This window comes from Oryctolagus cuniculus, chromosome 13 (assembly GCF_051225735.1).
Source record: "Oryctolagus cuniculus isolate XC-2025 breed Fujian yellow rabbit chromosome 13, ASM5122573v1, whole genome shotgun sequence".
NCBI classification, from domain to species: domain Eukaryota; kingdom Metazoa; phylum Chordata; class Mammalia; order Lagomorpha; family Leporidae; genus Oryctolagus; species Oryctolagus cuniculus.
Window position 1 is genome coordinate 40,871,507 of NC_142879.1, and position 70,367 is coordinate 40,941,873.

Here is a 70,367-nt window from a genome sequence, read left to right on the forward strand (position 1 = left end):
ATAATAGCACCTATTATTCAGTGCTTCCTGTCTTTTTGGGTGTGTATATATTTTGTTTATTTGACAGGTAGAGACATAGACACTGAGAGAGAGAGAGAGAGAGAGAGAGAGAGAGAGAGAGAGGTCTTCCTTCTGTTGGTTCACCCCCCAAATGGCTGCTATGGCTGGCGCTGCACTGATCCGAAGCCAGGATCTAGGTGCTTCTTCCTGGTCTCCCATGTGGGTACAGGAGCCCAAGCACCTGGGCCATCCTCCACTGCCCTTCAGGGCCACATAGAGAGCTGAACTGGAAGAGAAGCAACTGGGACTAGAACCCCGTGCCCATATGGGATGCTGGCACCGCAGGTGGAGGAGTAACCAAGTGAGCCACAGCGCCAGCCCCTCTGGGTGTATATTTTTAACTTTATACGTGTTATCAGTTTTAATTCTCAAATTCATCTGATGAGGTAGTATATTCCCAGTTGTTTTACAACAAAGAAATTGAAATTCAAAGGACCTTAGTAACTTTTCTAAGATTACATAACCAGCAGAAAACCTGGTTTTAAAGATCTGACATCTGGGGCTATTGGAGACCATCTTTCCCAACATGGGGAGAGAGATTGAGAAAAAAATCACAGCCAGTGCCGCCGCTCAATAGGCTAATCCTCCACCTGCGGCGCCGGCACACTGGGTTCTAGTCCCAGTCGGGGCACCGGATTCTGTCCTGGTTGCTCCTCTTCCAGTCCAGCTCTCTGCTGTGGCCCAGGAGTGCAGTGGAGGATGGCCCAAGTGCTTGGGCCCTGCACCCACATGGGAGACCAGGAGAAGCACCTGGCTCCTGGCTCCTGCCTTCAGATCAGCGCGGTGCCATTGGAGAGTGAACGAACCAACGGAAAAGGAAGACCTTTCTCTCTCTCTCACTATCCACTCTGTCAAAAAAAAAAAAAAGAAAAGAAAGAAAGAAAAAGAAAAAAACCACCCAGAGGGACATGGACCTAAACATAGAACAAGAAACAGAAAGTATCTGTCCTCTTTTATCCTAAAGGATCCCCTTTTCCCTTCTTCAGATCAAAATAAAATGCATATTCAGCTAATGCCACCTCCTCTGCCCCTCACACACACATACGCAGGTTTGTTTTATAGGAATTCTTTACACCTAGTTACCCAGAGAGCATTCTGCCTGGCTGATACATGCAACTACAAGACCTGCAAGACACCAGTGTTTCTAGCTGCAGCTCATAAACCCAGAATATATAAGCATTCTCCATACACTGTCACTGCTGCTGCTTCCTGTGACGGTAGAACTTTCTGTCTCTTCCCTTCTCTTTTCCCCAGCCTTTACAGCAGCTGTCACTTCTTAAGGCGCAGCCTTTCCCTTGTCAAGTAAAACTTTACCAATAATTATTGCTAAACCAATCTTGGTTGTCCCCTATACCTTGGTCTGCTAAATGCCTGTCACCTATTTCCCCTGAGTCAATAAAATTCTCTGCTTGTTACTTGCTTCTGAAAAAGTCCTAACCATTACAGAAACCCTCAAGAAGCTTTTCACAATGTGCCCTTAAGTCACTGGTAGATCACAACAACTAGGGCAAGTAGTGTTTTCTCAGTTGTTGCCATCAAAATTCTTGAGTTAATCCCAGGCTGAAAACCTTGCTGAGAGTGCAATAATTTTACACGTACGTGAACCAGTAAGTAGAAGCCCTGCTTCCTCACACTTCAGATTTGGCTTCCCATTAGCATGCTGTCTTTCATGTACAGTTTTTTAAAAGTTATTTATTTATTTGAAAGTCAGAGCTGTAGAGAGAGGGGATAGATAGAGACAATGGGATCTTCCATATACTGATTCACCTCCCAGATGGCTGCAATGGCAAGGACTGAGCCAAGCCAAAGCCAAGAGCCCAGAGCTTCATCCAGGTCTCCTACATAAGCGACAGGGACCCAAGTACTTTCTGTGGCTTAACCTGCTGCTCCACAATGCTGGCCCCCAAAATCTAGTTCTTTAAAAGGTGATTTTCATAATTTGTACTCTGCATATACCACATTTTTTATCCACATTTATTTATTTTTTGATGGACTTCTGTGTTGATTCCATATCTTAGCTATTGTGAATTGAACTGCAATAAACATGGGGTACAAATAATTCTTTCATATGTTGATTTTGTTTTCTCTGGGTAGATCTATTTTTAGATGTCTGAGGAATCTCTATACTGTTTTCGGTAAGGATTGTACTATTTCTACCAACAGTTTATTAGGGTACCTTTCTCTCCAGATCCTCACCAGTGTTTATTGTTTTTTGATTTTTTTTTTTTTAGATGATAGCTATTCTAACTGGGATGAGGTGATTTCTCATCATGGCCTTTATTTGCATTTCCCTGATGGCTAGTTTTTCATGTGTCTGTTGGCCATTTGTATCTCATCCTTTGGAAAAATGCCTGTTCATGTCCTTTGCCCATTTCTTGACTAGATTATTTGTTTTGTTGTTATTGAGTTTCTTGAGCTCTTTATAAATCCATACTCAGGGAAAAGTTAACAGCTTCCTAAAACTTCTTTTAGTGATGAATTAATAAATATATTAATGTCTATAGAGGATTCTGTGATCTATTGTTCATATTTCAGAAAAATTATGTTGCTGGCCGGCACCGTGGCTCACTAAGCTAATCCTCTGCCTGCGGTGCAGGCACTCCAGGTTCTAGTCCTTGTTGGGGCACCAGTTCTGTCCTGGTTGCTCCTCTTCCAGTCCAACTCTCTGCTGTGGCTCGGGAAGGCAGTGGAGGATGGCCCAAGTGCTTGGGCCCTGCACCTGCATGGGAGATCAAGAGGAAGCACCTGGCTGCTGGCTTCGGATCGGTGCAGCGCACCGGCTGTAGCAGCCATTTGAGGAATGAACCAATGGAAGGAAGACCTTTCTCTCTGTCTCTCTCTTTCGCTGTCTAACTCTGCCTGTCCAAAAAAAAAAAAAAAATATGTTGCTGTGTTGGAATGGTCTTTATCTTAGAGCTCAATGTTTATACCTAAACTTCTTATAAAACTGAGGCATTAAGACTTTCTGCATGTAAATGTTCCAGTTCAGGAAGTTGTTATTGTTGTGGCCTTCTGCTTTGTTCTGTTTTGTTTCAATGCAACATATAGTAGGACAGTAAAAGCAGAGGGGAGGCCGGCACCATGGCTCACTAGGCTAATCCTTCACCTGCGGCGCCGGCACACTGGGTTCTGCACCTACCACAAGTATGATTTCCTGGCCGGCGCCACAGCTCACTAGGCTAAGCCTCCACCTGCGGTGCCGGCATCCTGGGTTCTAGTCCCAGTTGTGGTGCCTGATTCTGTCTCTGCTCTGGCCCGAGAAAGCAGTGGAGGATGGCCCAAGTGCTTGGGCGCCTGTACCCACATGAGAGACCAGGAAGAAGCACCAGCTCCTGGCTTCAGATCGGCACAGCGCCGGCCATAGCAGCCATTTCGGGGGTGAACCAGCGGAAGGAAGACCTTTCTCTCTGTTTCTCTCTCTCTCTCACTGTCTAACTGCCTGTCCAAAAAAAAAAAAAAAAAGATTTAAAAATAAAAGTATGATTTCCTGCCTGTTAGAACTAGACAGTTATGTTTTGACATTTACTATGTATATATTCATTTTACCAATAGGTGTTGAAATCTAATTTTATAAAGTTTTTTTTTATTTATGTGAAAGGCAGAGTTACAAAGGGTTGGGGTTATAGATATATTTATATATAAATATATAACTAATAATTAATATATCATATTATTCTAATATGATTATGATTAATTATATATTAATGTTATATGTTATAATATATGATAATAACCTAATTAATTATATATTTAGAGAAATAGAGAGAGAGAGTGAGAGTGAGCGCTTCCTTCTGCTGACTCACTCTCCAGATGGCTGCAACAGCTGAGGCTGCACCAGGCCAAAGCCAAGAGCCAGGAGCTTCTTACAGGTGTCTCACAAGGGTGCAGGGGCCCAAGGACTTGGGCCATCTTCTGCTGCTTTCCCAAGTGCCTTAACAGGAAGCTGGATCAGAAGTAAAGCAGCTAGGACTTGAACCAGCACCCATATGGGATGCTTACATCCATAATGCTGGCCCCCAAAATCTAGTTCTTTAAAAGGTGATTTTTTTTTTTTGACAGGCATAGTGGATAGTGAGAAAGAGAGACAGAGAGAAAGGTCTTCCTTTTTGCTGTTGGTTCACCCTCCAGTGGCCGCCATGGCTGGTGCTCTGCGGCCGGCGCACTGAGCTGATCCGAAGGCAGGAGCCAGGTACTTATCCTGGTTTCCCATGGGGTGCAGTACCCAAGCACTTGGGCCATCCTCCACTGCCTTCCCGGGCCACAGCAGAGAGCTGGCCTGGAAGAGAGGCAACCGGGACAGAATCCGGTGCCCTGACCGGGACTAGAACCTGGTGTGCCGGAGCCACAGGTGGAGGATTAGCCTAGTGAGCCACGGTGCTGGCCAAAAGGTGATTTTCATAATTTGTACTCTGCAGATTTGATTTGAATCATAAATCTTTTTTTTTTTTTTTTTTTTTTTTTTTTTTTTTTTTGACAGGCAGAGTGGACAGTGAGAGAGAGAGACAGAGAGAAAGGTCTTCCTTTGCCGTTGGTTCACCCTCCAATGGCCGCCGCTGCAGCCGGCGCACCGCGCTGAACCTGGCAGGAGCCAGGAGCCAGGTGCTTTTCCTGGTCTCCCATGGGGTGCAGGGCCCAAGCACCTGGGCCATCCTCCACTGCACTCCCTGGCCATAGCAGAGAGCTGGCCTGGAAGAGGGGCAACCGGGACAGAATCCGGCGCCCCGACCGGGACTAGAACCCGGTGTGCCGGCGCCGCAAGGTGGAGGATTAGCCTATTGAGCCACGGCGCCGGCTATTGAATCATAAATCTTATCAAAACCAAAAAATGACATTGTGGTAATTTAAATAGTCTGATGTGTCCCCAAATACATATTTTGTGTGAGGTGTTATGTGGGATGCCAGTTATTGGTTTTGCCCATAGTGGTCTATGAGGCATCCTGTTTAATCCTTTTGTTCTGTTGGGTAGGTGATTAACTTTTGAATGAAGAGTTCAAGGAGAAGAGCTACCCAGACTACTTTGTCTAACTGACTAAAGCCTGCTCTGGTGGATTTTGGAATCATCTACCGTTTATCATTCAATGTATAGCTGTCCTATTATAATTGTCAGATATTTCAGGGGCCCCCTTCTTTCAGTTAATGCAAGAATAAAATCTATTCCCTGTGGTGCTCCCAGACCCATGAACTCCAGAATAACCAGTGTTGGAGAAGAAGGAAAAGAATCTCAGGATGCGTAAGTGTGGTGCAAGACCCATGGCAACAGCCATAGGCAGGCATATGAGATAGAAAACACTTTTGCTAGACAACTCAGCAATGTTGATAAAAATATAAATCATTAAAAAACAAACCACTGAAAGTGACACATAAAGAGTTCCTAGTAACAGAAGGAAATGCATTTTAGATTTACATTCATTTAATCAGGGCGCTAGGTCATCATTCAGTGCAGTGAATTAATAATCTGCAAAATGATAACCTGTGTTAATGAGTTGCTCAAAAGGCTTAGAAATGTCACCACATAGATGAGGACCTGGCCTGTTTCGTAATTAATACTTGTGCTACAGAAATATTTAATGGGCATGATGTTTAGTGACAAGAAAAATAGGAAAAAAGAGAATGTTACAAAAGGAAAAATATGCCAAGTTGAATATATATTTATATTTACCAAAAGGCATATTAAAAATTAAATAAGCCTAGTTTTTGTAATATAGGCTTAAGTCAATATATGCACCAGAACTTTTTTGTTTGTTTTATTCCTTTCTCTACTATCAATGCTTACTATAAAAATGCATTTTATGTTAAATTGTTATGAAACTTGTTGAGAGGCATTATCAGCATTCTCTCTATAATCTGGTCCTTTTTCAAACTACATTTCAACTGATACTGTACACTAACCTATTCTCTTTCTTTCCTGTGTATGCTGAATTTCATAACCAGTGTTTTTTTATTTTTTATTATTTTTTTAATTTTTTTGACAGGCAGAGTGGACAGTGAGAGAGAGAGAAAGACAGAGAGAAAGGTCTTCCTTTGCCGTTGGTTCACCCTCCAATGGCCGCCGCGGCCGGCGTGCTGCAGCCGGCGTACTGCGCTGGTCCGATGGCAGGAGCCAGGTACTTATCCTGGTCTCCCATGGGGTGCAGGGCCCAAGGACTTGGGCCATCCCCCACTGCACTCCCTGGCCACAGCAGAGAGCTGGCCTCATAACCTGTGTTTTCATAAGTGCTGTTACATTGCTTGTCAAGGACAGCTTTTGAGACTATTAGTGTTGAGAAGAAACAATATGCAATTGTTCCCATATATAAAAGAAAGAAAAGGTGTCTATAGGAGTTGTTGAGCATACTTAGCCAATTTTTGTCCTCTAAATGGACTTGCAGGAAACCTTGATTTTTACCCACAATTTGAGCATTTCTTAATATTTTAAGAAATAATACAAATATAGCCGGCACTGTGGCTCACTAGGCTAATCCTCTGCCTTGCGGTGCCGGCACACCAGGTTCTAGTCCCGGTCGGGGCGCCGGATTCTGTCCCCATTGCTCCTCTTCCAGGCCAGCTCTCTGCTGTGGCCAGGGAGTGCAGTGGAGGATGGCCCAAGTGCTTGGGCCCTGCACCCCATGGGAGACCAGGATAAGTACCTGGCTCCTGCCATCGGGTCAGTGCAGTGCGGTCAGCTGCGGCGGCCATTGGAGGGTGAACCAACGGCAAAGGAAGACCTTTCTCTCTGTCTCTCTCTCTCACTGTCCACTCTGCCTGTCAAAAAAAAAAAAGAAGAAAGAAATAATACAAATTTACAAATGACATATTATAGTACTATTTAAAAGGAACCAAAATGTTTTTTAGTGATTTTCTCCCTTTTTAGGAATAGGTTGAAGAGTCTCGCTATGTAACATCATTGTTCTGTGTTTTAATCTGGTATGTTTACTGAGTAAAAGAGAAAGGTCGAGTTTTGTCTAGTGTGCTGGGGAAATGCCGAGTCTCATGACAGGGTACATCTGTGAGAGTGTGTCACGCATACAGACATCATTTTTCTTATAATAAGAATCCATTTTTACATGAATAACTATTAACAGGTTGGTGTGTATATTTTGACAGCCAAGAGATATTTCAACAGCTGAGGTAGAGCAAACTGTGCTGAAATGTATCATGTATCTTCCACTGTAGATAATAGAAAAATAAACATTAGAATCATAAAAAATAAAATAAGATTGCTTTAAGTTGTATTGAATCACAGACGACAAGTTAGAAAGGTGCCACAAGAAATGCAAAGGTTAAAACTCAGAGAAGGAATCAATCTAATTTGACCTTCAATATAGACTCACCTTTCACAAAATAATAAAATTAGGGAAGGAAAAATGACTTCAAGTTAAAGAATTTTACTCCTAAAAATTAAAATCAAGTCACAGTTTTAAGATGGAGATGTGGGAATTTGCAGAAGAAGAAATTTCTTACACCTGACTGCAGATGGTCTAAGCCCAGAGTCAAAAAGACCCAAACCCTAACCCAGAGTGAAAAAGAACCAAATCAGCCTTGTTAAGAAGTCTGGGTCCCAAACTGAACATGACTTCCTAAAAAATATTAATATATTCAAAGCTAAAGCAACTTTTCTTTTACATTTTTATTATGTGAAATATATCAATCTTTCCTTAAGGATTCAAGCATTAAAGCCTTCTTTCAGAGGCCCTTTCCCATCATAAAATAAAGATAATATTCTCATTTGTTTTAGTATATAATTCTGATTTCAAGATTTGATTAGTATACTTATGATTCATTTTGCACATGAATGATGAAGTCATAATTTCATAATGGTTTTCCAAAAAAACAACCTTTTCCTTTTGTTCTCCCTCATTGATCTGACATGCCTTCCTTATTATACATAAATTCATATATGCATATGAAAATTTTCTTTAGATGGATGAAAGAAATCTTCTCAAGCACTTACAAAGATAGGTAGATGCATAGGGAGATGACAGAAACAGAGATAAATTAAATCCTAATCCTCTGTGTCCTTACTATTACCTACTTGATTTGTCACCTTAGGAAAAATATATTTTAAATTTCTCCACTATAATTGTGTAAGTGTTGTAGAACCCCTAAACCTCCAGCCACCCACTCAGCACCCACTTAGCTAATGACTCACACTGGGGTGATGAAAGAAAGAAGATATTTATTTGTAAAGCAAAGAGCAAGGGATATTAGCAACTCTTTGTTCTTTCTCAGACTCCTAAAGGAATTAAGATCAAGGAATCCTGTGGATTGAGTTGGGGCTTACAGTTGTGTGTTCTGCTTATGTGCAGGTCTTTGGTTGTTCCACAGAGCTTGCGGCCCTTTTCTGATGGATCACTGATGACTACCATGTTCGTCTGAAAATATTGATGTCGAAGTAGGCAGCAGTCAGTCTACATGCAGTGGCCTATGTGCAGGTAGTGGTTACTTTTTTCTCAGGGCCTGGAGTTCCAGAACAAAACCCGCAACATAGAACACAGTATCATGGGCAAGAGTTGGTATAGCAATTAGAATACCAGTTGAAATGCCTGCATCACTATGGAAGTGCCTGGGTTCAAGTCCCAACTTCCTCCCTGAATCCAGCTTCTTGCTAATTCATGACCTGGAAGGCAGGAAGTGATGGCTCAAGTACTTGGGTCTCCACCACCTAGTGGGAAACCCAGGTTGAGTTTATGGCTCCCAGCTTCAGCATGGCCTAACCCCAGCTGTTTTGAACTTTTAGGGAATCAATCAGAAACATATATATATATATATGTGTGTGTGTGTGTGTGTGTGTGTTATGTTGATTAGACTTCATTTATTTTTCCTTATTTCAAGTGTTCATGAGTTTTAATTGTCATATTTCCTTTTTCTAAAGTAGACACAATGATAATTAACTATTTAATATATTTTCCATGGTTTTTTTTTTTTTTTTTTTTGACAGGCAGAGTGGATAGTGAGAGAGAGAGAGAGACAGAGAGAAAGGTCTTCCTTTTGCCGTTGGTTCACCCTCCAATGGCCGACGCGGCCGGCGCGCTGCGGCCGGCGCACCGCGCTGATCCGATAGCAGGAGCCAGGAGCCAGGTGCTTTTCCTAGTCTCCCCATGGGGTGCAGGGCCCAAGCACCTGGGCCATCCTCCACTGCACTCCCTGACCACAGCAGAGGGCTGGCCTGGAAGAGGGGCAACCGGGACAGAATCCGGCGCCCCGACCGGGACTAGAACCCGGTGTGCCGGCGCCGCTAGGCAGAGGATTAGCCTAGTGAGCCACGGCGCCGGCCCTATTTTCCATGTTTATTGAAAGTCAGTTGTCTACTTCTAATTTTCCAGTCACTTACATGAAAGACATTTGGCAGTGTTTTATTGATCTGGCTCATCTTCCTAACCAATCTGTAACTTATTAACATTGGCTGGAACATTAGATATAGGGTGTACATGTCTCATCTGATTTCTTAGGATCATATTTATAAAAATGCCTGAGAGGGCCAGTGCCGTGGCTCACTAGGCTAATCCTCTGCCTGTGGCGCCAGCACCCAGGTTCTAGTCCTGGTTGGGGCACCGGTTCTGTCCCGGTTGCTCCTCTTTCAGTCCAGCTCTCTGCTGTGGCCTGGGAAGGCAGTGGAGGATGGCACAAGTGCTTGGGCTCTGCACCCGCATGGGAGACCAGGAGGAGGCACCTGGCTCCTGGCTTTGGATCAGCACAACGCACCGGCCGTAGCAGCCATTTGGGGGTGAACCAACAGAAGGAAGACCTTTCTGTCTCTCTCTCTCACTGTCTAACTCTGCCTGTCAAAAAAAAAAATGCCTGAGAAATCACACTGTATTATCATTGAGTAAAACTATGATTTACAGTTAGTTTTGCTTCCTATTATTTATTACTTCCTAAGCAGTCCACTACATTAGATTGTTTTTGTTTGATTTATATACTATCTTAATTGTGTTGCCATAACAATTCCACAAACTGGGTGGCATGTATAACAGAAATGTGTTTTCTGACCATTGTGGAGGCTAGATATCCAACATCAAGGTGTCAGCATGTTTAGTTTCTTCTGTGTCCTCTTTCCTTAGCCTGTAAGTAACCACCTTCTCACTTTTTCTTCATGTGTACAAACACATTCCTACTGCTTCTCCCTTGTCCAAATTTCCTTCTCCAATGAGGACACCATTCAGATTAGATTAAAGCTGATCCTGATAGCCTCATTTTAATTTAATTCCTCTGAAAAGACCCATCTCCAATACATTTTGAAGAATTGAGATTCAAGGATTCAACGTATAAACTTTGAGGGAATATATTGAGCCTATAACAATAGATTCTACTCATATATATTTCAGCTAAATGGGTATGTGCTAACCTTTTTGGGATCCTGATTTACGAAAAAGCAAAAATAATAATAATAATAATAACTTAGCATGTATCCATATTACGAAGAGTCGAGTTGGCTATAGATTTCAAGATCATAAATTATTTTTCCTTTAATTAATTGAAGCTGAAGTGATGCTGCACTGTATTCTATTCAGTTGCTGCCTGCCTTATAGAAGGTTGGTGTCTGTTATTTATTCTCTGGAATTTTCACATATCCTATTTTTCTCCCTAAAAGTTTATCAGAATTTCTTTATATCCCTGGAGCTCACCGATTCTTTTGGAAATTTTATGGGCTCATCATTTTTCTCCTCAGGGAGGATTTTCACTTATAATTTGATTATCTCTTTCTAGGAACATTACTAGATAGATCTGGAAATTTTTATACCTACCCTTAATAATACCTAACCTTTTTCAAAACATTTTCATCCCGTGGGCTCCTTGCATTGTAACCTTGGAGGATCACTTGGTTCAGTTTTCCAGTTCACTTTTTGGTATTTATCCTAATTCTGCTACTACATTTACATCTGGGTTTTTTATTTTAAAAATCATATTTTAAATTTCCAGAAACTCTGAATCTCCTCTTTCACCTTTTCCTGTCAAATATGACTGGCATTCAAATCTTTCAAGGGAATTAATCATGTCTTTTTATTTATTTCCCTATTGATTCTATTAACATTGTCTCAATGGTCTTTGGTGTTCTGTTTAATTTAGTCTCTCTCATCATAGTTTTCCCCAACTGTCTAGTTATTCATTATTGCTTTACTGGTCTTACATGTGAATGAGATTTGTTTGAATAAAGTTAATATGTGCTTTCCCCCAGATCCCATTAAAAAATGTTATTCCCCTAACAGTGACAATGCATTTAGAATCAAGAGTTTCTGGATTTATGACATCTTGAGAAGCTGTGTTTTTAGTGGGCTCATGTTTATGACATTACAGTAGCTTGTTTATTTGTTGAAGGAGGTACAAATAATTAATGGAAGTGACAAGGGATATGGCCTCACTTTGCTGGTAACAGTGCCTGTTTTGGAAAATCCTATGTCAGATCTTCACTACAGCAATATTTACCTATCCCCTGTGTTCTGGATACAAATGCTAGAACTTTGGGGGTGTTGTTTGATTAATTACTGGTTGGTGAAAAAGACATAGTTCCTTCTTTATGATCTGGTTCTCTCTGAGTTACCCCAGAGTTCTGCTTAATTCTTTCTTTCTTGAACTCATCTTTCTCCATTGGCCTGTTCTTTTACCCAGAATATTTGTAATTGCCTCCGTTACGTTAATATATTTTCATGAAACATTTTCCTTTTGGTTTAGAAATTCCCCAAAGCCCTTAATATTTTTGTATATAATAGCTGTGCTCCTGATTTTCCAGTGATTCTATGGATTCATGTCAGTATTTTTCCTGTATTTGCAGTGGAACATTCTTGGGAATATAGATTAGCATGTATTTGCAGTTAGCCATCAGAAATAGAAACCATTTTTCCAAATATTTACAACTTTTACAGAACATACGGAAAGAAAAGTAAATTCTACCATTTCTTTCTTTTTTCTTTTTCTTTTCTTTTCTTTTTTTTTTTTTTTTTTTACTATTTTACAGATTAAATTTTCCTTTACTTCAGGGGAAGGTGTTCTGAAGGCACTTTGAAGATGGTCTACTTAAGGTATTATTAGTTGGGATGAAAATACCTTAAGTGTCTGAAAAACACTGAATATGGCACAGAACCTTCTGCACAGAGACTATTGTTGATGCTTTATCTCTAATTACTCCTAAAGAGTCTTTTTTCAAAGAAGATGACGTTAATGTTGTAGAGATACATGCGAATCTGCTGTTTGAGTTTCTACATGCTAACATTCTCTCAGTTCTTCTTCCTCTTTTAGATCCAGTGATATTTATTGTAAACTAATTGATAAGCAAGAAAGACTACCTAGCTGGAATAGTGATCACTAATGACTAAACATCAGAAAGTTTCCAAGGCTCTCTGGTTTCCCTTATTTACAAGGACCTAGCAGTATTTTTTTATTAAAAAAAAAAAAAAACATACACACACGCAACAAACAACCCTGAAAACTCTTGAAATTATCCTTTTAAAAGATTTGTTTTCTTTGAAAAGCAAAGTAACAGAGAGAGAGGGAGAGATCTTTCCTCAACTAGTTCACTTACCAAGTGGTAGACTTGGGCCAGTCTTTTTTTTTTTTTTCTTTTTTGACAGGGAGAGTGGACAGTGAGAGAGAGAGAGAGAGAGAAAGGTCTTCCCTTGCCATTTGTTCACCCTCCAATGGCCGCCGCGGCTGGCGATGGCAGGAGCCAGGTGCTTCTCCTGGTCTCCCCATGGGGTGCAGGGCCCAAGCACTTGGGCCATCCTCCACTGCACTCTGGGCCATAGCAGAGAGCTGGCCTGGAAGAGGGGCAACTGGGACAGAATCCGGCGCCCCAACCGGGACTAGAACCCAGTATGCTGGTGCCGCAAGGCGGAGGATTAGCCTAGTGAGCCATGGCACCGGCCGGGCCAGTCTTGACTTAAGCCAGGAGCCAGGAACTCCAAATGGGCCTCCCACGTGGGTGGCAAGAACTCAAGTACTCGAACTATCATTCCCTGCTTCCTAGGCACTCCAGCAGGGATGTGGGTGGAAAACAAAGTAGCCAGGCTCTCAGATATATATGGGATGCAGACATCCCAAGCAATGGCATAACTTGCTGTGCCACAATACCAGCCCCTGAAATTGTGTTTTTAAATCCCACAGTAGTGTCAGTTCCTCATAACAAAATAACCCAATTAGCACTCACACTCACATGGTTTATTCTACTGCATAACCTCTTTCCACAATAGGAGGTATGTTATGTAGTAGCAATCACATGGATAATAATAGAAAGTTAATGTACTTACTATTGGTACAAATATTATATGCATCATTTAAATATAAACCTAATGACAATCTTGTCAGATAAGTATTAATATTTCTTTAAATAAATAGAGGAAACAATCGAAAGTTTAACAAAACAAAGTAATTTGGCCTATGATACCCAACCAGTACCAGAGGGCCAGCATCAGAATCTGAATGCCAGTCCATGATTATTAGGTAGGTTAAATGCTGTTGGAAAGTTTAATGCTTTTTAAATATGATAAAGATTACTAAAAAGGCCTCTCTAAACCACAAGTAATCACCTACCAACTTGGCATCGCTCTTTGTAGTTTGGACATTTGTTCTGTGTACAGAAGCACTTTGAGGTCTTCCATCTCAAATGAGAAATACCAAAAAGGAAAAAGTGACTGTTTCTTCAACCTTTAACACAGAGCTTTTAGATTGTCACTCCTTTCTACTTATGATTTCTCTAAGCTTTCTTTTTGAAAATCATCTATTTCCCTACTTTCCTACAGTGGAATCTGTAACACACAATGGCTTATTTGTAACTCAGTGGCAGTTAAACCCAGAAAGAAAGTTGTGGTGACATTTTAGCATCAACAAAGAACATGTAGTATAAAAAAGTAAATTACTAGCAATATCCAAATAACCTGATTTTTTAAGTAGATAACATCTCTTTTTGTGATGAAATGATGAATTTATCATGGTAAAAATTATACAATAAAATACTGAGATTCTACTTTTAATTCCCATCGTTGATTAGCAAGTGACATTCTCAAGCCTTTTATGCTTTCTAGTTCCCAAGGAAGTTTTATACTAGAAGATCTCCATGATCCTTTATAGCCTTTAAATTTTAAAAAATAATTTTAATTTTATTTATTTGAGAGATAGAAAGAACAAGTACCCATCTGCTGGTTCACTCCCCAAATGCCCTCTATGGCTGGAACTGGGCCAGTCTGAAATCAGGAGCCAGGAAAGAATCCAGGTCTCCCATGTGGGTGGCAGGAACCTAACTACTTGAGCCATCTGCTACTTCCTGAGGTGTTCGTTAGCAAGAAGTTGGAGTTAGGAGCTAGAGGCACGTATGAAACTGAAGCACTTTGATGTGGGGCACTGGAGTCCCAACCTGACATTTTAACCTCGAAGCCAAATGCTACTCACCCCCTGAATTTTTAAATCCTCCCTTTTCCCATCCTTCCTTTTTTTTAGCGCATGTTTATTGAGCACCTAGTACTTGCCTAGTCATGTTCTAGGAGTTTAGGATATATAAATGAACAAAACATACAGGTCTCCCATTGACAGTAGGCAGTCAATGCCATAAGTAGGCCAGGTAATATTGTCAAAGACTATTGAACAAAGAAAAATCAAAATAAGAGGAGTGAGAAAGCTGGAAATAGATTTGTTTTTAAAACTGGGGTGAGTAGGCCACATAATGGTGTAAACATTGAACAAACACTTGAAAGAGGTGAGGGAATAAACCATGTAAATATAACCATGAGAATGGGAGAACATTTCAGACTGAGAAGAATGCAAAGTCCCAATGCAGGAGTGTTCCTGGTATACACAACGGGTAGGAGGAAGAGAATATTAATACATGAAGGAATAGCTTGAAAAAACTTTCATGGGGGGGCTGGTGCTGTGGCGTAGCGGGTAAAGCCACCGCCTGCAGTGCCGGCATTCCATATGGGCGCCAGTTCGAGTCCTGGCTGCTCCACTTCCGATCCAGCTCTCTGCTATGGCCTGGGAAAGCAGTAGAGGATGGCCCAAGTCCTTGGGCCCCTGCACCCACATGGGAGACCCAAAAGAAGCTCCTGGCTCCTGGCTTTGGATCAGCACAGCTCTGGCCATTGTGATCAACTGGGGAGTGAACCAACAGATAGAAGACTTCTCTCTCTCTCTGCCTTTCTCTCTAACTCTTGACTTTCAAATAAATAAATGAATAAATATTTTTAAAAAAAAACTTCTGTGGGAACATTCCTCTTACCTGAGCTTCTAGGACTTAGTTCTAGAAGTTTTATTATGTGAGCCCTGAAGTGCCTCATTTAGCAATTTAATGAACATAATAGTTTCATAATTCTTGCCTGTGATCAGGCTGAGGTATCTGATCTCTAAGGATAGAGACTTGGGAAAGTAGTTGACATTGGCAAAGCTTAAGATGCTTTGACACCTGACTTTTCTTAAACTTCCAAAATTAAAGATCAAAAACATGCCAGGGGAAGGAGAAAATGACTTAATGTGCTTTGAGGACCATGTGATCATTTTAATAATTGTTTAAACAGGCTTTGAAGTAGCCGAGACATTTGTTTTTCTAAAAGACAACTGAATGAATCAAAGCGAATAAGGAAAATCCCATACCAGCTCTATCATTTGTATATTGTACATTTTAAAATTAAATTTTTGACAGGGTAAAACTTTTGTTTCAGGTTTTTTTAGAAAAAATTAATTTTTTGACAGGGTAAATTAACTTTTGTTTCACTTTTTTTTTTTTTTTTAGAAAACAAGACCTTAATTTATTTGAAAAATAGATCGACAGAGAGGGAAAGGGAGGAAAAAAAGAGGGATCTTCCCCACATTTGCCAACAATAATCAGGACTAGGCCAGGGTAAAGATAGGAACCAGGAAATCTACTTGAGTCTCCAACGTGAGTGGTAGGGGCCCAAGCACTTGGGCCATCACCTACTGCCTTCCCACACACATTAGCAAGAGGCTGGATTGGAAGCAGAGTACTGGGGCTTGAGGCAGGCACTCTGATATGGGATGTGAGCAGCCCAAGCAGCTGCTCAACCCACTGTGCCATAATACCTTCCCCCAATGATTCTGACCAATAGCAGTGATAACAGATATTCTGACTTGTTCTTGATTTTAGTGGAAACTTTTTAATTTTTCACCAGTAGGAATGATGTTAGCTATACGTTCTTTGTAAAGTATTTTGTTGCCGGCGCCGTGGCTCAATAGGCTAATCCTCCACCTTGCGGCGCCGGCACACCGGGTTCTAGTCCCGGTTGGGGCGCCGGATTCTGTCCCGGTTGCCCCTCTTCCAGGCCAGCTCTCTGCTGTGGTCAGGGAGTGCAGTGGAGGATGGCCCAGGTGCTTGGGCCCTGCACCCCATGGGAGACCAGGAAAAGCACCTGGCTCCTGGCTCCTGCCATCGGATCAGCGCGGTGCGCCGGCTGCAGCGGCGGCCATTGGAGGGTGAACCAACGGCAAAAGGAAGACCTTTCTCTCTGTCTCTCTCTCTCACTGTCCACTCTGCCTGTCAAAAAAAAAAAAAAAAAAAAAAAGTATTTTGTATCAAGTAGAAGAGGTTGCTTTCTGTTCTTAGATTGCCAAGTGTTTTTATCATGAATGGGTGTTGGTTTTCATCATGTTCTTTTCCCACATACATTGATATGGTTGATTACATTAATTTTCCAGTGTTTACTGATGGCTCACATCTTTATACCTGACAAACCTGTATATGGTGAGGTCCTGTTCCCTGCAGATGCCGCCATCTAGCTATGTTGTCTTATGGTGGAAAGGGGAAGCAAGCTCTGTTGAGCCTCTTTTATAGGGGCAATAATCCTATTGATGAGGGCAGGATCCTCAAACCTGATCACCTTTCAAAGTCTCTACTTCTTAATACCATCAGCTTAGAATAAATGTTTCAACATATGATATAGGCAACAGAGAGCACAAGAGCCTACAAGGAAGTCAAATTGACATGAAGCAAAAAAGGATATATTGCTTCTGAAACAATGCATTGCTTTGTGTTTACTGTTCTTCCTTTAAAACTGATAGTGCTTCTCCAATCCACTTTCACCTACCCTACTACCTGGGAGCATGTTTCCTTGGCACATTTTCCAAGTTGGATGGAAAAATATAAGTACTGCAGGACTACAGATGTTCTTGCATATAAGCATTATGACCAGCCTTTAAAAGGTGCAGTTATAAAAGCATGGACATTATTCCCAATAAGTTTGTTTTGATTTTCATATTTTAAAATACTGTCTGCACTGAGTGTTTTTTTTTTTTTTTTCATTTTTTTTTATTTTTTTTTTATTTTTTTGACAGGCAGAGTGGACAGTGAGAGAGAGAGACAGAGAGAAAGGTCTTCCTTTGCCGTTGGTTCACCCTCCAATGGCCGCCGTGGCTGGCGCGCTGCGGCCGGCGCACCGCGCTGATCCGATGGCAGGAGCCAGGAGCCAGGTGCTTTTCCTGGTCTCCCATGGGGTGCAGGGCCCAAGCACCTGGGCCATCCTCCACTGCACTCCCTGGCCACAGCAGAGGGCTGGCCTGGAAGAGGGGCAACCGGGACAGAATCCGGCGCCCCGACCGGGACTAGAACCCGGTGTGCCGGCGCCGCTAGGCGGAGGATTAGCCTAGTGAGCCGCGGCGCCGGCCTGCACTGAGTGTTTTTAAACTTTGATATATCCATGCCATATGGTTACAAAAAGTAGGAATCTTATCAATTTTTTTTTTTTAACTCAAGAACAAGTTTACTGGGGAAGGGTTTCTGTTAAAGTGGAAGCAAGTCCCTGTCACAATTACAGCTCTGGAGACCTAGTCGTTTCAGAGGTCCCAGTGTTCACAATTAATAGCAAAACCAAACTCACGCAGAGAGGTGACAGTCTTTAGACTGCTCTGGAAGGTACAACCATTGATTTCAGCTGTCCTTGGAAGCAGGCCCTCCCCCCGAGAAGTCAGGTGGGGTGGAGTGGAGTCAATGCCCACGGAAGACGCGTCTTCAGATAACTTAGCTACTTGGACGAGATTATGCACGCCTTGAAAAATCCAGTGAGGGAACGAGTCCCTGCAGGCAGGGGATGTGGCACAGCACCAGTTCCACAGGGAGCATACGGGATCCTGGGGTCAGCGGCTGTCAGTTTACGGCACACGGAGGAAGAGCAGTCACTGGAAGCAGGGGACGGGATGCATGAGGGCAGGGGGTGTCCCGCAGGCCCACCCAGCCTTCCGCCTTGCTGAAGGGTGAGGCCGTGCTCTGCGGCAGCTTGCGGGAACACTGGGCACAGGTAAAAAGCAAAAACCAAAGCCCCAGTCTTCTCCCCCAGAAAGTCCATGTCCGAAAACAGAGGGGCCGGTCAGGGTTCCCACGGAGGACTCCGCCTGCTGTCCACTTCTGTCTCCATGGGATGCAAGACATCGGCTGGGGTGTGCTCTACCACAGCACCCCAGCCCATGTCACTCAAGGGGCGGCAAGAGAGGTCTTTGGGAGGATACTTGAAGCACGGCCCAAAGTTAATGGAGACCGTGCAGCTCTTATACAGTGAGATGGCTGGGAAGTAAATCCCCTCAAAAATATCTTTGTAAGCCACACCTTGATTGGCAGCATTTTTATAAAATATTATCTCACTATGGGGAGTCTGCTTTAGGCACTTCTCTGCTTTACCCACGAAGTCTTTCTCCTCAAAATACAGAAAACTCTTGAACTTGATCAAAGCCTTGTCTTTGTATGTGTCAGGCAATGACTTGGCTGTCTCCCTGTCTTCAGGAAGGTTGATGTAGAATCCCAGGACATCTCCCTGTCCGTAGCCAGAAGAGTAGTGTTTGCCAATGGACTGATGGAACTTGGTTCCCTTTTTGCTCCACCAAGAACAGCTGAATTTATCATAGCCCAAGGGAGCTTGGAGGTTGCCTAAGGGCTGAGACCAACCCAGTCTGGCAGCAGTGTCGGGTGGCATCTCATCCACAGTGATCTCAAAGTAACAGGCACCTTTCCACACCCCGTGACAGGCCCGCACCATGGAGTAGCCCTTCTCTCCAACCACAGTCAGCCGGTCATTGGAGATCTTCAGCTGGGGAGCTCTATCATGTAGGGCTAACAAAACTCGCTCGTACAAGCAGACTCTGTAGAGGTCTCCAGGGATAGGTTTTCCTGCCCAACAGTCAAGTTCGAGCTTCTCAGGGTCAGGGGCGTGGGGGTCAGGCTCAGCTAAAATATACCGATAGCCATCTTTATTAAATGGATGCTCCAAGGGGTAGCCATGAGGGGGAAGGCGCTGAGCAGAAAATAAAGGGTCACTGCGGGCCTTCTTGGTGGTCCCCGTGGTCCCTCCATCCTGCTGTTTGCGCTTGTCTCCTCTTCCTTTTCCACTGCTCCCTGCTGCAATGCCCCCATTTAGATTCCCACTGGTAGACACAGCACTGCTTTGTTTCTGGTTGTCGTAAGCAGGACCGATGTTACTAAGATCCTGATCCAGAAGTCCAAATTTGGGGTAATCTTCAGGGTCTTTGCTCCCTGGATCAGGGTGCTCCTTTACCAAAAACACATCCTCTCTCTCTTTACTCATGGTTTTAACAATGTTATTTGGCCAAGTCATTTTCCCAGGTCTCTTGTCTGGTTGTCAAGCACTCCCAGTATTTATCAATAAATGGTATAATATCCTCATCTTTGGAGAACATGGTTTTTGGGTGCTCATCCTGTGTTCAGGACTGCCATGTAAGGTTGGCCAAAGCACTAAGGCACATTTCCTTCAAGTTTGCTTGCTTCCAGAGGAAATAGGTATTCCCACTGTGATGGCAAACATTGCAATGAAAACTGTAGTTAGTCATGAAAGGCAGGCAGGATGAAGTGTCGATGCCGAAGGTCTCCGCCGTGAACCATTTCATACAGATGCCACACTGCAGCTCCACTTCCCCCAGCTGCCGGCAGTTCTCATCCACCGAGCCCGTCTGCACGTCCATCACCTCCGACGTGTCCCCAGCGCCATGTAGTGTATCCTTCCCATTCGCGGATTCCGTCTCTAAACCGCCGCTTACATCCACCAAGCTGGCATCCCCACTCTCAGCTTCTCCAGAGCTGGGCTCTGCCACAGGAGCAGCAGATGTCCCCTCTCCAGCTGGAGCAGCTGCTACTGGTGCCACCGGCTTTGTCTCTCTGTCTTCTGCAGCTGCTGCATTTACAGCCACTCCCGGGCCGGGCCCGGCACCTGCTCCTGGGCTGGGTCCAGTTCCCACCACCGCCATGCCTGCCCTCAAATAGGATCTTAAGAACATACATAAACTTATTTTTATTGTTCCAAGGCATCTTTACAAAATGTCCTTTGAAAAATTGTATGAGATGACAAGCTTACACATGATTACTTTGAAGTTGTCTTTTTACTTTTGGGTGGTTTCCTTTTCTTATTAGGGTTTGCAATCAGTTTCTTTATTTTAAGGGGCTGTAACGCTACAGCAGAGGCTGGCTGACCTTCTGCAAGTTTCCTCTTGGGTTTTGAGAGGTCTTCAAATGAAGTTTCCAAAATCTCTCCGCCTGGCTTTTCCAAAGCCTCCCTGGAACCTTCAGTTGTGTCTGGAAGCCAGGGTACATTTAAATCGGGTACTCTGGGGATGATGGCACTGACTTCATCCGTGAAGTCCATGGAGTTCTTTTTAAACCCCAAGGCTAGGACACATTTCAAGCCAATGACCGGGGCGATTCTCTCACTGAGCCGGGGAAGCTGGCAGGCAGGCACGGCTCTGCTCACACTCAGCTGGATCAGGTGAGAGGTGATGATGGCAGGCTTGGCCGACTTACACACCAGCACCAGCAGCAGCTCGCTCCTCTCCAGGGCTCTGGTGACCTCGTTGACGCCGATGGCCAGCTGCTTCCTGATGTGCACAGGCGACCACCCCGAGGCTGGCTGCTTAGCGTCTGCCTCTCTCTCGTCCAGATCCTCGCCAATATCAGCATCGAGGTTGCATTTTTCTCGGCTTTGCTTTTTGACACAAGTTTTTTTCTTTTTCTTCTTATCCTCAATCTTCTGAAGTCCAATTGATCTAAACCTGTCTTCCAGGGTCTGGAGGATGAAGTGCATGTGGTCCCTGTCCAGCTCACTCCAGCAGATAGCATATGGGTTGTTCAAGGACGTCTTTACAACCAGAGGCCTCGTCTTCCGGACAGATCCCCGTGCTGGGGCTTGAGGGGCCGCAGCCATCGTGGAAAATCCTTCAGAGATGCAAAATGACAATGGAAAAGTCATGTTAGCTAGAAATGCACACCTTCAGAGTACCTTGGTCGTATGGATTCTTGGTAAGCTATAGCAAGCCTGTGTATGTAGACCAATTAGGTGACCACACATTTAACCTCTTTCAAGATTAACTTTCCCCATTTGTCTCATGACTTTGTCTTTACTCACAGGCAGAATGTGAATGTTCTGCATGGTTGTAATTGGTGAAATTCCACTTGTTTATTCATTCAGAATGTTCTTAATTCTCTTTTTGGGGACTGTATGGCATTAATCTTATAGATTTGTTTCCATTTTCTAAAGTGCTCTCTAGTTGGGACTCCTGTTCACTGAGCACCTGCAGTGTGTGGCTGGAGTTCTAGGCCCTGGGATTCATGGGGCCCAGGAGACCTCTGCCATTCATAATTAACCAACTGTGATTCTGTCAAGACCTGAGTGGTGTGCTCCCTTCCATGACTCTGCCTTCCTCCTTGCACCCAGTTTCTTGTATATCCGTCCTGAAACACTGGCTGCACAGGCAGAGGTATACTTCTATCTCCCCTGCCCCTCCCCATACGGTTATTCCAAGCTGACTTCCCTCCCTGGCAACTTTACAAAAACTGAGGAAACGTGGTGGTGAGACTTAAAGACATTGTTCCAGTAAGGAAAAGCAAGAAGAGGGATCCTTACTGCTGGGATCCACTGGTCTAGGGCATACCCTCCCTATCCTCAGGGCGACTGCCTAGGCCTGCCTTTCCTCGCCTTCTATCTGGCATTCAGTTGAGAACCATGGGCACCCTCATGGCAAAGCTAAAGGAAGCTACGTGCTCTCCGAGAGTGTGTGTGCAACATGTCAGAACATACAAGGCCCCTGCTGTGTGTGCTCCTTGATTCTCAAAACATTCCTGCAGAACTCCCCAAGGTGGGAGTGAGGAAACAGACTCACTACACCAAGTCACAAGCAGTTTTCCAAATCTGAGTTTTCTGCTTATTCAGTCCTAGCTGCACCTCAGAAATAACCTGTGGCTTTAAAAATATTTATCCAGATAGTTGGTCTTCACCTAGAATCTCTGAGAATAGGGCCAGGGCATCTGTGTTAGTGAAAACTGCCCAGGTGAACCTGACAGAGAACCAGAACTAGCAACTGCAGGTGTGGGAGAGGCCACCCTTCCACACCGGGCAGCTCTGAGAAATGGCCCTCGCCTCTCCTCAGCTGTGACGCTCCTCCCAGTCACCTTCCCACAGAAAACTTAAATTCCACTCCCTGGGGTCAGAGATCAAACCCCAGTAGTGTCAGTGGTGCCCACGCTGGGCATTGCTGCCTACGCGGCTTCCTTCGGGCCCACCACACTGCCCTCCCCAGCATCCCGACAAGCTCAGGGAACTGGGAAGGAAAGTGATTCTTCCAAATCCACTTAAGCATCACTAACTGCTGGCATCAGGTTAAAGCTGGTCAGGAAGGGGAAATAAGTGAGGAGCAAGACAAATGCGACTGCACAGGGCTCTTGCCAAAACACAAGTCCCTTAAGATGTTCAGCATCTGAACAGCAGGGGTAGAGACTTACAGCTCTGTGCTCCAGAGGGGTAACAAGAGGCGTTAACTTCTGAATGCAGAACCTGGCGGGGGAGATAAAAAGGCGTAGGTGGCTTGGATAAGCAGAAGGTCATGCAGTACAATCCAGAAACAAAATACTGTAAGAACAGCTTGGGAAAACAGACCTCGCTGAGGTGCCTTCCGCACTATGTCTCCGCGCCTCTACTTCCAATAGAGTCAAGGCAAACGACCCAGACAAAGAGGGTTCTTATCTCCTGGTTCTATCTCCAGATGGCCAGGGCTGGGGCGGGACGGGGCGGCATTTGGGGCTGGAGCCAGGAATACCATCCGGTTTTCCCAGGTGGGTGGCAGGATCCCCAATGACTTGAGCCATTACCATTTCAGGGATCCCAGTGTTTGCATCAACAGGAAGCTGGGGTCTGCAGCTGGGTTTTGAACCCAGGCACTCCAGTGTGGGGCACAGGCATCTCAACTGGTAGGCTAAATGCCCGCTCGATCCCCAACTGCAAACTGACGGTGCCACGGAAGGCCCTCCACGCTCTGACCCCATGTCTCACCTGCCTTTCTCCCTAGGCTCCCCCCAGCACATTTTACACTCAACACCAAACCACACGCATACTCACTAAGCCGTTAGTTTCTCCCCTCCCTGTCTATACTGCCTGGAATACCACGCCTTCCTTCAGCCCCTCAGTGCACGCGGAGCGGTGGAACGCAGAAGGGCCAGGGTGGGGTTTTATCTTTGTAGTTCCCGCGCCCACCAGGTGCAGTAACCCAGGCAGCTAGAGGAGCCCAAGTAGAAGCGCGCGCTGGTCCCGGGAGGTAGCCGGAAGCCCCGCGGCTGCGCGACAGGCCCCCCAGGAAGCCCTGGCTACCGTGCGTGGCCGGGGCCGCGACCTCGGCCTCCGGACCCAGCCGGAGACCCAGGCTCGATTCCACCCGGGCCGGGGTCCTTCCTCCCCAGCCTGGCTTCTCCCGCACCCCAGCTCCACTTACAGCTCGCGTCTCCCAGCGGACCACGGCGGCGGCTGCACGTGCGCCTGCGCCGCGCCTGCGCACAGCCTCGCCTGCCGGCAGCGCCTTCCTCTCGCTGTTGGGGCTGGGCGGAGGTGCTGAGTGCGCTCCGCGTTGGTTTACTCCGCCTTAAGGATCTTCACCCACCCAATGTCGGGCTGCGGGGAAGCCACAGAGCGAGGCCTCAGCTTTGAACCGGGAGCGGAGGCTCCGGCGTGTGCGCGGCGCAGCTTGCTTCTCGCGAGATCTTGGGGTTGCCATGGTGAGTTGCCGCCGCGTTTTCCAAGCCTGCGGGTTGGGAGACAGTCAACCGGTGAAACTCCCCGGAGGCTGGTTCCCTCAGGGCGTCTTTGCTCCTGTCTGCACCCTCCTATTTCTAGCTCGGTTTCCGTCTTTCAGAGCCTTGTAAGTCTTAGCTCGCTCTTTTCCCTCCTTCGGGACGCAAAAGCCCAGCCCTTGCTGCCCCAGTCCCTCACTCTCCGTCGGATCCCTGCGCACGACCCACCGCCCTGGAAAGAAGAGAAACGGGTAGGGGGATGGATGGGTGGGTGAGACACTTCCCAGGCAGTAATGTAATCCTGGGAATAATGTAGAGAGGAAGAGTAGGGCTTTTCGCATCCCGGAACACGGCATCCTCTGCGGTGGTTACTGCAGCCAACGCAGAGGGCAGTTAGGAGCGGACTCGGGTGTCGCGGGCAGTCGGTGAAAACAGCGGAGGGAGAGTGTTAAGGTCAGGGCTCTACACTTGGCTGTGCACTACACACCTCAGTAGGTTGTTAATGAGCTGCTCACCCCCGCCCCTTTTCCTCTTCCGCTTTAACCTGACACTTTCATACTGGGGGTGCTTCAAAAAGTCCTTGGAGAATGAAATTAAAAGATGAGTTTCTTATGGTGCAAAATTTCTTTTTAAATCCATGCACACGAGGGTCTTCAGAACAGCCATGAAAATGAGTATCATGAAGAAACCGCATAGATTTCATAGATTTTTTTTGCACCAAAATACAATCTTTTTTAAAAAAATTTATTTGCAAGACAGATAGACAAGACTGCAGTCCTGGTTCACACCCCAGATGCCCATAGTGGCCAGAACAAGGCTGGTCCGAAGTCAGGAGCTGGAGCCCAGTCTAGGTCTCCCACACGGGAGGCAGGGCACCATCACTTGAGCATCACGTGCTGCCTCCCAGGGTATGCATCGCCGGGGAGCGGGAATCAGGTTGCAGAGGAACCAGCTGGTGTCTGAACCGCTAGGCCAAATGCCCACCCTGGACTTTTAATTCCATTGCCATGAACTTTTTGAAGTATCCTCGTACATATTTTCCTCCTTTTTTTCAATCTATGCTCTGCTTGTTTCCCATTTTGGAATCTGGTTTATATAAATTTTGATAGCCTACATAGTACCTAACTGGCCATAAATTAAACACTACAAAAAGTGGCATTGCTTTTGGTCAAAAATTGCAAGTTACACAAGGTTAAAGTATAATCTGATTTTTAACACATGTAGAAAGTTGAGAAAGGGCAGAGTTGGGGCAGCATTGTGGTGTGGTGGGTTAAGCTACCTTCTGTGTTGCTAGCATCCTGTATCAGATAGCTGGTTCCAGTCCCAGCTGCTCTGCTTCCAATCCAGCTCCCTGCTAATGTGTCTGGAAAAGCAGCAGAAGATGGCCCAAATACCTGGGCCCCTTCCGCCTATGTGAGAGACCCAGATGGAGTTCAGTGTTCCTGGCTCTGGCCTGGCCCAGCTCATGGTAGCTATCTATGGAATGAACCAACAGATGGAAGATCTCTTTGTCTGTATCTCTTCTTCACTCTGCCTTTCAAGTAAATATTTAAAAAAAAAATGAATAAGGTTACCATGAGATTGAGTACAACAACAGGCTTTTGTTTCAGAAAATGGATTATAGTAGTTCATTATGGTGAATTAAACATGGGATCCTAAAAACAGAGACACACAGAGCTCATTGAAATACTAGAATTATGGGAAGAAAATCTGTCTAATTCTTTGTCCCCCTTAAGGTTCCAGATTTATCATTTGAGCATCATCTTAGTATTTATTAGCTGGGTAGGGATTATCAGTGGTTACATGTCTCTGGAGCCAGGCTACCTGGTTGAAATCCTAATTTCATCACTGACTACCTATAACCCTAGGCTACCTAATTAACCTCCTCTGTGAAGTGATAAAAATAGTACCTGTTTTGAGGATTAGAGGAGCTGATCTATGTAAGATGCTTAGCACAGTGCCTGGCATATAGTCTTGGCAGTCCTGATAAATAGTTTTGTAATGAATACAGTGACAACCTGGCAGAATTAAGTGAATAAAAATTATATGTAGCTTCTTTATTTCAGTGCATTTTTAAGACTAGCGATACAGTTTCCACAATAACTTTGTGAAAATGAACATTTCAAAATTAGTTTCTGTCCCATTTGTATCACACAAGCATGACAACAAAAAAGTAGAATTGTTTCCATGGCCCGGAATCTCCAAACATATTTCCTTTCTGCACTCCCTTCTAATTTGTTTCACAATATGTATGCTTTAATAGGAGTCATTATAAAGGTATGTAAAAAGTTTGGAAGCAATGAAATTAAAAGAAGTCTATTTTGGTGGGGAAAATTCTGAGGGCAGGCATTTGGCTCACTGGTTAAGATGCGAGCTGGGATGCCTGTATCTCCTACTGGAGTGTCTGCATTGTTCCTGATTCCCACTTCCTGCTACTGCATGTCCTAGGAGGCAGCAGATGATGGCTTCTAAACACGGATGCAAAAGAAGGAAGGGAGGGAGGAAGGAAGAAGAGGGAGAGAGGAAAGAAAGAAAAAAGGGGGCCAATGCTGTGGCACAGCGGGTTAAAGCCTCCATCTGCTGTGCTGGCATCTCATGGACACTGGTTCAAATCCTGGCTGCTCCGCTTTCGATCCAGCTCTCTGCTATGGCCTGGCAAAGCAGTGGAAGATGGCCCAAATGCTTGGGCCCTGCACCTGTGTGGGATACCCGAAAGAAGCTCCTGGCTCCTGGCTTTGGATTGGCACAGCTCCAGCTGTTGAGGCCAGTTGGGGAGTGAACCAGCGTATGGAAAACTTCTTTCTCTGCCTCTTCCTCTCTCTCTGTGTAACTCTGACATTCAAATAAATAAATCTTAAAAAAAAAAAAAACAGTAAATGGTAATGAAAATTCTATGGGAAAGCTGAATGCAGGCTTAAAAAAAAAGAAAATTCTTGTAAACCATCCTGTTGAAAAAATCAAGGGAGAAATGTTACAGCATCACTGAGACATTCTTTTTTTTTTTTTTTAAAGAAAAGCTTTTGATCAGATTCAGCATCCATTCATATTAACAATTCCTATGAAATTACAAGAGAAATTAATTTCTTTAACATAGTAACATACACCAAAATCTCACCACTGCAGTAAACATCACATTTAATAGTGAAAAACTGAAAGTATTACATTTAAGGTATAAGAGTGCTCATATTACTATATTTTTTAAAGATTTATTTTATATATTTGAAAGATGGAGTTACAGAGAGAGGTAGAGGTCTTCCATCACTTGGTTCACTCCATTCCAACAGCTGGAGCTGAGTCGATCAGAGCCAGGGAGTTCTTCCAGGTCTCCCACGTGGGTGCTGGGGCCCAAGGACTTGGGCCATCCTCCGGTGCTTTCCCAGTTACATTAGCAGGGAGCTGGATCAGAAGTGGAGCAGCTGGGACTCAAACCAGCACCCATATGGGATACCAGCACTGTAGACTGGGGTTTTAACCCGCTGGGCCACAACACCAGCCCCTGCTAATATTACTATTACTACTGTTTGTTATACTAGATTATACAAGGAAAAGAAAGTTGTGAGGATTGGAGAGGAAGAAATGAAATTGTCATTATAGACTGCTAGCTATAGACCAAAAAATAATAAAAATTGCCCAAAAAAGAATAAAGAGACTCATTGGAGCCACTGGATATAATATACAAAGGTCAATTCCCTTTCTCTACTGCAGTAACAGATACACAATGAAATTCAAAAAACAAACTCCATCTACATGATGAAAATCACAAAGTAACAGAAGTAAATCTACAGAAGTTGTGCAGTACCTTCAGTGGGGAAGAGTAGAAACTTTATCAGAAAACATGACAACTATTGAGAAACTCATGTAAGGGTCATGCATAGTAAATCTGCATCATCAAGCTCAGCCCTGATCCTCATCCAACTGACAGAGACTTTCAGTGCAAGTCCAAGAAAAAGTAAAAGTTATTATTTTGTGGGACTTGATCCATGGGTGCTAAAGTGTATCTGAAAGAACACAGTGCCAGAATCCTTCCTGAACAAAATGGGAAGCATTTAATAAGTAGGATAATGTGTGTGCCACAGGTGGAGGGATAAGCAAATAGAAGGCCCACGAGACTACTCTGTTATATTATTAGGAGCAGCTGCTCCTGGCATTCTTTCTTAAGCCCACTGTAATCAGGCTTTGCTCCCCGCCACCAGTTAAACTTCTCTTCAGCTCATCAGTGAGCTAGCGCCAACTGTTAATCCTTAGTCGTTATGTTGCTTGAAATACTTTCCCGTGAGATAAGCTTTTTTGACTTGATTTCCAGCATGCCACATTCTCTGCAATTTCTTCCTCTTCTCCCCAGCTCCCTAATTTTGGAGTCCCCCAGGGTTCAATCTTCAGTTCTTTTTTCTCTTTTATATACACTCATGTTCTAGGGTCATCAAGTCTAGAATTCCAAATACTGTTCCTAGGTTGGTAACTTCTAAATCATATATGCAGCCCAGACTGAACATGGATATTCAGCTGTCTATGTGACTTCACGGATGTCTCAGAGGTAACCGGGCCAAGCTGAACTGGTCTTTGCACCCCACCAAACCTACTCCATCTGTGGCTCTTCTCATCAGGCCAGGAGACGTGGGATTATGCGTCACTCCTTTCTTTCTTTCACAGCCCATGTGAAATTTGTCAGCAGATTCTGTTGACTCCACCTTCAAAATACATCCAGAATTTGAAGTACCCCTCACTACTGCCACTGCTACTACCTGAGTTGGAGACATCCGTAAGTTCTCCCTGAGATTACTATCACAGTAAGGATAATTTTCCTTTTTCCCTTATTGTCTATTTTTTTTTCTTTTTTTTTTTTAAGATTTATTTATTTATTTGAAAGACAGAGTTACAGAGAGTGGTAGAGCCAGAAAGAGAGGTCTTCCATCTGCTGGTTCACTCCCCAACTGGCTGCAATGGCCAAAGCTGTGCCAATCTGAAGTCAGGAGCCAGGAGCTTCTTCCGGGTCTCCCACATGAATGCAGGGGCCCAAGGACTCGGGCCACGCTACACTGCCTTTCTAGGCCACAGCCACAGCAGAAGACTGGATGGGAAGTGGAGCAGCCGGGACTCGAACTGGCATCCATATGGGATGCCCGTACTTCAGGCAGGGGTTTTAACCCGCTGCACCACAGTGCCGGCCCCTCCTGTTGTCTGTTTTCAAGGTAGGATCAAGAGCAATCCTGGTCAGGTCAGGTCCAGTGCTCCCAGTGCTGGGCCTTGCCTATAAAGAAAAGCAAGTTAGGGTAGTTTTGCGTCACAAAGAGGAAAAAGGAGACAAACCGCAAACCCCCTCTCACCCAGCGTTCGCAGACTCTGGGGAGGTGACTCCTATGCGAATCCTCGTCGTCAGCGTTGCACACGGGTACAGAGGCGGAATCCCAAGTGAGCTCCACGTCCTGCAAACAGCCTCCTGAGAAAGACCAGAAATGCAATCCAGGAGCGGAGAAGAAATACTTTAAACTCCCTTCCTTTAGCCTTTCCACTGACGGGGACTCGAGCTGCTGAGAACCGCGGTGGCGGCCGGGGAGCCCCCGCCAGTCAGCGAAGCGCTCTCCCCTAGCCCCGCCCACCAGCGCCTCCGGCCAATGGGAGTCGGCTGGACCGGGAGCGCGGCCAATGGGAGGGCCGAGGGAGGAGCTCTGCCTTTAAGAAGCAGCGGCCCGCGAGGCAGAAGCTCAGCAGCAGGCAGAGAGCAGGTGTGCATTGGTCTTCGCCAGGATGTCTCTGCAGGTAACCCAGCGGGTGAGGGGTGCTCCGAGAGGGAGGCGCCCGAGCAGGGGGCGGGGCAGGCGTGGCGACCCCTTGCAGCTGCCGCCCACCCTCCGCGCCTTCCCGGAGCGTTCCCGGTGGTCCTGAGGGCATCCCCACCCCTCCCCGAGGGCAGCACTTTGCCACCTGTTTACTAGGAGCAGGGACTGCCCATGGCAACTTCCTGGACCCCAGGGACCGATTAAACCGCGTGAGCGTCAGAGTAGGTGCAGTCCCCGAGGAGCTCGACCACAACCGCTGCTGATGGAATGGATGACTTCCTTGCATGTCATTTTTCATGTGCCTGAATGCAACTGCACATATGTGTGCATTTGAAGTATGCACGCCTATTCTGTTGCTTTCTATAGTTTTGGTCTTCTACTTAGTATTTAGCATTTTCTCACCATTAAATATTCTCCAAAAATATAGTTTTTAAATGCATAAGACTTGATAGAATGAACACAACTAAATGTGCTAACCATTTCTTCATGCAGAAAGTTATGTGGGTTAAAGGTGGACACTGCAGTCAGCTGGGCTCAAGTCTGTAAACCTCGCCCCCTCCCAGCCTGTGAAACAGTGACTTTACCTCCACCACCTCCCCTTCCTTCTCCCACACTGGTGTGTGAACACGAACGCTGTCAAATACGCCGCATCCATAGTGTATATAAAACAGTGCCGGGCTTGTGTTAAGAGTCGAGGAAACATCAGCTGCTCGTTGAATACATAGATATTTTTCTCTTGTGAATGACTTAATGTAATCCGTATTGAACTTTTCCCAAAATAATCAAAACTTACATCGAAGATATGAGAGTTCCCTTTTTCACTTCGTACTTTGTTCTCCGTGGATCTCCGTGCAGCCTTTATGCTGAACCCTGGCAAATACTGTTGGCCCTGCCTGGAGCAGCTTCCCCTGCCCCCGCCCACCCAGGGAACGAGGTGAACGAGGACCCTCCCAGGCTGAGCAGAGCACCTGCTCATCGCCTCCGGAAAGGACTCGCACCCTTCCCGCCCTGTTCCCAGAGCCGCAGCGCCCTCTCTGCTGCACGTCTCAGGGCTCGCTTGCCCCTGGGACTTGGAGCTGCTGCGGGCGGACTGTCCTGCGCACGCATCGAGGCCGGGCACCGCGTGTTGCTGTTCAGTGCTGAGCTCTGGGAGCCGAGTGCTCACAGCCAAGTCAAGAACGTGTGCCCTGGGAATCGCGTTGGAATCGCGTTGAGTCCTAACACCTTCCTGCCCGGATGCTCGGTGTCTTTGTGAAGCTGCACTTCAGAGGAGTTCGCTTCTCGCGGGGGTTCCCGGGCAGCGTGCCTCACAAAGGCCTCACAACCCGGGATGCGGTGGAACAGCCCGGTACAGCGGGAAGGTCCCGATTCACGGTGCCGGGGAGGTGCCCGCGAGGAGGAAGCCGGGCCCTGCTCCACAGTGGGGTGCCTGTCAGGGGAGGGGCAGCCTGGGAAACTTTGTCAGGGCTTATCTCTTCTGTCGAGAGGGTCCAGGACTTTCCTTAGCTCTTTAATTTTCCAGAAACTTCTTCCTAGAAGGCGAGGCCCTCTCACAGTTTTTAAGACAGCTTAGAATTCTGCTCAAGGCTTGGCTCCCAGCAGGGAATGGAGTGGACATCCTTGGACCGTGGCAGGAGAGTCTACAGCAAACAGAACACCTGATGGGTGACGAGCCTGAGGAGGAAGACCCAGCGCCTCTTTCCGAACAGCCTTGCCTTGAGCGGCCCTGGTCCCTCATGCAGCCTTTCTATTTTCTCATTATAAACACAGTACAGGCACATTATAGACAATCTGTACAGAATGTATTTAAAAGCCAGGAAACTTACCAGTATCAAAGGCAGTTACTGTTTGAATATGTTAGTGTGTTTCTTTCTAGTCTTTGTTTTTTCTACACAGTTTACAGGGCTGAGTTTATAAAACAATTTTGTGGTTTTGGTTAAACCATAATCTCAGCATTTTTAAAGTCTTGCTTCACTGTGAATATTTATATCAGTTTCTTCTAGAGTTAGGTTTTCTCACCAAGGAACCTTAAATAGAACAGAAAATAGCTAACCGTCGTCGACCACACTATTCTAAGGACTTTGCGTGTACTAACTTATTTAAATCCTTCTGGCCCCCTTGTGAGTGGTGCTCCTATGGTGTGACACTCCAGATGAAGGACAGACATGCAGAGGTTCTGCAGCTCGTGAGATCCTGCAGCTCTTGCGTGGTTATGCTGTGATCCAAACTAAGGCCGTCTGGCTCCTAACACTAACCCCAACCCTAACCACACTCTAACATTATGTGTAAAACAGCTGATGGTTTCCTAGCAGGATGAGGTGCCCTTTGTCACAGTGTTGCTTTAAGTAGAATATAAAATACAGTTAATCCTCTGGCTGTGAATGTAATAATTAAGAGTATCTGTAAGGGTGCACGCTTCCTTCTTGGTCCCCTGTAGGAACTGATCAGGAGGCTGGGCCATTTTCAAGGTTACATAAGTTAGAGAGACCCTGGTCGCCAATTTGCAGATGATTTCTGTCTGTCACAAACAACTGTTCTAGTTGTGCTTTTGTCCTGTCTTCGGGGTTGGAAGGAAACTTAACCCAGAAACTGTTGTGATCACAGAGTTCTGAGGTTACTGTGGGGCTATCCGCTTTCCCTCCTGGGCCTGTGGACCAAAATGGAGCTCTGACATTGGAGAAAGAACTGTGAAGGGCAGGGTTAGACTGCCTCCTTGTTAGATATGCAGGCCTCTGACAGTTCCTGCTTACTTCCAGCTTAAAACAAATGACATGAGGTAAAATATAGTTTATTTAAAGAAAAAGGATTTAAGAAGTCTGTTCATAAGAATAACCACTGAGGCCCTTTGCACAGTACAAACCTGGAGGTTAAAAGAGGGGAAAGGATAAGGCCCCTGGGAGTGCTGTTCCCTGGAATACAGTAAGGGGTGGCTGCTGGCTGCTTCCTGGGCTGTGGGCCTGGGTCAGCCCAAGGTTCCTGGGGAGATACGCAGGCTGGGGTTGTCAGAGTTAGCTCAGGAGAGAACTTACTCCTCAAGCATACTTAGAGCGAACCTTTGCTAAGTTGGCTACGCAACTTCTCTATTCTGTAAACCAGTTGAAATAAATCTTATGGATTTTGGTTGAAAGGAATTTATATGAGCAATTTGACTAAATCAGGAATATTTTTAAAGATTATTTATTGGGGCTGGTGCTGTGGCAGCTGCTCCTCTTCAGATCCAGCTCCTGCTAATGTGCCTGGGAAAGCAGGGAGATGGCCCAGGTGCTTGGCCCCTTTACTCACATGGGAGACCTGGAAGAAGCTCCTGGATCCTGGCTTCAGCTCGGCTCAGCTCTGGCTGTTGCAGCCATCTGGGGAGTGAACCAACAGATGGAAGACCTCTCCTTCTCTCTGCCTCTTCCTCTATAACTCTGCCGTTCAAATAAATAAATAAATCTTTTAAAAAATTATTTACTTATTTGAGAGGCAGCGTTACAGAGAAGAGAGAGGTAGCTTCCATTCGCTAGTTCACTCCCCAAATGGCTGCAACAGCTGGAGCTGGGGCTGGGGCTGGGCCGGGCAGAAGCTGGGAGCTTCATATGAGTCCCACACATGGATGGCAGCGGCCCAGACACTTGAGCTGCCTTCCCCTGTTTTCCAGGCACATTAGCAGGGAGCTGGATCGGTTGTGGAGCAGCTACCACTCAAACCAGTGTTCACAGGGGATGCCAGTGCCAGAGGATGAACCCACTGTGCTGCAGTGCCAGCCCCTGAATCAGGAATATTGATTGTCCTTGGCACCGAGCTGGTCCACGCACAGGTGTCAGTGATACTGTTGAAGAACAGGGGCACGTGGGCGCTGGGGGAAGAATGTCCTGCCCGATGGCGTGAACTGCTAACCCAGTGCCTGCATGCAGTGAGATGTGGGCTTGAGAAAATAGTGTCACATAAAGAAAGTGTCACTGAGTTAATGCCCTTTAAAAGCCATAGATAGTATTAAGAATTTGATTTAGTTCTGCATATGTTATCTGAATATCATACTAGGAGAGGTGTCCATGAGTTCAGGAAATTAGGATAATTTTGGTGGAAGCAGAGCAGAAATAATTTTTTAAAATGTTTGTCTGTTTTCACCTACTCTAAAGGCAGAGCAACAAAGAGGGAGAGAAATCTTTCATCTTCTGGTTCACCCTCCGTATGCCAACTATAGCCAGGGCTGGGCCAGGTACTCGGAGCCTGGAACTCCATCTGGGTTTCCCATGTAGGTGGCAGGGGCCCAGACACTTGACCCATCCTCTGCCGCCTTCCAAGATGCATTAGCAGGGGAGTGGATCAGTGCCCACATATGGGATGTGGTTGTCCCAAGTGCAGCCTAACCCACTGTGCCACAGCACTGCATAATAGCTCACTTCTAATTGAAACCTTCTCCTCCTCTCTGGGTTCCCACTCCCTGGTGGTAAATGTCTTCAAATGAAGATGGGCCTGCCTAACATTAGCAAATGCACTGTGTGTCTTTTCTTTCCATTTTTTCCCCCTTTAGGCTGATTTTGACAAGGCCACCAAAGAGGTGAGGAAGCTGAAGGCGAGACCCAGCGATGAAGAACTGAAAGCCCTCTATGGGCTGTATAAGCAAGCCATCATTGGCGACGTGAATATTGGTATTGCGTGGCTGTAGAAGAAGACTAAGTGTGAACTTGCTTTGAACAGTGTTTATAGAAACACGCAGTGCACAGTAAACCTGAAAGTATCTCTCCTTCTTTTGGCAGCCTGTCCAGCAATGTTAGACTTAAAAGGCAAGGCCAAGTGGGAAGCATGGAGCCTCCAAAAAGGTGTTTAATTCTTTAACAAGTCCAAAACAAGGCTTCTCAACCTCCCCGTGCAGCAGTCCCTGAGATAACCTGCTTGTGTCTTTCTAGGATTGTCGAAGGACGATGCCATGAGTGCCTACATTTCTAAAGCTAATGAGCTGATTGAAAAATACGGGGTTTAGAATTCTTAGAATGCAGCAGATGAGAAATTTTTCCTCCTGGAGCCTTCATGGCAAAGGTACCATAACCTAACATTGAGTGTGGAAAATGTTTACTTTCACTATTAGCATGATTTATAATATTTAACTAGGAATATATTATAACTGCATAGCTGATTAAATCTTACTTGATTAAACCAGGTGAGACTTGAGTTATTTTTAAAAATTATTACTCTGATGGAACGTGCACAGAAACTTTAACCATTGTTTGTTCTTGTGGTTTATCTCTGCTACAGTGAGTTGGTGTCACTGGTGTAATAAATGCAGCTTGTTAAGAATCAGTAGCAGGATGATTCATTGTTACACTGTGTGGCTTTGGGCTCACCTAGACGTGGGGACTGTGGAGTGGCAGAATCGCCTGGTCCAGGTCTTCTGTGACTTATGAGATGACCTGGGACAAGTTAGTTAACCCTGCTAAGCTTCATCTGTGTAGGAAAAAAAAATGATATCACTCTCACAGTGATATCACTGTTGTAAGATTTGAGTGAGCTAACTATAATCATCCAGCCCTCATATTACAGAAAATGCTATATACAACATAACAAGTAAGCTGAAAAAATATTTTAAAAAAGAAACTCAAGTGTCTATCCATTGGGGCCAGCACTGTGGCATAGAAGGTTAAGCTTCCACCTGTGGCACTGGCATCCCATATGGGTGCTGGTTCAAGTCCCAGCTATTCCACTTCCAAACCAGCTAATGTGCCTGGGAAAGCAACGGCAGTCCTTGGGCCCCTGCACCCACATGGGAGACCTGGAAGAAGCTCCTGGCTTTTGCTTGGCCCAGCTTCTGCTTTTGCATCCACTTGGAGAGTGAACCAGCAGATGGAAGACATTTTCTATCTCTCTCTTTCTCTCTGAATCACTGCAATTAAATACTTTTTTTATAGTCTCTCCATCATTCTTCAAAGAAAGAAAAAGCTGCCATGAAAAAGTGGACTATTTTTCTTTACATTTTTAAATTTAAGAAAAAAACACTTGAAAATGTATCTAGTGATAAATGAAGCACTACTGTGTACTTATGTTCAATATCATCAGAAGGAAAATATAAGAGTCTGGAATATTGGCCCATTGTTCAGTTTCTGACCAGTACACAAGTTCTTTGAAAGAGGATAGTTACATTTGAATCTGAAAACTTATTTGAGATACCATAGAAAAATGCCTGTGAAAAGGGTGTATCTGTATTCTCTTTGTAAGAGTTCAAGTTGAGTGTGGTATGATCAGAGAAATAGATTAACTTAATGGTTTTTTGTTTTGTTTTGTTTTGTTTTGACAAGCAGAGTGGACAGTGAGAGACAGAGAGAAAGGTCTTCCTTATCTGTTGGTTCACCCCCCAATGGCTGCTGCGGCCAGTGCGCTGCGGCTGGTGCACCATGCTGATCCGAAGCCAGGAGCTGATCCAAAGCCAGGAGCCAGATGCTTTCTCCTGGTCTCCCATGCGGGTGCAGGGCCCAAGGACTTGGGCCATTCTCCACTGCACTCCCAGGCCACAGCAGAGAGCTGGACAGGAAGAGGGGCAACTGGGACAGAATCCGGCGCCCCGACCGGGACTAGAACCTGGTGTGCCAGCACCGCAGGCGGAAGATTAGCCTATTGAGCCATGGCACCAGCCAACTTCATGTTATTTTTAAAAAGTAATTTTTTTTGAGAGAGAGAGAGAGAGAGAGAGAGAGCTCCCATCCTCTGGTCCACTCCCCAAATGCCCACGACAGCTGGGACTAGGCCAGGGCTGCAGTCAGGATCCAAGAACACATCTCAGGGCTCCCATTAGAGAGGCAGAAACCTGATCACTTACTTGAGCCTCCCAGGGTGCTCCTTGGCAGGAAGCTGGAATCAGAAGCAAAGACCGGACTTGACCCCAGTGTGTGTCCCAAGCTGTGTCTCAACCACTGCATCAAACACCTGCCCCAGTGTGTTGAATTATTCTATAGGGGCCTCAAAAAGTTAATAAAAAATGGAATTAAAAAGCAAATTTACTTTGGTATAAAAAAGTTTGAAATCCATGCATAGTATTGTCATTTTTTTTTGTAAAATACAGTCTCATAATACACAATTTCCATGGACTTTTTGATTTTTCATATTCAGTTAATATATTTAAAATGGTAAAACTACAATCATTAAGTACAGCATAATGGCTGCCAGAGAGGAAGAAGGTGGGTGTGGCTGTCAAAGGGCAGCAGGAGAGGTACTGGGATGTTGGGTTGTTCTGTATATTCACTGTAGCCATGGCAGCTTCCTGATTGGGATGTTACATTTTAGTTTTTACAGTGTTGTTACAAATTGTACAAATTGGGTAAATGGCTCTGTGGGATGTCCGTATTTTTTTTTATAGCTGTAGGAATCTAAAGTCATCTCAAACAAAGTTTATTTTAATAATCAAGGTTGATTCATCAACTGGAACATTTTGAAAAGTCAAGCTGCCTCTTATGGCCACTAAGATTTGCCTGAAGATGCTCAGATGTCTTCCACAATGAAGTGAAGGCCCACATCCTCCAAGGAGAAGCTATCAGCTACACCTGGGCTTTTGCAATAGAGGCGTTTTAGAGTTCTTTAGAGACAGAAGCCACAGGATATGTGTATGGATACACGAAGAGGGAATTATTAGAATTGTCTCCTGTGATTATGGTAGCTGAGAAGTCCCATGACAAGTTGTAGCAGGCTGGAGACCCTGGGATGCTGCTAGTGTGACCGAGTCTAAGGGCCTCAGAACCAGGGAGGCCCAGGGTGTAAGTCTCAGTTCAAGGCAAAATGTCCAGGCACCAGCACGGGGGCTGCTGGCCTAAGACCTGGAGTCCAAAGGCCAGCCACTGATGCCCAAGGCAAGAGGCAAGTGCGTCCCAGCTCACAGAGCAGGAGACGCCAGTTTGATTTCTGTATTGGTTGTCTCCAGACCCTCCATCAGTTGATGGTGCCTGCCCACACTGAGGCGGGCTCTTCCCTCCTAGGTCCCTGAGACTCATGTGCTAATCTTGTTTGGAAACACTCTCACAGACACACCCAAAATAGCACTTTTCTAGGTTCGTAAGTATGCCTTGGTATTTTAGGAGTCAAGTTGACACCTGAAGTTGACCAGCACATGCCGGCTTGGAAACTCTCAGAGCTGGTGTGTGTGGACCTCGCCTCCCCTGTGGAGAGACTGGAAAGCTTGGCCAGAGCCTGGCACGGGACACATTGTGAGATTCCCACTTATAGACCATATTGAATAAAAATGATCCATATTAATAATCATAAATCCACATTGCTTTTGTACCAATTCTTCAGTAAGAGAGCCCTGAGAGTTTGGAACGGGAGGGTAAAGTACAACATACACTAAACATTGAGTACAATTTGCTTGAAGCTATTTCTAAACTGAATTTGTGGATTCCAACTCATGTTCTTCCCCAACAATTTTATATTATATTCATTTTGTTAAAAAGGAATGACCTATTAGGAGGAATGTTTCCTGTGTGTACTTTTCTTAATCTTACTAAGACTGTATGCACATTACTTAAAACAATAACAAAAATATGAAGCCATATTGTATGTTCATAAACACACTGATGCTTTCACATTTCCTATGTAGCACTTTAATATGCAATTCTATGTAAGGAAGAGGCGTTGGTTGCAGTAAGTAGTAGACTTTATTGTGAAGAGCTGAAGGAAACAGGCAAATCAGGGGGATCTGATTGCATGGTCAGGCCTTGAAGAGGCTGATGTGGTTTGGAAGGTGACAGAGGTCAGGGGCTGTGTGGCTCCAGAGGTGCCGTGACTGTTCGCCCCCTTCAGTAGCAATCTGTGGATCCCATTTGTAGTGTGCTACTGTTACTCTGACTCTTCTAAAGCTTTCCTTTTTCTCTTGGTTCCTGTTTGTTTCCAGCTTCTGCCTTCTCCCTATGCCAGGTTTCAGTTGTCACAGAGTGACGCCAAGGCAGCCTGGCTGGAATGGCATTTGTGCTTGGTCACCCCCTACACCACGGGCCAGACTGTGGGCTTGCTGTCACTGGGAGGGCTCACTGTGGGCCCCAGCCAGTCTTTGCCAGGGTAGCAGGGCACCACACGGCCAACAGGCAGTTGGTGTAGAAGGAGGGCCAGGGTTGTAGGCATGCTGAGGACTTGCTGGTACACATGACAACAACTGATTTAGGGCCATCTTCTTTTCACAAAGTGGTAGTTTAAATTTTCTTATTAAATGGGCTCCCCTATATTTCTAAAGATTAGATCAAACTTTGAGCCCACAGTGTTTTGGTCGAACAATAATTTCAAACATTTCCCTTGTTAATCACTTTCACCATTAAATAATTGAAGCAAATAAATGGCTAATTTACCAAGCAGGATTTTGCACACTTCCCCCAGAAGAGAATCAAGTGAGATTCTAACATGAAGACAAAGGGCTTCGTCAGAAGTGTTTGTTGTCTCTCTGACTTTTGTCCCCAGGTACACACATGCTTCATGAGGAAATAGATTTATGTTTAACAAATCACCCTGAGTAGCAAGTGTGTAATTTCCGATCTCTGAAGAAAACGATTAAGCATACATCTGAGTAACTGAGAAGCGTAGCGTGCGGACACCTGGACTATTTTAAGACTACAAGGAAGAGATCTAACAATTAGTAAGCGACGATAGTTCCAGACACTTGGCTATGTAGTTCTTGATGAAATTCTCATTGGCAGGTTCCTTAAGATAAAAGTGGTCTCCAGGAAGCACATGAACGTCAAGACTTCCACTGGTTATGTCTTTCCAGGCTAAAAATGGAATCAATAATAAATGACATTTACCAACGACAGCTAACGATTTACTTCCAGATATTGTTTCTCTGAGAGCTGACACTCAGTGGTAGAGTTCCTTCCAAGGTCTCAGGTTCTGTGTGGCCCGTGTTTTTAATTTTTCTGAGGCCCATCAGTCTACAGCAGTATCACCTGTGTTCTCTCATGTTGCATGGGACTGGCATCTCTCCATTTACATGAAATATAACCTGGACCAATTTTCTACTTATTGTGATAACTGCCAGTTGATGTTAGCTGAAAATCATATGTGAAATACATATTCTGATACAATAGTGAGAACAATGAAAATAATTTCACCTTGCATATCCTTTGCAATATCATCAGAGCCCAGGAAACATGTTAAGTCACAAGAAATGACAGCCTTGGAGGGTGCGTCAAAGCTGTAAACATAAAAGAGCTGGTTAGTAATTCTTCATAATCGGCATCCCAGACTCTCTCCCTCTTGATGACCTCACTGAAACGACCATGGGGTGGCCCCTTCTTTCCCCTCGGCCAGTCTCAGCAATGCCAGCCTCGCTTTCACCAGGGACACCTCTCCCTCTCAGGGCCTGCCTGAGACCATTGCCAGTTTCTAATTTCTAGAAGATTGTGAGAGGAAGCAGGATAACACTGGGGTACTTGTACAACTCTGGGTGAGGCTGCTTACAACTGATACATCATTTTTAAAAAAATACAGATTAAAGTACAGTGTTCATATCAAGAAATGCTCTTAAGTCTACAGATCAATGAGCTTTTTTGTCATCACCCTCAAAGTTCTCATTATTCTCCTGTCCATTTTTTTTAAATGTGTGAAACAAGAGTATATTATTACATGGTATGATTCAATGAAGCAACAAGCAACACTTATAATTGTATGCCAAATGAACTGACATTCACATAATTTTTATCCTCTTTGTGTATTAACTACCACAAATAAGAGAAAATAGTTTTATTTGGGGACTAGCTAATTTCACTAAGCCCGATAATCTCCAGTTGCACCCATTTAGGATTTCATTCTTTTTATAGCTGAGTAATATTCCATTGTGTATTTATACCACATTTTCTTTATCCAGCCATCAGTTGGTGGGCATCTAGGCTGATTGCATATCTTAGCTATTGTGAATTGAGCTGCTATAAATATGGGAGTGCAGTTAACTTTCATATGCTGTTTTCATCTCCTATAGAGAGATATTCCCAGGAGTGGGATAGCTGACTACCTATACCTTTACCTGTAATTCCCGGGAAACAAGGCCTCTCTGGTGTCTTCCAGCTCTCCGTGGTCTAGCGCAGCCTTGCTGTGCACAGAGCAAGTTTCATAAGAGCAGCAATAGAGAATTTGATTGAGCCGGACACTGAGTGTGCGTGCCAGCCATTATGGACGTGTGAAAAGTCCACTCCCTGACCTCTTGCTACTGAGACTGCCATTAACGAGATAGACAATGAGTGGGAGACAGAAGAACTCGGGGTTCAGGGTGATCTGGTTGCATGTGACGAGAAGTCAAGGGTGGGGAAGGCCGTGCAGGCAGTTTAATCTGAGGGGAGGGGATGGCTCTGAGATCAGAATGAATAAGAAAAGAGTGGACAAAGGGGACAGGAGCAGCAGAGAAACCAGGAGGAAGGAGCATAAATGGATGGGGGCGGGCGTTGTCTACAGATCAAGGTGGGGAGGGGGGTGTTGGGGCAAACTGGGGCAGAAGAGGTAAGCAAGGGCCATGTGAAGAATTTCATTCTAAGAAAGAGGAACCCACCAACAGGATTCCAGGCAAAGTGGATCAGCATCAAAGTTGACACCTAGCTCTCTGGTAATGTATGGGGGTTGCAGTGTGGCTTGAAGGGGGGACCAAGGGTCTAGGAGAGGACCAAGTTAAGTGACTTTTTCAGGACTTCAGGCAAGGAATTTGCTTCGACATAGCAGTAGAAAAGAAAGAGTGCCACCCCACCCTAACAGTGAGGAGAAATAAACACCCAAACCTTAAATTACAACATCGTACTTCTTGAACTCAGGGAGCTGTGTGTGCAAGACAAGGAGGGGCAGGCCCCTCTAAGAAGAGTGAAGGGCATGGGCGGGTGCAGGTGCGGCTGAGTGGGGCCTCAAACTCTCCCAGTCCTAGGGCACAGGTGGAGACAGGGCTGCAGGGAGGTTAGGGGGGAGAGCAAACAATTCTACACCAAAGCTCCGTAGAAGTCTAACTGTGGGAAGGGGCCAGAATCTTCCACGCCGACCACAGGTACAAGACAAAATTTGTTTGGAACAAGGAGAAGAGGCAGGCATGCTGAGAAAGTCCAGTGCACACAGCTCAGCCACAAGGGGGCTCGCCTAGGACTGATGCTTAAGACAATCTGGGATGGCCAAGAACTCCCCGTATTGCTCCAGAGGTGACTACGCATCGAGTAACAAGACACAGCTGTCTCTGCCAGAGAGGGCCATCGTAGGAAGACTCAAAGCCTGAGGCAGAGCAAGAACACTGAGAACTCAGTCCCCATGCCAAGCACTCAACACCACAGGTTTGAGGGCCTGGTGGTGCACTGGAGGTGACCATTCAGACAACAAAAACCAAATCCAGTTAACTCCAGTCTAGGTCGACTCAACTCCATGCAGTGACGGCCAGGGAAGAGAAACGTGCTCAAACTCAGGTGTAAAAAATATTCATTTCAGGCGCTACTCTTTTATGCACAATGCTTTGTGAAGAAAGGCAGTGGTAGGAGCGGCTGTTGTGGCACAGCGGGTTAAGCCGCCACTTGGGAGGCCCGCATCCTTATGAGAGCGCTTGGGATCAAGTCCTGCCTCTGGTTCTGATCCAGCTTCCTGCCAGCAGAACCAAGAGGTAGCAGATGAGGGCCCAAGTGCCTGGGTCCCTGCCATCCTGGTTTGGGCCTAGCCCATTCCTGGATTTTGCAGCATTTAGGGAGAGAGATTCTCTCCCTCTCCCCCTCCCACCCTCCCCTCCCTCCCCCTCTCTCCCCCCTCCCCCTCTCCTTCCCCCACCCCCCTCCCCCTTCCTCTTCCCTTCCACCCTACCTCCCTCTCCCTGCCTACCACCCTACCTCCTTCTCCCTCCCTCTCTCCCTCTCCCTCTCCCTCCCTTCTGCCCTTCCTCCCTCTCCCTTTCCCTCTCTCTCTTCCTCTCCCCCTTTCTCCTCTGTCCCCCTCCCCTGCCCTCCCCCTCCCCCTCCCCCTCCCTCTCTTTAAAATAAATTTTTTTAAAGTTTTTCAAATCTCAGTGATAGTTTTGTTTCCTTGTGTCTTGGTTTTAAATATGGCTTCTGACTGTGCCAAACCCTCTGCTAAGCACCGCTTGGTGCATTCCGCTGCAGGACACCAGGAGTAGTTACTGTCTCTGCCTGTGATGGATTAGACACAGCTGTTGAAGACGCAGAGTCGCGGTTGGTAAGACACAGGCAGAGGGTTTCAAGCTGGTAAGCAGACTAACAGCAGCGTGGTTGACCACTGTGTGAGGGCTGATGTTTTTAAAACAATTCTTTTTAAAATAAAGGTTGATTGATTTGACAGGCAGAGCAACCGAGAGAGAGGGGAATCTCACATCTGCTCAGTCCCCAAATGCCTTCCACGCCGGGGCTGGGCTAGGCTGAAGCCAAGGAACCTAGAACTCTCGTCTTGGTATCTCACGTGGGTGGTAGGGAGTTAAAGTACTTGAGCCATCATCTGCTTCTCAGGTGTATTAGCAGGGACCTGGATCAGAAGCAGGGGACCTAGGACCCAGGGGCAGGCGTTGTGGCAGAGTGGGCTACACTGCTGTCTACAGTGCTGGTTGTAGTCCCTGATGCTCCACTTCTGATCCAGCTCCTTGCTGATGTGGCTGGGAAAGCAGTGGAAGATGGCCCGAGTACTTGATCCCCTGCTACCCGTGTGGGAGACCTGAATGCAGTTCCTGGCTCCAGACTTTGGCCTAGGCCAGCCCCTGGCTATTATGGCCATTTGGGGAGTGAACCAGAGAATGAATGACCTCTCTATTTCTCTCTCTCTCTCTCTGTGTGTGTGTGTGTGTGTAACCCTGCCTTTCAAATAAATAAATAATCTATCAATCTATCAGCCTGTCAAAAAAAGAAGCCAGGACCTAAACTGGCACTCTAACTTGGGTTAAAGGTGCCCCAAGTGGCAGCTTAACCCACTGTACCACAGGCTTTACCCCCTCTTAGAAGTTAATACTGATTATCTTATTAATAACTGTAGTTACCATGCTGTGCGTTGGATTTCAGAAACTTCCTCCTAACTGAAACTTTGTACTCTTTGACCAGCATCTCCTCTGTGCCTCCCCAAGCCCCAGCTACTCCCTGATTTAACATTTTTGGATTCCACATGTGGAATCATGTGGTGTTTGTTTTTCTGTGCCTGATGTTTCACTTAGCATAATGTCCTCCTGGTTGGTCCGTGTTATCTCAAGTGACAGTATCTTTTTAAAGGCTATTATTCCAGTATGGGTGTATATCACATTTGCTGATGGGTACATAGGTTACCTCCTGATGGATGCACAAGTTGACTGTGCATCTTGGCCTTAGTGAATAGTGCTGCAGTGAATTCTGGTGGGCAGGTATCTCTTGACATACTGATTTGAGTTCCTCTAGATCATGGGAAGTTCTAATTTCCATTTTGTGCAGAGCCTTCATGGTTTCCATTGTGGCTAAAGTAATTTACATTCTAACCAACAATGTATGAAGTGTTCTCTTTTCTCCACATTCTTGCCAACACTTGTAATCTTTTGTCTTCTTTTGATAACCATTTTAATAGCTATGAGGTATTGTAGTTTTAATTTGCTTCTCCCTAGTGATAAATGATATTGAACATTTTTTCATATACCTGTTAGCCATTTGTATGTCTTCTTTTAAGAAATGTCTATTCATGTTAGGTCCTTTGCCCATTTTAAAATCTGGTTATTTGTTATTAAGTTACTTATGTTCCTTGGGTATTAACCTTTTTAAGATCTGTGGTTTACAAATTTTGTTCCCAATCCATAAGATAACTCTTTATTCCCATTTCCTTTGCTGTGCAAAAGCCTTTCATTTGATATAATCTCAATTATGTGTTTCTGCTTTTGTTGTGTGTACATTTTGCTCATAACAAAGTGTTGCCCAGGCTAATGTTGTGATACTTTTTCCCTGTGTTTTATTCTTGGAGTTTTACAATTTCAGGTCTTACATTTAAGTCTTCAATCCACTTTGAGTTAATCTTTGTGTGCAGTATGAGAAAGGGATCTGATATCACTCTTTAGTATGTGGATGTCCAATTTTCCCAACACCGTTTATTGAATGGACTGTCCTTTGCTCATGTGTATTCCTGGATCCTTGATTGTAAATGCATGAGTTTATTTCTGGGCTTTTGTTCCATTGGTCAGTCTGTCTGGCTTTGTACCAGTAACATACTATATTGAATATGAAGACTTTAAAAAATATTTATTTATTTCAAAGTCAGAGGGAGAGAGGGAGAGAAAAAGAAAGCAAGCTCCCCTGTGCTGGTTCACTCTCCAAATGCCCACAATAGCTGGGCTGGGCCAGGCCAAAGCCAGGAGTTGGGAACTCAATCCAGGTCTCCTAGATGAGTGGCTGGGACCCATCTACTTGAGCCATCACCTGATGGTTCCCAGGGTGCACTTCAGCAGGGAGCTGGAATGGGGAACAGGGCTGGGACTTGAACTTAGGCACCCTGATTTAGGCTGCAGGTGTCTCAAGTGGTGTGTTAATACTTCACCAAACATCGACCCCTGATTATGGTAGATTTTTTATGTCAGGTTTCAATGTTTTTCTTTTTGTTTTGTTTTTGTTTTTGGAAGTCTGACTAGTATTTTGTGATCCTAACTGTGTGCTAAGATGCAAACACAAGGCAGATTTGCCTTATGGGTAGAAATGGAGAGACATGGATAAGACTTGGGACATCTGGGAGGTAAATCATGAACTTTACAACAGATTGAAGGTGAGCAGTGAGTAGAGGATGTGTGAAAAATGAATGGGACTGCCTGCATTCTCAAGGTGTTGCTAGTCTGCTCCACTTTTGGTAGCTCTTTGTGAACTCCCTTTTGTAAGCACTGCCCAGTGTGATCCCTGCCCAGTTCCAGACTTTGTGGAGGAAACAAAAGTATAGATCTAGGCTTCTTCCTCCAAGGAACTTACTCCAAGGGAACAAGGCCCTGGCAAAACAGAAGACATGCGTGACAGCTAAAGGCTGGCTCTACAGTAACAGCCATGGGTAAGTCAGACCAGGAGGAGCCATTTAGGTTTGGGGAAACAAAATTCACAAGAAAGCAAATCTCCCCTGGTTCACATCCACACTTACAAGCAATCCACTCCCAACGATGCCTCTAAGAAGATGAGAATGCTTTGGTACTAATTCATTCAAAAAATATGTGATGCAGCCAGCATTGTGGCTCAGTGGGTTAAGCCGCTGCCTGTGATGCCAGCATCCCAGACAAGAGCCAGTTCAAGTTCTGGCTGCTCCACTTCCAATCCAGCCCCCTACTAATGTGCCTGGGAAAGCTGCAGAAGATGGCCCAAGTGCTTGGGCCCCTGCTACCCACTTGGGAGACCAGATGGAGTTCTAGCTTTGGGCTGGCTCAGCTTTGACCACTATGGCCTTTTGGGGAATGACCAGAAAATGAACGATCATTCTTACTTTCTTACATTCTCTCTCCTCTCTCTGTCTCTCTCTCCTCTCTCTCTCACTCTGCCTTTCAAATAAGTAACACTTTTGAAAATATTATGTTATGAAACATGCATGTCTAACCACATTTTTGTGGCGACAAATACATGTTATCCATCTTTTATAAACACAATTTCTTTTCCTGTTTTTCTTTAAACATTTATTTATTTGAAAGGCAGAGCTACAGAGAGAGAGGGGGGAGAGACAGAGATCTTCCTTCCACTGGTTCACTTCCCAAATGGCTGCAGTGATGGGCCAGGCCAAAGCCAGGAGCCAGGAGCTTCTTCTGAGTCTCCCACAGGTGGCAAGGCTCCAAAGACTGGGTCAGCTTTCACTGCTTTCAGGCCTTTAGCAGGGAGCTGGATCAGAAGAGCAACCAGGACTTGAACTGGCACACGTATGGGATGCCGACACTGCAGGTGGTGGCTTAACTCACTGCACCACAGCACCAACCCATATAAATAAAATTCCTATGCCCAGGCTCCATTCTAAACCAATACAAATATGACAGGTGGCTCCAAAGGAAATGAAATCAAAGTTTAGAATCTCTTCTCCCATCTAAGCAGCCTCAGTAAACTGCCAATCTACATTTTCTTTACATAATCGTGCAGTAAAACCTATCTGGGTTACTTACGTGTAATTACGCATAATGTCAGCATCCGCCAGCAGCACGGGAGCGTATTGCTGGAAAAACTCCTTGTCGTCAAGGCAGTCCTGGGGAGTGCCGCCGAAGTCCACAAGATACCGGCTCAGCTCCTCTTCTGACAGCTCGTTACTTTTGGGAACTTGAAACCTGTCTTTGGACTTGAAACATTAACAACACAACACACACAATTGAATGTTATTGCAATACCATACTTGCTCATAAACTACAAACAGCCTAAAGGAGAAGTTGCTAAATCAAGTTAGGCAATGGAATCCTTTATAGGCTTCAGGGGAGAATAATTTATTTAGCTAGTTATTTTTTTATCTTAATGTCAAGAATTACAGAGGAGACACACACACACACACAGAGCTAGAGAGAGAGAGAGCGCGCGCGAGAGTGAGAGAGAGCACACACGCAAGCGAGCTTCCATCTGCTGGTTCACTCCTCAAGTGGCCACAATGTTCAGGGCTGGGCCAGACTGGACATTCTTCCAGGTCTCCCACATGGGTGCAGGGGCCAAACTACTTGGGCCATCCTCCGCTGCTTTCTCAGGCCATTAGCAGAGAGCTGGATTGGAAGTGGAGCAGCTGTGATGGGAACCGTCACCCATATAGGGGCGCCAGCATCGCAGGTGGTGGCTTTACCTAGCATGCTACAGCGCCGGCCCCAATCATTTCTTTTTCAAAGCAAGGAGGAGGAAGTTGATCAGACATTCCAGTGCTGTAATACAGAATTCTAGACTCAGAATTCCAGGCCATTCGAGATTTTTATCCAGATGAGGTGGGGAAGATCCAGAAGGTAGGAGGAGGAGTAGTGGACACAGCACACTGGATTTTGAAAAGCCATGCTCATTCTAAAAAGGTGATGTCACCTCTTGCAGTTTCAAAGATTCTTTCCTGGTTCGGATCCAGCAACTCTGCTGAAAGTTGATTATGTGCCCAGCCAACCAGCAAGGACAGGAAAAGCACCATGGCCACTGACAGCCCAGAGGTACAAGAACAGTGCAGGCGAGGATCCAGGAACAGTTGAAGTACATTTCAGAGAAAAGGAGAGATCGTGACAGAAAGGGACTTGAGGGATTTTCAATAGCAAGTAGTATTCCTGTCATCATTCCCTGTGGGCCAGGATCTGCCAAGTGGAAAATAGCAGCTTGATTTTTATCCCCTCCACCATTTTCGTCTTGCCACCGCCCCGCTTCCAAGAAAACAAAATTGCTTACATGAGGAGGAGTTGTACTTGACACGAAGAAGTGCATCGGTTCTAGCTTGTGATTTTCTTTTAGGTACAGTGCCGTCATGAAAGCAATATAGGATCCCATGCTACATCCAGGAAAGAAAAACACGGTAACTGTTCAGCAAAACTCGTAAAGATCCATCAAGTGTAGAACATGCAGCATAAACACAGTAGTGGTCGGGTAATAGCCAAAAGAAAACTGTTAGGTAATAACTCTAACCAACTTGTGAAAGGCATATTTTCTTTTTTTTTTTTTTAAGATTTATTTTACTTATTTGAAAGAGTTACAGAGAGAGGTAGAGCCAGAGAGAAAGAGGGAGAGAGAAGTCTTCTATCTGCTGGTATGGCCAGCATGGCCAGAGCTGAGCTGAGCTGATCTGAAGCCAGAGCCTCTTCTGGGTCTCCCAAGCACTTGGGCCATCCTCCACTGCTTTCCTGAGCCACAGCAGAGAGCTGGATCGGAAGTGGAGCAGCCAGGACTTGAACCAGCACCCCTATGGGATGCCAGCATTGCAGACTGGGACTTTAACCCACTGTGCCACAGCACTGGCCCCATGAAAGGAATACTTTCAAGAATGTATGTCAGCATGAAAAGTATTTCAAAGACATTCTGCATAGTTCAGTTCAAGATTTAGTACTAATTTTCACTGTGTCTTAAGACGAATTAAAATTTCCTCTTCTGCCTTGAAGTATAAATCTTTGACCAGTAGATACCAGCTATTTTCAAAGTATGGTTTGGGACCCCTGGGAATTTCTGACAGCCCAACAGGTGACCCACAAAGTCAAAACTATATTCAGGATAGCACTGAAATTTCTGCACCCTTTCTGTTCTCATGAAAGTACAGTAGCGTTTTCTAGAGACTATGACATGGGGATTGCAACATTTTGCAGAAACTCAAGTGAGAATCCAGCTGCCTTCTCTTAAGCCAGGCACTAAACATTTGCAAAAGTGTAAAGCAGTGCCACGCTTCTTACTGCGCTTTGGGGCAGAAATATTTTAGTCATAAAAATATTTATGTAAACATATCATGAGTATGTTAATGTTGTTGACAGAGAAGTTAATAGGTATCTTTCAGATATCTTAGTTGTACTTTCTAATATGGTAAATATGACAGATATGTCACATCTAAACCAAAGCTCTTTGAGGTCCCCAAAGTAGTCTAAAAGAATAAAGGGGTACAAGGACCAAAAAGTATATTTCATATATTTATATTTTATATATTTATATAAATATATTATATATAATATATTAATATATTTATGTTTGTATAATATATTAATGTATCTTATATAAATATATATGTAGAGATTTCTTTGAAAGGCAGAGCAACATAGAAAGAGGGAGGGAGGAAAACAGGAAAGGAAGAAGAGGGTGAAAAAGAGAGTTCTCCCATCCTCTGATGCCTTCAGCTGCCTACAACCACTGGGACCAAAGCCTGAAACTGAGTCGGGGTCTCCCCTGGGAGTAGCAAGAGCCGACTCTCTGAGCCCTCGCTGCGGCCTCCCTTCCTGCCTAGCGGGAAGCTGCAGTCCAGAGCAGAACGGGGCCTCCAGTGTGGGCACTCCAGTGCGGGAGGCAGGTGTTCCAAGCAGCATGTTAACGGCCACACTGAATGCCTGCCCCATAGATGTATTTTGCCAGAGGTTATGCACTTGTGAATAAATATGAGTGTATTCATTTGTATGTGAATTTCTATACCTTTTGAAAGAAAGGGAAACTCATTCCCCATGTTCACTGCTGATGGAGTGTGAACTGCAGGGAATTTGAAAATGTTTATCAAGAGCTTAACAATGTACATATCATTTAATTGAAATTCTAGAAATATAATTTTTAGAAACTGATAAGAAATTTATATTAAATTTTCTATAAGTTATTATTTACAGGCACAAAAATAAAAAGAATTTATAACCAAAACAAATAATCTAATAAGGCATCAGTTTTACAGGATAAGTGGTGTATACTTACAGGCTGTGAAAGATGCTCATAGCAATACTAAGGGAAGAAAGATATAAAATAAGGGTCCTATTATATAAAACTACTGAGAAACCACATCAAAACGTCAAAGCATTGTTATTTGGAGGATAGAATGATGGGTATTTTTTATTTTTGAATTTTTGATTGGAACCCTATTTATAACTATGATATAGTAGTCAAAAAAGTTATTTGTGATCACTACTCATTCAATCCTCACAAGTAGGAACTATTATTATTCCCACTTTACAGTGGGAGGAAACAATTTCAGAAGTCTATAGAATTTATCCAGTTGCTAAGAGGCAGTCAGAGCCCCAGGATCTGACCTCAAAATTATACAACCTAGCTTAAGGAACAGTCACAGGTGTGCTTGGAAAAGCCCATGGAAAATGTAATTAAAAGATAAATTTATTCTGGTGCAAAAATATTAAAATCCAGACATATTTTTTGCATAGTATGCATTTTCCACAAATTTCTGCAGACTTATGATTGAAGAAATTCCCGAGGGCCAATGCTGTGCTGTAGCAGATAAAGCCACCGTCTAAGGGCCAGCATCCCGTATGGGTGCCAGTTTGTGGCCCAGCTGCTTCTGTTCTGATCTAGCTCTCTGCTGTGGCCTGGGAAAGCAGCAGAAGATGGCCCAAGTCCCTGGGCCCCTATACTCACATGGGAGACCCAGACTTTGGTCTGGCCCAGTCCTGACCATTGTGGCTGCCTGGGGAGTGAACCAGCAGATGGAAGATTTCTCTCTCTCTTTCTCTCTCTCTCTCTCTCTTTCTCTCTCTCTCTCTCTCTCTCTAACTCTCTCTCTCTAACTCTGTAATTCTGACTTTCAAATAAATAAATCTTAAAAGAAAGAAAAAAAGAAATTCCCCATGATGTCTTTTCAAACCGACTTTTGAATACCTGTGGCCAAAAAATGCAAATGGCTTATCCTGGATGATTGGCAGCAGAGCACAAACGATTTCATCCACTATCTGGTACATGTCGCTTGCAAAAGGTTCTTCAAATCTGCTCTCTCTTCCAGCAAGCCTTACAGAGTGCACTGGAGGCGAGACAACACGATAGACACAGACAATGAGCGAGATGCTGTGAGGTAAAAGCCTTTATACTGGCATGATGTGAAAATGTCAAAGAAGTGAATAAGAGTGGTCAAACCCAGGGAGGTCAAGTTATAACATCTGTGGATAAGAGGAGGAATAACATGAAATACTGTGGACTACACATTGGAAAAGTCCCTTTTTGCCCCTCCCCAAGCCCCTGGAAAAGATGGGTGAAACACACATAATTAGCATGGTGTAGCTCACAGGACTCACAAAGTAATAGGAACAGTAGGAAGGAGAAGGAAATGGACGCTCTGGTGGTGAACGTGTGCTCGTGAAGTGGTAAACTTGACAGCCAGCATCTACATCAGGAAGACACCAGGCACTGGGATTCATTAAATTTGAGAGAACTGAATCCTCCACGTAGTCAGGAGACTCAAAGCTCTAAACCCTCTGTGAAAAAGAAGACCAGGGAAAAACAAAGATCCTTCTAATGACAAGGGGAGAAAGAAGAGCTTTCTGGTTTTGCTTTTGCTCTGGATGGGAGAGAGGGGAGAAAATTGCCCTTCTAATTTTCAAACAAGGGGTTGAATTCATGCAGATTTAAAGTTTATTTATTTTACCTTGTGGTCTGAGGAAAATGAAGTTTAACATAATACCTCTGGCTGGTGCCGCAGCTCAATAGGCTAATCCGCCACCTGCGGCACCGGCACACCGGGTTCTAGTCCCTGTCAGGGCGCCGGATTCTGTCCCGGTTGCCCCTCTTCCAGGCCAGCTCTCTGCTGTGGCCCGGGTGTACAGTGGAGGATGGCCCAAGTGCTTGGGCCCTGCACCCCATGGGAGACCAGGAGAAGCACCTGGCTTCTGGCTTCGGATTGGCACGGTGCACCAGCCACAGTGTGCTGGCCACGGCGGCCATTGGAGGGTGAACCAACAGCAAAAAGAAGACCTTTCTCTCTCTCTCTCTCTCTCTCACTGTCCACTCTGCCTGTCAAAAAAAAAAAGTAATAATAATAATACCTCAAAGTGTTCCTGGGTTGGTAACCTTCTAGGATGCCTAACAGAAGACATTATAGGTCATCTGATGAATACATAAATAACATAAGCCTCTCCAGAATCAAGAGCAATCTGATCAAATAATAGCTTGCAGAGAAAAGTTCCAATACATTCTTGAAAAAAATGATTATTTATGTGAAAGGCAAAGAGATGGGGAGAGAGAGAGAAGAAAGAGAAATCTTCCATCTGCTGGTTCACTCCCCAAATGGGCACAGTGGCCAGGGCTGGGCCGGACCAAAGCCAAGAGCCAGGGCCTCCATCTGGGTCTCCCACATGGGTAGAAGGAGTCCAAGCACTTGGACCAACTTCTGCTGCTCCCCCAGGTGCACTGGCAGTAAGTTGGATAGGAAGCGTAGGAGCTGGGCCTTGCACCGGCATTCCAGTATGGGTTGCCAGCTTCATAAGTGGCAGCTGATCTGCTATACTACAGTGCCAGTCCCTTTAGTATAAAGTTTTGTTTGAGTGCGAGGGGGCACTTCTATTCCCATCTACTGATACATTCTCCACATGCCCATAATGGCTGAGCCTGGGCCAGGCCAAAGCTGGGAGCTGAGAATTCAATCCAGGTCTCCCACACGGAGGACAGGAACCCAATTACTTGAGCCATCCCTTGCTGTATCCCAGGTGCACATCAGCAGGAAGCTGGAATTGAAAGCAGAGCTGAGCCTTGAACCCGGGCACCTGGACATGGGATGCAAGCATCCCAACCAGTGTTGTGACCCTGCACCCATGTTGGAGACCCAGATGAAGCTCCTGACTTCAGCCTGGCCAAGCCCTCGCCATTGAGTCCATATGGGGAGTGAACCAGCAGATGGAACATCTCTGTCTCTCTCGTTCTCCTTCTCTGTGTCTACCTTACAAATAAATAAATAAATCTTTTAAAAAATCCTTGGGCTGGTGCTGTGGCATAATGGGTCAAGCTGCACCTGCAGTGCCAGTATTCATATGAGCGCCAGTTCAAGTTCTGGCTACTGCACTTCCGATCCAGCTTTCTGCTATGCCCTAGGAAAGCAGTAGAAGATGGCCCAAGTGCTTTGGCCCCTGCACCCACATGGGAGTGAACCAGTGGTTAGAAGACTTCTCTCTCTCTCTCTCTCTCTCTCTGCCTCTGCCTCTGCCTCTCTGTAACTCTGTCTTTCAAATAAATAAATGCTTATTTTTTAAAAATCCTCTTAGTTCTAACAACAATAACAAAATAAAGGCAATAGAATTTCTTTAGAAATGTAAAAATCACCCTATTTGAGTGAAATTTTGAATGCTTATAAATTAGGGAAATGTTTACCATGCTTCAGATTCCTGTATGTTTATGTCATCTGACCATATTTGCTTTAAAAACTGATTGATTGATTTGGAAGGCAGAGCAACAGAGAGAGAAAGGGAGAGGCAGAAATCTGCTGGCTCACTTCCCAAATGTCTACAGCAGCCAGGCTGGGTCAGGCTAAAGCCAGAAGTCAAGAACTCCATCCAAGTATGTATCCTATGTCAGTGGCAGGAGCTCAGAGCACTTGGCATCTTCCACTGCCTTCCCAGGCACATTAGCAGGGAGCTGGATCAGAAGTAGAGCAGCTGGAACTTGAACCAGTGCTCCCATATGGGATGTTAGTAACAGGCTAAAGCTTAACCCATTGTGCCACATGCTGGCCTGAGTCATCTGACCTTATAAATTACTTAGATGGTGATGAAAATTAACGTACCTTCCAGTGAGTCATGAATTTTTTGGCCCCATTTGGCAAAATAAGTGGAGCCACCTCCTGCCCAGGGAAAGCAAATCAGCTTAAAAATTGCATTAGGATTTTGGTATATGCAGTTCAAAACTCTTTCATTCCTAGAGAGAAAAATGAAATATATTTAACAAAACATATATCAATTAAGTTCTTCAAACTGAATTTGATGTGTTTTAACATGAATGCTTGTTAATTATAAAGAACATATGTTCATATATAAAGTGATATCTGATTTTTCCAGTTGGAAGCAACAAAAGTTTTTATGCTCTGCATCTGACAATTTGAATATCTAGATATAAACTTTTAGGGATGCAGGTGAAATAAGAAATCTCAATAGAATGATTAGTTCTTTGTAGATATACATTTAAAGTGTATCACTTTAAGCGTTCATTTGCAAATAACCTTTTCACAATTCAGAGGATTGTTTTATGCGAAGAGTTCACAGGCAGCTTCAGGCTTGGTGTTTCAGTACCATCAGAGCCACTTTCCAAATAATCTGTAGACTTTCCAACATATGGAATTCTTAACACCCTTCTTAGTGTTGGGTAAACAGCACTGTCTGAATTTGCAAATAATATCATTGGACATTTTATTCTAAGCTCTAGGTATCCAATCAATTAGTATTAGGAAAAAAAAAAACTCTTAAAATTTCATCCTATATTTCTATGTTTTGTTTCTCCACAATTTAAACCCTTTCTGTAAAGTTTCCAAATTGATCATTTATTATTTACAAAGATACATAATCTTCCCAAATATGAGGTCGTAAATACCAGTAAACTGATTAAATCTGTTTTGCCTTTTTTTCTTTTAACTTAAATGTCAGTTTTGTCAGTTAGTTCCTAAAGGCATCCAAAACTAACACTGAGTGCGATCTTTTCAGGTTAACCTGTTCTCCCAAGAAGTCTTTGTTGCTCATACCTAAATGATTGAGAGAACACTCATAAAACGAGAGGCTTTGCATGAAACAAGAATGAAAAAGTAGAGGTGAGGAAGAGAATGTTGAAGAAAAATTCTTGCTGTATATTTGAGCACTTACATTAAAAAATTGCTTGTTTAGAGATTAAAAACAAGAAGAACTAGTTTTGATTTTGTTTTCCCTTTGGAAGAACATTTGTACTTGAAGCTGTGTTCTGACTAAGCAATTGTGTCTTCAGTGATAATAGATCAGCACTAAATGAGAAGTTCGTAGAAATCCTACCAGCTTCTTGAGAAATGCCGGAGTCAGTTTTTCAAGGAGTATAGCAGGGTCTATCAAAGTTGGGTAAAAACCACCCAACAAATGAGGGAGTTTTCCGAATCTAATTTTTTAGCTTATTAAAGAGTGAAGCAATAGTTCTTTAAAACAGTTCCACATTTTTAAATTCAAGGAGACCTACTTCAATTTATTTAAATTATATGCATTCTAATAAACAAAAAATGTGTTTGGACAAGAAGAGGCACAGGTTTTGCGGTGCTTTAAACCTGTGTAATTTGCAGCAGTGAGGGTGGTCTTTAAGGAAAAAAATATAAAATTATGAATACAAAATTAGGTGCAGAATCTTTGATCATTAGTTTCAAGGTAAAACCATCTTCTTTTGCAATATTTAAATCAGTGTCAGTCTTGGAGTCCCCAGAACCCACTCAATGGAACATGTACACTGCACAGTGAACCCATAGCCAAGATCTCAAGAGTGAGTAGAGCCAAGGGCTGGTGGTGATTAGAAGGACCAAAGTGCATAGCATGGCTTTAGATACACACTAAGGAAAGATAAATGTTATCTACAATTTGACAGTTGATGAAGCTGACAATGAACAGTACCGTGTCACTCAGCTAGGTTGTGCCAGATCAGGAATTAAAGTACAAATCCTATACAACCTCAACGCCACCTCCCTGCTTTGCCCTTTCCTGTGTTCTCAGCGTCCCACACAGGCAGCCACTGAGTGGTGAGAGATGGAGAACATAGCTGAGAAGCTTTGGCTTGGAGAATGGGGAACTGGAAGCCCTTCCACTTTGGTGTGTAAATGAACTCTTGCCTCCACTTTCCTAGAGCTTCAGCCAGGACAAGTACTTGGGCTTTGTCTTGTAGAACTCCACAAAGTCCGTGCCATCTCACAGAGTGAATAGTTGGTACCACTTACAGTGTGCCTGGTGTTAGCAGTAATGCCATCAAATTTGTCTTCTATGAGAAGCCTCCTTCGATCTAAAAAGGTCATCTTATAAAATCAGGGTATCGGAGTTCCTGGAGTGGGGGAAGAGCCAGCTTACACAGAGTGGCCTACCTGGTTCTCCCAGCTTGCTCTCTTCTCTCCATGCTGTCAGGAGCTCACACAATGCAGTAATTTACTGCTCCAACGCTGAATTCAATTCCTCTTTGGAGGTAAGACTTCTAGTTTGCCTTGTGTGTAGAGTGACCAAATTTCTACTTAAATCTGCTGACTTTTGACTGTTCCAACCACTGCAGAAGAGGAAGAAGAGAAGGAAGAGAATAGAAGAGAGGAAGAGCAGAAGGGAGGAGAAGGGGAGGAGGAGAAGGGGGGGAGGAGGAGGAGGAGGAGGAGGAGAAATAATAATGTATTAGAAGCAACTTAACTGATGTAACCCAAGATAAGGAGTCACCTGTGTCAATTCCTTTTAGATTTCCAGTAAGTGCTTTCCTTTAGTGGAACTTTGGCTAACAGTCATAAAGACAAAGAAGCAACATTTTTAACTTTCAGCAACTACGCAATCCTGCAGGCAAATAAACAGAAAACACTCTCAATACATATTGGGAAATTGGGGCGGGGGAGGGGACAGTGGCTATTTGTTTTGAAGGTTGGGATATCTTAGCTTTCTAGATATTTATAGAGTTATATCCTTTTAAATCTTAAGAGGGATTTTAACCACTTAACCACTATTTTATAAGCTTCAGATATTCAGAAAGGAGACAAAGTAATTACCCAAAGATCTGGTATTTAGACTCCTTCCTCAAGGGAAAACCAGTAGAAGCATTTGTTTGATTGGAATACCAGAGAGAAGGACTGGGCAGAGGCACTCTCCTAGATGTAATGGCATAGATTTATTTTTCCAGAACTGATTCATAACACTAATCCAAAGATAAAACACACTCAGCAAAGTCCCAGCAGAATAGATGACAAATAAATTTACAAATCGATTCATTATACTGAAACTGCAAAACAAAGACAAAGGCAAAGTATTGAAAGTGGCCAGGGGATGAGAAGTTAGGCATGGAATACTAGCTTTGAAGGAAGCGCTGTAGGACTGGCAGCAGCGTGGCAAGCCAGAAGAGAACAGAGTGATGTCTCCAAGTGTAAGAGAAAGAACCTTATTGTTTCTATGAAGTTTTATTGAATGTAGACATTAGCAAATATGAATGTTTTAATTTTGTTTACAATTTTGTATTTGAAATGTACAGAGAGATGGTGGGAGAGAGAAGACAGGAGAAAGAGAGAGATGAAAGAGAGAGAGATACATACCTCCCATTCACTGGTTCACACCTTTTGGTTTCCTCATAGACATGCACTGTTTTCCCTCTGGACAATGGAACCTGTTGATCTATGTGTATTGTTCTTAGGTCACCCTGTTCTCTATGCCTCTCTCCCTTTGCCTCATGGGTGGCTACTTAATTTCTCAGAGATTGCCTCCTCAAGGTAAAGCTCAAAGCCTGACAAGTGAGCATTTTATAATTAGAAGTTAGAATCATAAGTGTAACATCTTCTTAGGTATGTCTTACATATATAGTATATATTGGATTTTTTTTTTGACAGGCAGAGTTAGACAGAGAGAGAAAAAGGTCTTCCTTCCATTGGTTCACCCCCCAAATGGCTGCTACGGCCGGCGCACTGTGCCAATCCAAAGCCAGAGCCAGGTGCTTCCTCCTGGTCTCCCATGCGGGTGCAGGGGCCCAAGCACTTGGGCCATCCTCCACTGCCTTCCCGGGCCACAGCAGAGAGCTGGACTGGAAGAGGAGCAACCAGGACAGAATCCGGCGCCCCCAAATGGGACTAGAACCTGGGGTGCCAGCACTGCAGGTGGAGGATTAGCCAAGTGAGCCACGGCACCGGCCCAGATATTGGATTTTTTTAAAAAAGCTTTATTTATTTATTTGAAAGAATTAACACAAAGAGAAAAAGAGAGGCAGAGAGAGAGAGAGAGAGATCTTCCATCTGCTGGTTTACTTCCCAACTGGCTGCAATGGCCAGAGCTGCACTGATCTGATACCAGGAGCCAGGAGCTTCCTCTGGGTCTCCTCTGGGTGCAGAGCCCAAGGACTTGGGCCATAGTGTGGACCTGGATGGGAAGTGGAGCAGCTGAAACTTGAACCGGCTCCCATGTGGGATGCTGGCACTGCAGGCAGGAGCCTTACCAGCTATGCCACAGCACCAGCCCCCTGAATTGTTTTTTATCTGATAAACAGAAATAGACAGCTCCCATCTACTGTTTCACTCTACATATGCATGTGAAAATCAGGGCTAGGTCAGGCCAAAGACAGGAGCTTCATTCGGGTATCCATATGGCTACAGGGGCCCAAGCACTTGGGCCATTTTTCCACTGCTTTCCACAGCCATTAGCAGGGGAACGGATCAATTCACAATAGCTAAGACATGTAATCAACCTAAATGCCCATCAACTGAAGACTGGATAAAGAAATTATGGGATATGTACTCTATGGAATACTACACAGTGGTAAAAACAAAAATGAAATCCGGTCATTTGCAACAAGATGGAGGAAACCTGAAAGAAGCTCCTGGCTCCTGGCTTCAGATCAGCACAGCTCCAGCTGTTGCGGCCATCTGACAAGTGAACCGGTGGATGGAAGACCTCTCTCTCTGTCTGTACCTCTCTCTGTAACTCTGTCTTTCAAATAAATAAAATAAATATTTTAAAAAATAAAAAAATAAGAGTGAGAATAAGAGAGGGAGGAGATGTACACTTTGGCACATGTTCCCTTGGACTTACTCCTAAGGGTAAAGCTAAAAACTTGCTATGGAACTCCAAATCTCATTAAGTTAGCAGGTACTAATGCCATTGTACTAGCTAAAGTGATCATTTTAGGTGCATAACTGATCATAAAGATAGGAATAAGTGTCAAAGTGATCACATAAATAAGACCAAGTGTCTGCTAATGACAATAGGTAGAATTAAAAAGGAGAGCATGATCCAACATGGGAAGCAGGCCATACAGCAGACATAAAATGACAATCACCGTAAACAGTACTCTGGCCTCAGAATCAGCTTTAAGGCATTCAGATCTGGCTACAAAGCCCATGAAAGCATTTCAGGCATGGAAAGCCAAGACATTGTGGCAAAAAAATGGCCTACATGAAAGATCTCTCTGAGTGAGATCCCAGTGGAAAGGAGGGACCATAAAAGAAGGAGGTACCTTTCCACTTTACTTATGGTGCTGTCTAAATACTGACTGAGTTTGTGGACTCAGAAAGCTTCCATAGCCTTGGCAGCTCATGACAAGCACTTTGGGTGATCACTGACATCATAAATAAGAGTGTCAATTGTTAAATCAACAACAGGAATCACTGTGTACTTTCTCCTCATGTAGGATCTCTGTTCTTAATGTGTTATACTATGAGAATTAATGTATGCGTGGGTGCAAACTGTTGAAATCTTTACTTAGTATATACTAAGCTGATCTTCTGTATATAAAGATAATTAAAAATGAATCTTAATGAAGAATGGGATGGGAGAGGGAGTAGGAGGTGGGACAGGAGTGAGGGTGGGAGGGCAGGTATGGGGAAAGAACCGCTATATTCCAAAAAGCTATACCTACAAAATTTATATTTTTTAATTTTTTAAAAGGATTTATTTATTTATGTGAAAGTCAGAGTTACACAGAGAGAGGAGAGGCAGAGAGAGAGAAAGAGGTCTTCCATCCAATGGTTCACTCCCCAATTGGCTGCAACGGCTAGAGCTGTGCCGATCCAAAGCCAGGAGCCAGGAGCTTCCTCCAGGTCTCCCATGTAGGTGCAGGGGCCCAAGGACTTGGGCCATCCTCCACTGCTTTCCCAGGCCATAGCAGAGAGCAGGATTGGAAGTGGAGCAACCAGGTCTCGAACCGGCACCCATATGGAACGCCAGTGCTTCAGGCCAGGGCGTTAACCCACTGCGCCATAGCACCAGCCACAGAATTTATATTTTAAATAAATCATTTTTTTTTAAAGTGAAGCAGCTGGGACACAGATTGGTGCCCATATGGGATGCCAGTGTTACAGGGGGTGGCTTTACCCACTATGCCACCATACCAGCTCCAGAATAAGATCCAGGTCTCCCACATGGGTATCAGGCATCTAACTACTTGAGCCATCTCCTGCTGCTTCCAGGAGCTGTATTAGCAGGAAACTAGAATTAGGAACTGGGATGTTAACCAAAGTGCTCTGATGTGGTACATGGGCATCTTAAAGGCGAAGCTCAACACCCCCTACTAAGCAAGTGCTGTTAAGGACTTTGGACTTGGTTTTAAGAACAAAAATAATCCATTGAAAGTTGAAGTGATGTGAGCTCCCTTTCAGAATGATGACTGGCTATGAAGCAGGGAGCGAGACTGCTGGAGTGATCTGAGATGAAGGGCAGAACTCGGCCTTGTCCTAATATTAGCAAACACCTAATACTTACTAAAAAAGCCTGACCCTATCCAGTACAAATTAAGTGTTTTCACAATTATGCAGGTGCTATTCACACACAAAAATTAAGGCACTACTGTGTTGCTCATACTGAAGATGAGCAGACCCAGAAGGCACACCCAAGCAGTCCCGCTCCAGGAGCTGTGTTCTAACCTCTAATGCTTGCCACCGTTGTGTTAAGAAAGAGGCACTAGGTGGAAAAGAAGCACTAGACTGTGCTTAGACTGTGGCATCAGTAAGATGTGGCAAGTTGTTTATTTTTTAAGATTTATTTATTTACTTGAAAGATTGATGGTGGAAGGTGGGGAGAGAAAGAGAGAGATCTTCCATCTTTGATTTACTCCCCCAGATGTCTGCAACAGCTGGGGCTGGGCAAGGCCAAAGCCAGGAGCCAGAAACTCCATCTGGGTCTCCCACATCGGTAACTGGGGCCCAGGCACTTGGACTCTCTTAGCAGGGAGCTGGATCAGAAGCAGAGCAGCTGGGATATGAACTGGCACTCTGATGTGAGATGCAGGTGCCCGTTCCAAGAGGCAATGCCTGCCCTGAATATGTTCATTTATTAGATTTTGGGAGTATAAGAGTGGGAATGGGAGGAATTAAGTATGATTTCTAGTTTTCTTACTTTAAAATGTTTATTATGAGAGAGAGAGAGAGAGAGAGAGAGAGAGAGAGAGAGAGAATGAGAATATGGGCCTGCCATCTGCTGGTTCACTCCCCAAATGCCTGTGACAGCCAGGGCTTAGCCAATCTGAATCCAGGAGCCTGGAGCTCCATCTAGGTCTCCCTGCAACATAGTGCCTGCCCTAATTTGCAGTTTTCTGAGTTGGGTAACTGGGTGCATAGTTGAAATTCACTGAAACAGGAAGCACAGGAAGAGGAACAGATATGGGGGAAGGGTGCTGTGTTGATTTTTGAATGTGTTAAAATGTGTGGTACCTGTATTTCCAGAAATTAGTTGGCTATAGCAATCTGGACCTCAGGATAGTGTTGGGGAATGGATCTGGGGTTTATCTGCACAGAGGAGAGGTTAAAACCAAGGGTTGGAACAAGGTGGTTTGTACTTAATACAGAGCAGTGCTATTTAAAGATGAAATTCCGTGTCTATTTGTTGTATTGTGCCCAGGACCATTTCAGGGAGTGAGGGACTCTGTTGCCCAAATCCACTTAAGGACTTACTGAAAGTCAGTGGATTTCATGTTAAGAGTAAAAAAGAGGGATTGGTGTCATGGCAAAATATGTAAAGCCGCTGTCTGCAACATATACCAGTGCCAGTTCTTGTCCCAGCTGCTCCGCTTCTGATTTAGCTTTCTGCTAATGGCTCGTGAAAGCAGCGGAAGATGACCCAAGTGCTTGGGCCCCTACCACCCATGTGGGAGACCCAGATGAAGCTCCTGGCTTCTGGCTTCAGCCTGGCTCAGCTTTGGCCTTTGTGGCCATCTAGGGTGTGAACCAGCAGTTGGAACCTCTCTCTCTGACTTTCAAATAAATAAACAAATCCTTTTTATTTTTTATTAAAAAAAAAAGAGTAAAAAAGAAAATGGGTTAGGACAGACCCCTGAGAATCAATACTTACAAAGGACAAAATTACACCAGTTTAAAGATTTTTTTTTTTTTTTTTTTTTTTGGACAGGCAGAGTGGACAGTGAGAGAGAGAGAGAGACAGGGAGAAAGGTCTTCCTTTACCGTTGGTTCACCCTCCAATGGCCGCTGCGGCCGGCGTGCTGCAGCCAGCACACTGCATTGATCTGAAGCCAGGAGCCAGGCATTTCCTCCTGGTCTACCATGGGGTGCAGGGCCCAAGCACTTGGGCCATCCTCCACTGCACTCCTGGGCCAGAGCAGAGAGCTGGACTGGAAGAGGGACAACCGGGACCCCGACAGGGACTAGAATCTGGTGTGCCGGTGCCGCAGGCGGAGGATTAGCCTATTGAGCTGCGGTGCCGGCCTAAAGATTTTTTTTTTGGCAGGCAGAGTTAGACAGTGAAAGAGAGACACAGAGAAAGGTCTTCCTTTTTCCATTGGTTTACTCCCCAAGTGGCCGCTACGGCGAGCGCGTTGCGGCCGGCACGCTGCGCCAATCCAAAGCCAGGAGCCAGGTGTTTCCTCCTGGTCTCCCATGCAGGTGCAGGGCCCAAGGACCTGGGCCATCCTCCACTCCCCTCCCGGGCCCCCACAGCAGAGAGCTGGACTGGAAGAGGAGCAACAGGGACAGAACCAGTGCCCCCACTGTGACTAGAACCTGGGGTGCCGGTGCCACAGGCAGAGGATTAGCCTAGTGAGCCACGGCGCCGGCCCTAAAGATTTTTTTAAAAATATATATATTAATTTATTTACTTGAAAGAGCAACAGAGGGAGAGGGAGACAGAGCTGGAGCCAGGACATTTCCTTCTGCTAGTTCACTCCCCAGAATGACCACAATAGCCTGATCTGAGCCAAGTGGAAGCCAGGAGCAAGGAACTGCAAATATTTCGAGTTAAATAAGGAACATCTGGCCCAGCCAGACAACACCAGCAGATTATCTTTTGTTATATATAAGTTTTAAGCTTTTTATTCAGCTAAAGAAATACATAGGAGAGTGAGGGCCTTATCTAAAAGAGAGATAAATCTGGATTCATACCGTGTACCAGGAGCACGTCACGTGGAGGAGAATGCAGGCAGGAAGAATGGAGTGGGTGGCCCGAAGGCCACGTGCCCCAGAGGCACAGGGGCAACCAGCAGGTCCAGGACAAAAGGAAAAAAGGGCCAGGCCCACTGTGTTTCAGGCCTTTAATCCACTTCCAAAGGGGAGTGGTTAATTAGTCTGGTTGGCCAGTGGGCACACAGGTGTGGTTAGGTAGGGGCATGAGATCACACAGGGGAATGGTGAAGGTGTGGTCTTCCAGCTCACAAAGCTGATCAATTTTATCCTGTGTGCCTGCCTACAACATTCCCCCCTCAGAGACTCCATTCCCTTAATCCTTTTTTTTTTTAAGATTAGTTTATTTATTTGAAAGAGTAACACAGAGAGGGAAGGAGAGGCAGAGAGAGAGGTCTTCCATCCGCTGGTTCACTCTTCAATTGGCTGCAATAGCCAGAGCTATGCTGATCCGAAGCCAGGACCCAGGAGGTTCTTTCAGGACTCCTGTGTGTTGGCAGGGGCCCAAGGACTTGGGCCATCTTCTGCTGCTTTCCTAGGCCATACCAGAGAGTTGGATTGGAAGTAGAGCAGCCAGGACTCGAACCGGCACCCATATGGGATGCCGGCACTGCAGGCGGTGGCTTTACCTGCTACGCCACAACACCAGCCCCCATTCCCTTAACCCTAAATGATGTTGAAGGGCATAGGATCATCATATCTTCTATAGCTGCTTCCTGCTTATGAGGAGCATAGCGCACGTCCTGCCTGTCCTGGGTCTGGAAGTCTCTGTCTATCTCATCTAACGAATTTGCTCTGTGAGCTGGAGCAGTCTTGGTCACTACCAATGTCTGTGTCCCCCTGTCCCCCTGCAGGTTATCTTTATGACTTGGCTTATCCCATCAGGTTTGGTATGACTCTCAGGGTTACCTAAAACACAAGATGGCAGTTATGTCCAAAATGGCTCTAATCTTGTGAAGTTAAATCCTTATACTTAAGCTCATCATTGTTAGTATTGACCTCATTTCTAAAACCCAGTACGACCTGAGCTTTGAGGCCAGGGTGACTGGTACAGGGGATATGGTGCCCTTGCACTTTGGAGCCTTGCCTTCTAGACTGACTATTGGACGTCAGTGCCTTTCTTGCTGGAGTCCCCTAGCACAGATGCCTGCCGAACTCTGTGTGGATTATTATCCAAATGCTCTGTAGTGAGTAGATACGATCACAGAGGAGGGTGCTGGTGCAGTATCTCAAGGACAAGTATAACCTTGCAGGGAGATTTGCACAACTCCTCTCCTATGAGCTGCAATTCCTCCATCAGGCTATTGAAAGTTTTTGGAAGAATTCAAGGTAATAGTCAAGGTAATATCCCAAAAAGGTTGCTAATGCTTTTACTTTTTTTTACTTCATTGGTTTCCCTGTCCTAGTGAGTTTTAACACACCCCGCCCTTTCTCCTGAAATCTCTCTCCCACACCACCCAGGTTGCCCAATACTCCTGGGTGCTTGCAATCTACCCCCAGGGCTGGGGTAAATCTCATGATTCATCCTGGCTGACTTCCTGGCCTTTGGTTCTTTGCCTTGGCAGTACAATGACAGCATTCAGTTCTTTTTTTTTTTTTAAGATTTATTTATTTATTTTGAAAGGTTACAGAGAGAGTAGGAGAGACAGAGATCTTCCATCCACTGGTTTACCCCCAGATGGCTGCAAAGGCCAGGGTTAGGCCAGGCCAAAGTCAGGAGCCAGGAGCTTCAACTAGGCCTCCAATGTGGGTGTCAAGGCCTCAGGTACTTGGGTCATCACCTGCTGCTTTTCCCAGGCCAATAGCAAGGAGCTGGATCAGAAGTGCAGCAGCCAGGACGTGAACTGGCACCGTATGGGATGTCAGTGTCACAGGTGATGGCTTTACCTGCCAAGCCACAACACTGGCCCCACACTCAGTTCTTATTCCTTGTCAAAGTTGCTGCTGAGTATACAGTAAGATACCATATACTGTATAAGTTTAATAACTTCCCTGCAAACATCGAGAATTCCAGCCACGGTACTAGCAGTGATGTAAGTTTACCATCCCTCACTCAGGCATTCTGCTCCCTATGGATCGCTCATGAGAAATGGTCCTTTATGATTTCAGAAGCCATCAGGCCTTCACTTGGGCCCATGTGTGAGATTACTTCAAAGAGTTCAAGACCAATGGAATTAAAAGATGTTTATTTTTGTGCAAAAAGAATTTTGAAATCCATGCATAGTTTTTTCATAATACACAGTTCCATGAATTTTTCAAAGTACCTGCATATATGCCCTGCTCCAAACAGATACATTTACCATTAATAACTTACAGTTATTGCTATTAAAAATTATTACAGGCCGGTGCTGCAGCTCACTAGGCTAATTCTCTGCCTGCGGCACCGGTACTCCCAGTTCTAGTCCCGGTTGGGACGCCGGATTCTGTCCTGGTTGCCCCTCTTCCAGTCCAGCTCTCTGCTCTGGCCCAGGAGTGCAGTGGAGGATGGCCCAAGTGCTTGGGCCCTACACACACATGGGAGATCAGGAGGAAATGCCTGGCTCCTGGCTTTGGATCAGCGCAGCGCGCCGGCTGTAGCAGCCATCTGGGGGGTGAACCAACGAAAGGAAGACCTTTCTCTCTCTCTCTCTCACTAACTCTGTCTGTCAAAAAAAAAATTATTACAGTAATTAACTTCCCAGGAGATAGCTGCAGCCATAATGAAATGTCATTACATGTAAAGATAACACTGTGGCTTAACTGTGCAGTAATTAAATCTTTGTTATACAAATTAATAGGAATTATATCCTACTAGTTTTCATGACTGTGTGACTTTTAAAATTACATGAGTGTTGGCTGGCACCTGCAGTGCAGCATCTCATATGAGTGCTGGTTTGAGTCCCGGCGGCTCCTCTTCTGATCCAGCTCTCTGCTGTGGCCTGGGAAGGCAGTAGAAGATGGCCCAAGTCCTTTGGCCCCCGCACCCACATGGGAAACCCAGAAGAAGCTCCTGGCTCTTCGCTTTGGATCAGCCTACTCTCGCTGTTACAGCCATTTAGGGAATGAACCAGCAAATGGAAGACCAGTCTTTCTCTGCCTCTCTGTAACTCTGCCTTTCAAGTAAATAAATAAATCTTTTAAAAAATTATATGAATGAGATTATATGTTTTCATTGAATTTTTGTTTATAGCCTTTGCCTATTTTCTTGTTGCACTATGGTCTTTTTATTTTTATTTGTTGAACTCTTTATTTAGTGCAGCCATGGAGCCTTTGGGTATAATGTAAATTAAAATGTTATCTCAAAGAAATAGAAAGCTTTAAAAAATCATGCAGTTCTTCAGCCTCTGGACCAAGACTTCTTAGACACTGGCGTACAGTCATTGTTCCTTGGTTGATTTCTCATTACTGGAGACATCACTGTGGAGGGCAGAGCAGATTGAGGCTGATTTCCAGGCTAATTCAGCCACTAGGGAAAGCACACACCTCGCTGGGCCTGGATTTCCTCAGCTGCCTCCCAGGACTGCTGTGACATCAGATAAGAGCATGGAAAATGAAGGGAGGAGCGCTGATCCACAAGACCCCTGAGGTTGACTTGTCCCTGTCGTAGTGAGACCTAGCATTTTCTGAGATGGAAGAGGACAGGCCCTGTGTCTGTACTGCCCTTCTTCCTAAGGGGGTCAGCTGTACCTCTGTACTTCCTCATGTATCCCAACAAAGGGAAACAAGAAGAATGAAATGTTCTTCCCCGGGAAGGGAAAAGGAGTATGGGAGGGAGTGCTCTTTGCAGCATTCTCAAGGTGTGGGATGTCACAGCCCTAAATGTGTCGTAGCTTCTCTGATCGCTGGTCTCCCTTTCTCCAACTTTGCTTCTCCATGTTTCTAGCATGCCTCTCCCACTCCCTCACTGCCTTCTCTCCTAGCAAACTCCTTGCATAAGTTCAATGAACAATCTCAGACCCTTTACACAGAGCATTTCATGCTGGAAGATTGACCCTCCAGCCTGATGATTCCTTATGGGCTGTTCGAGATACCCGTTGATTTGCTGAAAGGTCCGCCTGGTGCCCACGGTGGGCTCCCAGAACCCAACTCATTACTCCATCCTGGAGCCCCGCGGCAAGCACGAAGTGGCCAGGCCACAGGCCACTGCTGCCCCAGCACATCGTGCAGAGGTCAGGTGCCCTCAGCATCAGACAGACCCTGCCCTCTCTGCTCTGTTACCTTTGGGACATTACTTGGTGACCTTTCTTGCCCATCAGAGATTTTCTAATAATGCTGAACTTCAAAAAGAGTGAAGTTTTCTCTTTCCCCCTAGGAGGTTCCTTGGCTTTTATAGAAATGCCCCCAACCCCATCCCCGCTTCTTAGTAGCTGTTCTCATCTCCTCTAGACAGCGAGCAGCATCTTTTGCTAAAGTTCCACATGGCCACTCTTTCTCTCTTTTTCTCATTTCTTCCCGTCCTCTCTCCCCACCTGCTGTGGCTTGAATTTGAAATTTAAATGCTGTTATAACAGTATTAAGAAGTGGAGTGGGGTGGGGAGGGCGTAACACTGTGGCGTAGTGTGCCTGTGATGCCAGCATCTAATAAGGGTTCTGGGTTGTGTCCTTGCTGATGCACTTGGAAAAGCAGCAAAAGATAACCCAAGTGCTTGGGCTCCTGCACCCACATGGGAAACCTGGCAGAAGCTCCTGGCTTTGGTGTGGCCCAGCCCTGGCCATTGCGGCCATTTGGGGAGTGAACTGGCAGATGGAAGATCTCTATTTCTCTGTAACTCTACCTTTCAAATAATAATAATAAATAGAAGTGGAATCTTTTAAAATATTTATTTATTTGAAAGAGCAACAGGGAGAGAAAGAGAAACAGATCTTCCATCTGCTGGTTCACTTCCAAATAAGTGCAACAGCCAGGGCTGTGCCATGATGAAGTCAGGAGCCTGGAAATATATCCAGGTCTCCCACATGGGTGGTAGGGGCCCAAGTACTTGAGCCATCTTCGGCTGCTTTCCCAGAGGCATTAGTAGGGAGCTTGATTGGAAGCAGAGTAGCCAGGACTGGAACCTGCACTCTGATGTGGATGCCAGGGTTGCAAGTGGCAGCTTAACCTACTGCACCACATCTGCCCCAGCAGGTGGCATCTTTAAGGGTGATTAGGACAAGAGAACGTTCCTGTCATGAGTTTTGGATTAGTGTTGTTAAAAACGATGCGTGTGGGGCCCTCCTGCCTCCTCTGTCTTTGCTTTCCTCCCTTGTGCCATGTGAAGACAAAGTGTTTTCTCTCCACAGGAAACAACAGCTGAGGCACTGTCTCAGGATCAGAACTCCAAACATGCTAGTCCCTTGACGCTGGGCATCCCAGACTCCGGAACTGTGAGCCAATAAGTGTCTGTTCATTGCAAATTATCTAGTTCAGATATTCAGGTATGTCTGCAGAAGTGGACTGAAACAGAAATTGATATGGCAGAGTTGGGTTACTGGTGGTGGTGGTGGTGGTGGTGGTGGTGGTGTGTGTAGCTGTGAGACTGTGGAAATGGCTTTGGAATTCAGTCACGGGTAGAGGCTGAACTAGCTTTTTGTTTTTGTAAGATCTATTTGAATGGCAGAGCATCAGAGAGACACAGAGAGAAAGGGAGAGAGAGAAAGAGAGAAAGAGAGAGAGAGAGATCTTATCTATCTGCTGGTTCACTCCCCAAATGGTCACAAAAGCCAAGTTAGGCCAGGCCAAAGCTGGTTCTCCCACGTAAGTGGCAGGGACCCAAATACATGGGACATCATCAGGTGTCTTTCCAGGTGCACTAGCAGGCAGTTGGGACTGAAACCAGGACTCCAGAATAGGTTCCCAGTGTCACAAGTGTGGCTTACCCACTGTACATCAGTGCCAGCTCCTGGAGTAGTTTTGAAGTAATGCTGGGAAAGAGTCTGTGTTGCACTGAAGAGAGCATTATGGGCAATTGTTGCAAGGGCTCAGGAGAGCTACAGGGAAACTGACTTCTTAGCGACTACTAAGTGGTAGAAACATGGACAGCAAAGGCCGTTCTGATGAGGTCACAGATGGAAATGAGGAACGAGGAATTGGGAACTGGGGGAAGGTCATCCTTCTTAGCAAATGGCCAAGAACTTGGCTGAATTGTGTGCATGGTCTAGGGCATTACCGAAGACAGGATTTAAGAGTGGTGAAGCAGGACACCCAACAAAGGAAACATGGAGGAATCTCTGTGGCTTCTTTTAACTGTATATGATAAAATGAGAGAAAAGAGAAATTATTTAAAGGCAAAGTTGAGAACAAAAAGGGAAGCGGAGAGTAAAGACTGAGGAAGTCCCCAGCCTTGGAAAAGAATGAAAAAACATGTTTAGAAGACACTATGGTTTGGTTCTCCAAGGTTTCTATGCAGGAGGCTGCATCCTTAGTGTAGCAGTGTTGAGGTGCTGGGACTTTTAAGAAGAGGGGCCGAGAGGAAGCCTATAGCCCTTGGAAGGGACTAACACGGGTCCTTGCGAAGTTAGTTTCTTGAGGTAGGGCTCTTAGAAGCAAGGCTACCCCATGCACTTGCCCTGTTCTATGTGAACTTTAAAGAAAAGGGAGCTCCTGATTTCTAATAATTATTCCTACTAATTATAAAATCCACAGTGAGTAAACATGTTGAGTTCAATATGTTCCCTCAATGATACGAATTAAAATTAAGGAAGCTGCTTCTCATGAAAAATAGAAATGTAGCAACAGATTTAGTCACCACTTCTCTGAATTTGAAAACATGTTGATTCTGGGGCTGGCGTTGTGGCACAGTAGGTTAAACCAGCTGCCACCTGCAACACTGGCACCCATCTGAGTGTCAGTTTGAGTCCTAGCTTTCCTGCTTCTGATCCAGCTTCCTGCTAATGCACCTGGGAGGGCAGCAGATGAGATGGCACATCTGCTGGTGCCCTGCCACCCACATGGCAAACCTGGGTGGAGTTCTGGGCTCCTGGCTTCAGGCTGGCCCAGCCCTGGCTGTTGGAGCCGTCTGGGGAGTGAACCAGCAGATGGAAGATCTCTTTCCTTCTGTTTTCCTCTGTCACTCTGCCATTCACATAAATAAGTAGATCTTTAAAAAATATAGAAATAAACCCAAATCATATTGATTCCACTTCAGAAATCACCTCCTACGCAAGGAATGGCCATACAGTAGTCCCCCTTTATTTGCTGGGCATAGTCCCAAGACCCCTAAATGATCCCAAAAACCACAGATAATACAAATCCTGTATATACTATGTTCCCATACATATGAATCTGGCATAAAGTTTAA

The 70,367-nt window shown here is 45.0% G+C and overlaps 3 protein-coding genes and 1 pseudogene across 10 annotated transcripts; 1 reads left to right on the forward strand and 3 right to left on the reverse strand.

Moving 5' to 3' along the window:
* Positions 1–17,705: 17,705 nt before the first annotated feature.
* On the reverse strand, positions 17,706–20,250 carry LOC138845501 (set1/Ash2 histone methyltransferase complex subunit ASH2 pseudogene; annotated as a pseudogene).
* On the reverse strand, positions 17,706–24,003 carry LOC100343235 (ribonuclease P protein subunit p38). 3 transcript variants are annotated; one of them, XM_089311477.1, is made up of 3 exons: positions 23,358–23,998; positions 22,745–22,796; positions 17,706–21,181 (listed from the first exon to the last, which is right to left on the reverse strand). In XM_089311477.1, exon 3 carries the CDS (start codon positions 21,168–21,170, stop codon positions 20,334–20,336), a length of 837 nt encoding a protein of 278 aa, XP_089167603.1. In that variant the 5' UTR covers positions 21,171–21,181; positions 22,745–22,796; positions 23,358–23,998; the 3' UTR covers positions 17,706–20,333. The 3 variants fall into 3 exon arrangements, with proteins under 3 accessions (XP_089167603.1, XP_008266551.3, XP_002717517.3); XM_008268329.5 differs by having other exon boundaries at positions 23,728–23,995; XM_002717471.6 differs by lacking the exon at positions 22,745–22,796 and having other exon boundaries at positions 23,728–24,003.
* Positions 23,866–35,079, forward strand: LOC100341709 (acyl-CoA-binding domain-containing protein 7). 6 transcript variants are annotated; one of them, XM_089311478.1, is made up of 5 exons: positions 23,866–24,007; positions 29,351–29,791; positions 34,316–34,433; positions 34,542–34,604; positions 34,692–35,079. In XM_089311478.1, exons 2-5 carry the CDS (start codon positions 29,768–29,770, stop codon positions 34,763–34,765), a joined length of 279 nt encoding a protein of 92 aa, XP_089167604.1. In that variant the 5' UTR covers positions 23,866–24,007; positions 29,351–29,767; the 3' UTR covers positions 34,766–35,079. The 6 variants fall into 6 exon arrangements, 5 of the variants coding, with proteins under 5 accessions (XP_089167604.1, XP_089167607.1, XP_008266560.1 ...); XM_089311481.1 differs by having other exon boundaries at positions 29,351–29,779; positions 34,692–34,940; XM_089311479.1 differs by lacking the exon at positions 23,866–24,007 and adding an exon at positions 24,014–24,150.
* Positions 35,080–38,399: 3,320 nt separating this feature from the next.
* Positions 38,400–56,290, reverse strand: LOC100349940 (S-acyl fatty acid synthase thioesterase, medium chain). Its single transcript, XM_008268328.5, has 7 exons — positions 56,122–56,290; positions 53,833–53,963; positions 50,946–51,084; positions 48,054–48,153; positions 46,823–46,992; positions 39,858–39,940; positions 38,400–39,518 (listed from the first exon to the last, which is right to left on the reverse strand). The coding sequence occupies exons 1-7, from the start codon at positions 56,151–56,153 to the stop codon at positions 39,376–39,378; spliced, it is 798 nt and encodes a 265-aa protein (XP_008266550.3). The 5' UTR covers positions 56,154–56,290; the 3' UTR covers positions 38,400–39,375.
* Positions 56,291–70,367: the final 14,077 nt, after the last annotated feature.

Excerpts from the sequence above, each read along its gene's own strand:
- LOC100343235 (XM_002717471.6), bottom strand. The coding sequence starts at position 21,170 with ATGGCTGCGGCCCCTCAAGCCCCAGCACGGGGATCTGTCCGGAAGACG.
- LOC100349940 (XM_008268328.5), bottom strand. The coding sequence starts at position 56,153 with ATGGAGAGAAGAGAGCAAGCTGGGAGAACCAG. Across the intron at positions 53,964-56,121 it reads GAGCAAGCTGGGAGAACCAG|GAATGAAAGAGTTTTGAACT; the intron begins GTAGGCCACTCT and ends TTTTCTCTCTAG. Across the intron at positions 48,154-50,945 it reads TTTGCATTTTTTGGCCACAG|CATGGGATCCTATATTGCTT; the intron begins GTATTCAAAAGT and ends TCCTGGATGTAG.
- LOC100341709 (XM_051820608.3), top strand. Across the intron at positions 28,782-34,315 it reads TACCTGAGTTGGAGACATCC|GCTGATTTTGACAAGGCCAC; the intron begins GTAAGTTCTCCC and ends TTCCCCCTTTAG. Across the intron at positions 34,605-34,691 it reads AGCATGGAGCCTCCAAAAAG|GATTGTCGAAGGACGATGCC; the intron begins GTGTTTAATTCT and ends GTGTCTTTCTAG.